Genomic DNA, 72089 nt, shown 5'->3' on the forward strand with positions numbered 1-72089 from the left:
AGTGGTACCTCGGGTTACAGATGCTTCAGGTTATAGACTCCGCTAACCCAAAAATAATACCTCGGGTTAAGAACTTTGCTTCAGGATGAGAACAGAAATCGCACACTGGCAGCGGGAGGCCCCATTAGCTAAAGTGGTGCTTCAGGTTAAGAACAGTTTCTGGTTAAGAACAGACCTCCAGAACGAATTAAGTTCTTAACCTGAGGTACCACTCTCTCCCCTCCCCAAATGCTAAAAGTTTCATAGAATCATACAGTTGGAAGGGACTTCAAGGGCCACCTAGTCCAGACCCCTGCAGTGAAGGAGTCTTTTGCCCAATGTGGGACTCAAACCCACAACCCTGAGATTACGAGTTTCATGCTCTACCGACTGAGCTATCCTGTGAGTGTGGCACTTACTGTAACAACTTCATGGTGAGTGCTGGCACCTTTCTCTCTCTCTCCCTCTCTCTCCCTCTCTCTCTCTCTCTCTCTCTCTCTCTCTCTCTCTCTCTCTCGCCACTTTATTTTATTATGTAAGATACTGAGAGTATTTCAACTGGATTCGTGTGTAGGTAGGTAGTTTCATTTATTTATTTTTTTACAATTGCTAGAATAGGCAGAAAAATCATTGAGTGACCACCAAGGCCCTCATCCATTTTCAAGTGGTTCATTGGGGGAAAGGATTGGGAACTACTGGTCTGCACTGACTGACAGTAGCTGTCCAGGGTTTCAGACTGGGGACATTCTCAGCCCTACCTAGAAATGTCAGGAATTGAACCCAGGACTTTCTGCATGCAAAGCAAATGCTTTGCCACATTCACCCCTAGGTATGTGGTCGTGGTATGCTACCAACCCTACCCTGAACATATTAAGGCATAAACGAGTCCCGCCGATTTCAGCGAAACTTATTTCCAAGCAAGGGTGCTTATGATCGCACACATTTCTTTGAAAAAATATTGAATGAAATCACAAATAAGACCATTAACATTTTCATTGTTAACTTCTTGTGGAAATGAGTTTCGTTCACCAAGGCCATGGATAGGCAAACTAAGGCCCGGGGGCTGGATCTGGCCCAATCACCTTCTAAATCCAGCCCGTGGATGGTCCGGGAATCAGTGTGTTTTTACATGAGTAGAATGTGTCCTTTTATTTAAAATGCATATTATTAAAATGCAAAATAAAAATCCTTTTTATTTAAAATGGGTTATTTGTGGAGCATAGGAATTCATTCATTCCCCCCAAAAAATATAGTCTGGCCCCCCACAAGGTCTGAGGGACAGTGAACCGGCCCCATGCTGAAAAAGTTTGCTGACCCCTGACCAAGGCACATACGCAATCACTTTTTATATTTTGGATGCGGCTGTCATACAACGGACTCTGTTTCCACAATTGCCCGCCTTCCCATTTCTCCCTTCTCTCCAATATTTATTTAAAATGCATCATGTGGTTGCTAATCTAGGGATGCGGACCCCCTAAGATGAGCATGCTGGCTGTTTTCACAGAAGCCTCCTCCTTTTCTGTTCTACACTTTCCCCCTAGAGGATGTGAGACGTTGTCTTGAAGCAGAAGCTGATTTGTGCGTGTGGGTGTGCTTTAAAGTGATTTTGGTTCCTGGCTTCATCTGCCTGTTATGTGGGAAAGCAAGGGCAGCGTATGATGCAGTGCTGCTCTATCGCTTCATCCAATTTCTTGCAGGTACAATGGAGCCAACAGCCTTTCAGTTCAATGGATGAGGCAACCTTCTGCAGACATCCCTTCTTTGCTCTTGAAGAGATGGAAGTCTCCTCCACTGAAGCAAATGGAGAAGACAGAATATGCAGGACCTCCCCCTGCCCACTGGAGAATATGTAGGGCTTATCTCCTAGTACTGTAGCAATAAAACTGCTAGCACATTTGCAAAACTAAGCAGAATCCAGTATGGTTTCAAATGGGATGGGAGATCTCATGTTGAGATTCCTGCATAAAAGGGGGTTTAGATGAGCCTCAAGTTCCCTTCCAGCTCTATGATTTTGGATCAGAGAGTTCCTTGCTCTTACATTAGAACAATTTTTGCAAAATAAAAATAAAAATAAAAATAGATAAGCCATGGGAGAATGGGTTTAGGGGCAGGAAGTCTATAGCCTTTTCCCTTTGCATCCACCTCCTCCAAAATGCAAATAGCCCCACCACAGAGAAAAGAATAAGAAATGGACCAGCTTGGTGGTGATGGCAATTTGACACCTCCCCCTGCCCCAAAAAAGGGAGAGAGGAACAATTGCTGTTGCAATAAAATATGTATTCCCTGCCCCCTCTCCAGCTATTTTTAAGTAAAAATGAAAATGTCACGATATGGTTGATCAGTAGCTTTCTGCAGCTGTATACATTTTGGCCCTTAGCTACAAAGCTGCTCCAGAACTACACAGGGTCGCTTTTACACAGGGTCCTATGTGTTCACAGGATCAGGGGAAAAAGTGAAATAAAGGCATTCCCCAGACCATTAGGATTAAATCCATCTTTCTAGGAACTGTGGTTCAAATCAAGATCTGCATCACCTAGTACAACAACTGTATTTTGTACTGTTTTATTGTTGTTAGCCGCCCTGAGCCCGGCTTCGGCTGGGGAGGGCGGGATATAAATAAAATTTATTTTTATTTTTATTTTTTATTATTATTATTATTATTATTATTATTATTATTATTATTATTATTATCCATAAGTTTCCAAAAGCATGTTAGAAACCAAAAGGTGTTCTGATTAACACTGGAAGCCCCTAAGTCTTTTCTGTCTCCTTCCCCATGCAACATGCAAAATGTTGCTTTCCCCCCAGTAGTATTGACACTCTGCTGTTACTTCAAAACTGGGGAGGGGGAACCAAGATAGAGGAGAAGGAAAAGTTGCTGGTTTCATTAGAACAATTTCCAGAGGACAGAATGTTGGACAGCGCCAGATTACCAAATAGGCAGAGTAGACAACAGCCTTTTAGGGGCCCTGCGACAATGGATCAAAATAAAATTGATTTGATCTTGTAAGAAAACTACAATCAAGCTTTCTTAGTTCAATGTGAGGGGGGGACCCCAAGATTTCGGCTGTCTCCACAGGGTTTAATCCGGCACTGGCCACATGAGTCCGATGCAGCGAAAACAAAGAATCTTGTGGTGTCTTTAAGACTAACAGATTTATTATATGGCACAAGATTTGATGGATTAGGCCCCACTTTGTCAGAAGCATCCTTTAAGTCTTCCTAACTGCTCTGTAGTGTAGATTGAAAATGTACTCTGAAAAGAGAGGGAGGGAGAGAGGGAGAGGGAGAGGGAGAGAGAAATCCCAGCTGATGGCTGTCTTTCTCTAACCCTTTCCAATCACAGGCTAGCAGTTAAAATAATCCTCACCTACTGGGCATCTAGTGGAGTTGATCTACCTTTTCTGTTGGGAGGTTCATGTCCAGTCAAGCTTCATTAATCTGGACCGAGCCCTGAACGATCACAAATATAACACCAAACAGCTACACCTGTTTATCGAGTCAGTTCATTTCCCCCTCCCCGGCTCAACGCTGAAAAGGAGCATTAATTAAAACAGTAAACAAACGAGCTCCTATTCTAAATCAGAGCTGCAGGCAACGGAGAGATAACTTAGACTCTTGAGAAGAGGGATTTCCAGTTAATTTATGGAATCGACTGTCATTCTCAGGGCAAGAAGGCTTTACTTAGTAGGGGAATTGAAGCAGACAGCCTGTGTCTAAACACTTCTTTTTCACAGAATATCTTCATTTCTCCCCCCCCCCAAACCTTCCTGTTTGAATTTTTAATCAGCTTGGCCTTGACTTTTCAATGGAGGAAGTAGCTCAGTTTTTGCCTGCTATGTCTAGCTCCTCACATTTTCTAAGGATTGCAGTTGGTTGTGATCGACCACTAAATTGGCCCCACTTACCGTGGTGTGTGTAGCCACAAGGGGGAAAAAGAAGCCCCCCATTTGGGATTTCCTATGGGATAGTGAAGATCACCTGTACAGTGGTACCTCGGGTTAAGAACTTAATTCGTTCTGGAGGTCTGTTCTTAACCTGAAACTGTTCTTAACCTGAGGTACCACTTTAGCTAATGGGGCTTCCTACTGCCGCTGTGCGATTTCTGTTCTCATCCTGAAGCAAAGTTCTTAACCCGAGGTACTATTTCTGGGTTAGCGGAGTCTGTAACCTGAAGCATCTGTAACCTGAAGCGTCTGTAACCCGAGGTACCACTGTATAACAAATAATAGTGGGATGCAATTTTCAGATAATGTACCGGGCATGTATCTTCTTCTGAGTCCACAGACTGGGCCAAATTTGCAGACACCCATTCCGATCAAGTAGGAGAGATCTGCAAAACTGTAACTGTGTGTTGAAACAACTACACTGGCTAATGGTCTGCTTCCAAACATAATTCAAAAGTGGAGGTTAAGACCTTTTTAAGCCCTATATTCACTCATTCATTCATTCATTTATCATATTTATATTGTGCCTTGCCTCCAAGGAGCCCAAGGCCACAATTTATCCTCATTAACAGCCCTGTGAGGTAGGTTAGGCAGAGAGAAAGTGCCACAGTTGTGCAGTTCAACTTGTAAAAAAAAAAAAATGAGCAGGAAGATCTTTCGTTTCTGAACAAAAGAGTCAATCTGATGTGGAGGGCATAGATCTTAAGTAGCCCTCTCTGGGCCAGCTCACACATTTGCACCTGACCACACGTTCGGCACACAATACAGTTGAAAGTGTCAATGGAGTCCATTGGAAAGCCTTGGGTCTGTGGTGTGATGTCTCCCTTACCTGTGCAAGCTACCACCTGGTTCTGCAATGAAGCAATGAACATGCAGGGCTGACCTGCCCATGAGGCGTGGTAAGGCAGCAAAAGTCCTAGGCACCCCACCTGCCCCACTCACTGAAATCTCATGAGATCTTGCAGGCCACACAAGATCTCATAATATTCCAGCTCTGTCATGCCATGCAGGTAAGGGAGGCTGGCAGCGTGGATCAGTGGTGACAGCATGGTGGGGTTGTTTGTTTCATTTTACCTCAAGCAGTGAAACAGGATGTGGCGCCTCCTGTGGACATACTTGGGTAAACCTCAGTTTCCCCATAGGTAATAAAGATAGAATAAAACTCATTCTTCTGGAAAACAATGTTGTCTTTGTACTTAACCCCCTCCTGTGCATGCAAATTCAACCCCTAATTAGTGACTGACGCCTCAATCTTGAATCCTTCTCCTATAAGGCTGTGAGAAGCTCTGCCTTATACAAAGTACGAGCAAGGCCTACAGCAGGCAGGTGAAATAATAAAGGAACATTTGGCCTAGAATTGAATTGCTACCGTCAAGCACGATGTCAGTCTTCTTCACTCCGAGACTGTTTCTCAACTCACATTTCTGTTGGGACTCTCTAACTTAGGTAATTAATATATTAGATGGATGTTTTATTTTTATTTCAGACTGGGGTTTAGAATTCTTCCATTTGCAATATCACAACCAAATTGTAGTTTTCAAAAAAATTATAGACAGTCCCAAGGCAGAAAAACAAATTTCCTCTCTGAATCTTTGTCACTTCATCCTCCTTGAGAGAACGGGGAACATCTGGTACATATTTCAAATCATCCTGCTTTACTTGTGGCGTATCCAGTAATCATGTTGACAAATTAATGGTAGAGAATTAGTTGTACATTAAAGATTGAAACTGTATTATGCGGTACATTGTCATAAAGAGATATAAAACAATAGGAAAATAAATGTAAATGAATTCAGGCTGGTGACATGTAAAACGCTTAGACTGACATCTGTACACTTAACAACTTCCAAAGCTCTGCTTTATTACACATAAAGTAAGAGTGAGGTATAAGAAGCATTGAGGAAAGTCATCCTTTGCTCAGATCTACAAAAGCATTGGAATTAATGCTTTTTCTAAGAGAGGCAGTAAGTCCAATGGAAACCTGCCCAATCCCATGTGCTGTTATGGTTGCTGCAGTGGAAACAGATATTTGTCCTGCAGTGGCTGAAATGGGATTTCAAAGACTTCCGGGTTAGCGCCTCCGGCAATGGCGGATTTCCTCTGATCGGGAGGAATCCGCTTCGTGGAAAATAGGGTCTGGACCGCCACGGCGAGGCGGAGACCCACCAAAAACCACAGGCGGGAGAAGCCTGTGGACGTGGGATTTGGCTGGCACCTTTTGTGCCTCCCCTACTCGCGGGGAAACCCGGTTTTGGGGATCCGGAGCGACGTGGGGTGAGCGGCACGGTGCTTCGAATCGACTGCTCTTTTCACGGAGTGAAGCCGCATTGCTGTTGCCGGAGAGCGCTGACTTTTTCCTGTGGACAATTGGACTTTAAACAACTACCCGTGAGTAGAACGGAAAATTGGACTTTGAAACATCTTAATTTGGCACCGAAGCGGGAAGGTTCTAAACAGGAAGTCCGCCTTCTGCTTTTGTAAATAGATTGAAGCAAAGACATTGCAAGCTAAAGTCTGGAAAATCTTTTGTAAAGGACTAAATCTCCATCGGCTAAAACTACTAAACCCCCCTTGGAAGCAGGAGAAGAGCGGCGAAATCTTAAATTGTTTAAGCCTGCAGGAGAGAGAGTAAAGAAAAATAAATTTTCACCATTTTGAACCTGGAAACGGGGTGCCAGGAAGATAGAAGTTTTGGGATAGTTCACTGACTGAGAATAAAATGTTATTTGACAGATAGTTAAAAAAGAGAAACATATTGATTCCAATGTTTCCTTTTGCACTTAAAAGGAACAAAATATTTGAAAAATGAAAGTAACTTTGTTGCTGGATCTGCTTTCAAAAGGACGGATATAAATAGAAAATGTTTTCCTCTAGAGGGAGCTTTTGAAACTGTTGTTGGAGTTGATCTGGGGAATTCTCCAGCTGCAGAGATTAAAGATCATGAGAACTAGACATTGACCTTGAACAAGAATGTGCGCAGGAGAAGCCTTAGTGATTGCTTTTTGCAAGACAAGCGCTTTACTGGAACAGCTACATGAAAAGATGGATTTGATGACTGTTGCAGTTAATAATTTTGGACAAACAGTGAATACTTATATAGAAACCACTCAGGAACCGAACCAGCAATCTGCTTTGACAGGGCAAGTTGTGCAGAAGACAAAGGAGGAGGTTGTTGTTGAACCTCAAGTAATACAAGTGGAAAGAGTTGCGGCCTTGCAGGAACATAAGCAGGAACATAAGCTGTTGTCTTTGATGACTGAATCTGGAGAAAGTCAGATTTGGAGAGATGGAGTCTCGTTTGGTTTGGAGATGGGAAGTTGGATAGAACCCCCCCCCCCCTATGCAGGGATGTTCTGGCTTCTGGGATCTGGTTTTGGGCCAGGGGGAGTCTGGAGTTGTGGGGGCCTTTAACTCTGGAGGGACTTTGAAACATGTCTTCAAATACCTTTTGGATTTTAGTGCTGATTATGGAGAAAGGGCTGACCTGTCGAGAAGGGATAAAGACATTGTTAGGTTGGAGTTTCCCCGAGATCTACTCCTCAGCGACAAAGGAAGGAAATTGAGAACAAGACCAGCAGAAGACAAAGTAAAGTGCAGGTATAAATATGAAGAGGACCTGCAGAAGGGACATGGAAAAGAGTTAAGAGCCTCGGATAGAAGATCACCAGGTTAATGGACTAAATGGAATGGATAGAAAGGACTGACAGAACCCGAGACCAGGAAGAAGAGACGGTGGATGAAGATTGGAAGAAAGTTTAAAAATTCATTTAGAGAATTATTGTAAAATTAATGAGTATTAGAAAAAATGTTGGAATGAAAATATTTGGCTTTAGTAGAAATGCTATAAGGAGTTATGTATAAATAAGTTTTATGTTTTAGGGCTTTTTATGGTAAGATAAGGTTAAAATAAATCAAGATAATTTAATGACAGAATATAGTGAAAGATGGAAAGGATTTGCTGAGATAATTAATAACTAGAATACAAAAAGGAAGGTGCGAGGAGGTCGATGAAACAAGTTAACAAAAGATAAAGATTTGGGAATATTGGATTTGTTTTTAATATTTTGTTTGCTTTTGTTTTTTTATGCATTGTGTGTTTTGTTCTTTTTCTTCTTTTTATTGACTTGTACTGTTTAACTCCTTTTTTGTTTTTCTTTTTTTCCTTTTTCTTTTTTTCTCTGTAATTTTAAATTCTCAATAAATATCATTAAAAAAAAAAAAGAAATGGGATTTCATTGCCGGGCTGGTATTCAAAGGCAAGCCACCACAAATACCCCCAGCTCCTTTGTTGCACTGATTTGGAGCCTAGGAAGAGGGCCTTTTCAGTTGTGGCTCCCTATTTGCATGGGCATAGCCGGGGGGCGGGGGCAGCTGCCCTCCAAATCAATAAAAATCAATAAAAATACTTAACTAACTTAGGTTCTGCCTCCCTAACAAAAATCCTGGCTACTCCCTTGCCCTTTTGTGGAATGCTTTCCCAGGTGAGGTCCACCTGCTACCTGTACTGACATCTTTTTGGTGTCAGGTAAAAATATACCTCCCCTGCTCTGGGCTTTCGATGGACTATGGTGATGTTGTTTGCTTTTAGTTGTGCTGCCGGCACTTTCTGCTGCTGTTATTGGGATTTGCTTCCGGTGTTGCCTTTTACAAATTGCATGTATTTTTGTGCAAATGTCTTTTTCTTATACTCCATATTTACTTATGCCAAAGAGCAAGTCAGGAGTCAGAACTGTGCAGCAAGTCATAAACCGTAAGATAAAACAGGAGGCAGAACCAACAAATATCCAAGGGTACAATAACACACTGGTAAGGTCAAGCAAGTGAAACAGGAAGTCCTTATATTCCTTCCTGCCCAGGAAGATCCTATGAGCCACCATGGGTATGGTAGTCGGTTATGAGCCTAAAGGTTCTTGCAAGTGAAGTGATTCACCCAGTGCTTTTTTTCTAAAAAAATATTTAGGGGTACATCTCATTGAAATACTCATTGAAGACCCTCAATGAGGCCAAACTTAAAATGTTTAGGGGTACGCATACACCTGTGTTCCCCCAGAAAAAAAAGCACTGGATTCACTACTCGGTGCAGTCTCAGATAGACCCCACAGACCCTGACAACATCAGAGCTCTAGTTTATCAAGAAGGATACTAATTGTTTTGATATCCCACCCATGAGTGAGTGATGGATGAGCATTTCTATATAAAGTAACTGTAGGGTCGTCATCACGTTAGATTCAATGAGCAGTCAGTTAGTGTACAAACCAGTTGAGCTATATAAATCAGCAGGAGTACACTTTTTCACACTATACACTTGCACATGCGTGGAGACGACTTGTACTTACGTTGAGTGTAATGGGTGAACAAGTATTTTTAATAAAACCAGTTTCAAATAATTAATCATATGCTGGTGTGACTAAGAAACAGAACACAACATGGTATAGTGGTTAGAGCCCCAGAGTAGGATCAGGGAGGTTTGTGTCAATCTCACCACTCAAGGCATGAAGTTCACTGGACGACTTTGGTCTAGTCGTCGTTGTTTTTCAGCTTTGCCTACCTCAGGCAGCTGTTGCGAAGATTGTAAGGGAAAGAAAAAGAGCCATTACAGCAGCCAGAGTTCCTTGGGGGAATGGCAAGGCAAAAAATATATAATAAATGTAATACATGTTGGATCAGCAGCACAGTGTCGCAGTGTGGGTTGCTTACTGTTTAAACATACCATTCATGCTCTGTCCTGGTATTATTATTATTATTATTATTATTATTATTATTATTATTATTACTACTACTACTACTACTACTACTACTACTATTATTATTATTATTATTAAAATTTGTATACAACCCTATACCCACAGGTCTCAGGGCGGTTACAACATAAAATCAGAATATAAAAACACAAAATACATAATCAAAACAAAAACAAAAACAACCTCCTCCCCCAACACATTTTAAAAGGGCATTGGATGTCAATCAGCCCAAGGCCTGGTTAAAGAGGAACGTTTTTGCTTGGTGCCCAAAGGTGTATAATGAAGGCGCCAGGCGAACTTCCTTGGGGAGAGCATTCCACAGACGGGGAGCCACTGCAGAGAAGGCCCATTTAGTGTTGCTACCCTCTGGACCTCTCATGGAGGAGGCACATGAAGAAGGGCCTCAGAAGATGATCTCAGGGTCCAGGTAGATTCCTAAGGAAAGAGACGGTCCTCTTCTTCTTCTCTCTGCAGCCAGTCAGCATTCCACAGTCACTAAGCACACTTCGTCCTTACTGGGCTGTTTTAGGGGTTCCCAGCTAAATTCAATCGCAACACCAATGGGTGGTATTCAATGCTAGTCCAGCCTGGAGTAGACCCATTGATGTTAGTGAATATGGTTTCTTTTTATTCAGCGAGTCTACTCTAAAGCAGGACTTGGCTGAATATAACCTCAGCAATCCACGCCGTGGTAACTCTCAAGAGGACTGTATGAAAATATTTTTGGGTCCGTTCCCCCCTTGCAACTGCTCTCAAATCAATCTTCTTAAAAAAATGTATTAAGAAGCAGGCTGGGGAGGATTCGGCGCTACCCCACCCGCCTCGCTCTCATAAATACCAAAGTGAGATTGCTTCCAGGGCCACCAGCCCTTCGACTTTCAAGTAGGGAGTGGACACTACTGTGCTGGCTAATTATAAGGATTCAGTTTCCTGGTATGAAGGAATGTGCTACCTGCAGCAAAGGATGCATGAGCGATCAGGAACCAGAGAGGGACGGGGAGGAGGAAGCCGAGCTGAATGCCACATAGAACTGAAGCCGTAGCCCCAGGTTTATACCCACAATCCTGGCCCCTGCCGGGAGACTAATCACTTGGCCATTCTCATTTGCTGTTGTCCAATCAATTCCTGAATGGCAAAACTTCACAATGCGGAGTATGAATTAGAAGGGAGGGGTGGGGGGTGGGATGGTGGAAATAAATGTGGGTGCAGAGGGTTTTTTTGTGGTGGTTGGGGTTTTTCCCCCCCTTCTTTTTTGCAACAATACCAAACTGAGCCTTTGAGAGAGGACAACAGACGGACAAAGGCACGGCGGAAATAGGAGTAACTTTTGGAGGCCCTCATAGCTCTTGTCAATAAGAGTTAGCGCCATAATGGTAGCATTGGCCCCTCTATTGTATTGCAGGACCGTTGTTTGTAAGCTGTTTTATTTTATTTTTGAAAAATAAAGCCATAAAATGGAACATTTTCTGGTTGCCTTTGTCTGGAAAATACTGAATTGGATGTCCTCCTTGTGTGTTTGCTGGATTGTTATTTTTTATGTATATATAATCATTTACAACCTGCATGAAGAACTTACATTTCACTTTCCCTCCCCTCTCTGAAGAATAGGAAAGCATATTGAGCCAGACAGATGTCAGGCCCCTGTTTTAAAATTTAGCTTTGTTTACCCAACAGAATGGAATTCATTACGATGCAAAAATGGCTCAATTTTGTGACCTCTTTTTTTTCATAATCCAAAGTGTCGACAATATCAAAAAGCTCATTTGAAGGTCACAGGTTTATGTATTTATTCTCTTAAGTGTTTCAGAAAATTTATATGGAGAATGCCAAAAGTGGAATATGTGCAAACATAGTCTTCATTGTTTACCCTAACCTTGCCATTATTATCGAATAGACAGTGTGTAGGAAAAAAGCATTAAAAGCTATTATGAGCAATGGAATTTCCCTCCCTTTTCTTACCAGAAGACTTTTCATTTTAGCCCCTGATCTGAAAAGGTCACTTTCTCATTCTTTGCAGTTAGTTCTTTTTATAACTTCTATATTTCAAGCATGAGGAGGGGAAAAAAATCTTTGGTGAAACTATTTTTCATCCCTGCAATGAAATTCATTTCATTGCATCTGGATGTTTTACATGTAGTTCCAGTCGGCATTTTGATGACATCGACAGCTATAAAAGCTGAATGCAAGGTGGAGTGTTTGTTTGTTTTAAAACCAGGTGCCCCCCACCCTGCTGGAATAATTTAAAATTGGCAGAATTAATAAATCGTGAACTTAAAAGCATCTGCCTAATCTGAGGATGTGAAATGATTTAATTTTGTTATATATAGTGGCATATGGTTTGACAGGCCAGCTAATATTTAACTGTTACTTAATTCCTCCAGTTCTCTGCCTTTTGTTAAAGGAACTTTTCTGGCTGGATCTTGTTGCTCCGGTCCATGCTAATTGCAGCTTGCATTATATTACAAATGGCTTTGTAAAGAAAACTATACCGTAAACCTGGAAAGTTGCATGTTTCTATTTGCACAAACTTGATGCACTTATTTTGAGAGGGTCATTGCAAAGGGAAGCTGTATAGGCCGTAAGAATGTCCCGTATAATAAGCTTAAACAGAACCTTTTGTCAAGCCCAGTATTCTCAGGCCTGAAAATTAGGCCTCCTTTTCCTAACTGCAAGCTGAAGTGGTTCATTACTGCGGCTTCCTTCGCCGGGCCTTGGCCCAGCCAATCCCCCCCAGTACTCAAGGTCTGTAACTTCCTTAAAAAGGAAGAAGGAAAACAGGCTACACAAAGGTCTTGTTAGCACTTCCTATGCGAAATTAGCAGCTTTCTAAAAGGTACAACTCCAATTACCTCACATAGTGGGGACGCACACAAACCCAACAAAGACTCCAGTCTTGCAAGTGACATTCTGTCTTTCTAGAGTTACTTCCCTAATTAGGAGTGAAGAAGGCCTATTCTAGTGAGTGCATCTATTTACAGTGGGGCACAATGCTTTAACTTGAGCGTCTTTCTGAAAGACCAGTGTTAAAAAACACAAGTGCTCTTTTGGCAAAGCTGTCTATGGAGAAGCACCACATTCCTAACGGTTACACCCTCTACAGAAAAAAAGAGAGAGAGATTGAGAGAGGGAGAGAGAGGGAGAGAAAAAAAAGTGTAGGTCCTTCTACCATCAAACCCCCCCCCCCACGGTATTGTTCACACTTCAAGATTCGTTTTAGACAATAAAGCTTCTGCCCAGTGAGCGCTGGGAATTACAGTGGACAATGGAGGAGGCATTCTTAAGAGTGTCTAATGATGGGGGGGAAAAGAAAAATATTTATTGCTTTTGACAGTTTCACAAGGGGCAAAAATCCTTGTCATGGTTTAAAGTTTCCACAGCTGTTTGGAGGGGAGGGTGGCGTCTACGGACTGGAAACAGTTCGGCGTCTTTGTTTAGCAGGCCAAGCGCAAAAGGGGCCAAGCTGTGAAATTAAAGATGTAAGTTCATTAAGGTAAGAGAAATTGCGCCAGCGTTGTTGTTGGTACAGGTGTAAGCTGCGGGTCAAGATGGCCCCGACCTATTTGCATATTGCTTGCTTGACATGGGAAGATACCTTTTTCTGAATCCATGTGCAGAGAGAAAAATAGGGAAAGGCTTTATTTCTATATTTATACGTCTATATATATTATATATAGCTCCCTCTTTTTTCTGTAGGCCCCTTTTCACTATAAAGGGCCTCAAAGAGGTTTACAAAACAAGCAACAGAATAAACACATGAGCCAAATAAGTAGGCGTTTTAAACAGCAGATATAGATATAGATAGGCACTTGTACCTTGGCAGATAGTGGTCTACATGCCATCCACTTTCACATTCTTGTTGGGGAATAAAGCAAGTTTGTCCTTGTTTCCAAATGCAACACATCTGCATTTGTTCAGGAACACATCTATCCATCCATCCATCCATCCATCATTCTTTTCCACCTCTGTTGCCTTTCCCATAGCCTAATTTAGATTGTAAGCGCCTTGTGGGAAGAGACCTGCCTATTATTTATCCAGCATGTAAAAACTCTGCAAAAGCATCACACAGTTGCTTAAATAATTAATAGTGTTGTTGAAGACAATTAGGAAACAGACCCATTTGCACAGATGGGTTATCTATCTGTCTATTTGTGTCTATATGTCTTTCAGTCTATTTGTCTGTCTGTCTGTCTGTCTGTCAGTATCTATCATTTCCCCCACATGGTTTCATCACAGATTTTGACGGCGACACTTCCTTTGCTCTCTTATCTCTCATTAAAAGTTGTTTTGAAAATCCATGGTTCTTGCTGCAAATGAACCCAGATTATTAACATTTATTCCCTGTGGGGCTTTGTTTTGTTTTGTTTTACCTCAGAAGACTGCAGCTTGTTAAGAGCAAGGTTGTTAAATGGTTCTGTTCTTCTCCACAAGGCTCATAGCAAGTGAATTTTTCTTTAAAAATTAATTTCCGAAAGGAAAGTGATCACACTCTGTAGCTGCAATGCTGCTGTAATGTTCATGCTGCCTATATGATCCATACCCAGGAGATAAAAGTAAAATCTGTGCCTAAACTCATCCAAATGGAAGGAACTGACAGCAAAGTCTCAAAGCATGCTTTTAAAAAGTAAGTCTCATTGAAACACAGAGTTGTGTTTGATTCTGAGGCTATAGATCACTTGCATGTGATGATGTCAGTGTGATATTTAATGTGCAATTAGGCTGTAAAGTTAATTTTAATGCTCATTTTCAAATAAGACAAGTAAGTCATTATCATTACATTTTGAGAGCATTAGGCTGTAATCCTAAAAACACTTAACACAAAGTAAACCCCACGGATACAGTGGAACTTGCTTTTTTTTTTGTAAACATGCAGAGAATTGATTGTGCTACATGTTTCATTTCTGGATAGAGAAAGAGAGAGAGGGAGCGCATCATGGATGCAGAACTGAGAGAGTATCTAATTTCATCATTTTGCGAAGCAGTGGTGTTCATAAATGACCTTTTGCACACAATTGTTTTGCAGAGGTCAATTTTTAAACTATTGTTCAGTTTTGTACCTGAGAAGAGAGTGCAGTTTAAAGCTGATGGGCTACTTTTCTGCAATTGCACCCATATTGTGATGCTGCAATGCCCTTGATAGAAAGAAACGGCTGTCTTGAGACAGGGCATAGCCTGCTTGGAACACTAATGTCCACATATCTATCTGCCCGTTCTCTCATTCAATTTTTAGAAGCTTTTAAAAGGCAGACTTTTCTATAGCAAGGCTTCCTGATTCAGGCATTCTGCCTCTGTTTCGAAGCCAGGTCTGTTTTGGATAAGTGCTTCATTGTCTCTCATTCTGTCTTGGGCAGAATATTGAAATATTTATCTTGGATTGGGGGGTCTAATTCTGCTCAGTAGACATCAGTCAAAAGTGTTTCATTGACTTGGGGTTGCAAGTTGATCTGTCCTGGGTTTTCTCCCCATTTATTTCTCTTGAGCAAGATGCCTTAGGAAAAAAAGGTGGATAATCTTCAGGAAGTGGGAACAACAGCCTTGCTAATTCACAGGAGAATCTGCTGTTATCAAAGAGTGGTTTTTCTTCTTCTTCTTTTTGCTCAGACACAAAATAATTATTCTCTTTCCCCCTCCCCATCCTCCCCCCCCCCTTTTGGCAACAAACAAGCAGAGAAGCTGATGTCTTTGCATAAGAGAACTGCGGCAGCGACTTGTAACCCTACCAGTCAATTTTTTAAAAGGTAGGCTTAACACTCTCTTTTTCATGTGTGAATAATGGATTCTGTTTTGCTACATAAAGAATTATTTGAAATGGTGCAGCCGAGTTAAAACATACATCCGTTTAAAACCAATTTAGCATTTGCATTCAGAGATATTTCAGATGCCCCATGTTTTATGCAGCTTTCCACTCCTTTTAGCAAAAGGTGAGCTCTCCAAATGATAATTTGGTGTATTTGAAAACATGCCCGTAGAATGGTGTGAGTCTCTTTATTGAGTTACTAACATTTCATATCTGTCCATATTGCTAGCACTTTCTTTCATGCTTTAACGATTTAACCGATCTGTTCTATTTTAAAATTTACAGCAGTGCTCAGAAGCATTAAATATCAGTTATTGTGGAAGGTTTGTGTTTGTATTTTGTTTCATTAAAAAAACAAACAACATGGAGATGCACCTTTTACTAACAACTGCAGTCAAATAAATGACTAACACCACCAAAATGTAACACACCAAATACTAATCACAAGTTTGCAGTAAAGAACACTACAAGTGGAAGTATCACAGTACAGTACACTGTATTTGCAACTTGTAAAAAAAGCATAATCTGAAGAGAGAGAATTTGCAATAAAGGAACTTTTATTACAATATATATATATATATATATATATATATATATATATATATTCAAGAAAGAGAAAAAAATTTAGCTTGAGGTATGTGCTTTTTATCCAGTATTAATTTACCCAGAAAGGGAGGAAAAATATATTTCCAAATGTATCAGAATGTTGAAGATGTTGCTATCAGTGATGCACCTAGCTGATATATAAATATAGGCTATTACTGCTTAGATGTAATTCCAAGTATAAGCTCAGCCCTGTGACGCTACCTATATTTTTATATTTCTATTCAAGCAGATGTAAAAAATGACATTGAATGGGTAGACATATGCCCACGGACAACACAATATTTACAGATTCAGAGAATCTCACCCCATATAATTTTAGATATATGTCCTGGTGTAACTAAAATGGATAATTTTCGACAAACACCCCATTCTTAAAAAATATGTACCTGGAAGTAAGATTCCATTAATTTCAACTGAATTTAGGATCACAACCAAGGTAGTGTTTTAGAAATGCCTAGAAGTAGCCATTTCAAATACTCTTACATAATTGTATTAGACTTTTAACAATATCATAATTCTTAATAAATTGTTATTTCCTAACAAACTTTAGGCTGGGTTTTTAAAAGTGACACCCATTTCCCCCCCTGTCAATGTTGTTAACATAAAAAAATTACATTTATTTGCTCAAAAACTATACAGTTTCTTTTTTACAATTGATGGAATTCAGTTTGAAACAATTAAAAAAAATTGTTCCCTTGGGAAAATATATCAAACTTACAGACCAGTCCTAGAAGGAAAAACCAATTTGTCTATGACACTTACTTCCAAGTAAGTGTGCATAGAAAAGAAGTTCCCATTTCTGATTTCTTCTTCTAAGTATACAATTAATTCAATGCATGCAGTCACTAGGAGGGTGTATTTGCAGTGGATATTTGGTTTGGGGTATATAACTGAATGGTTGGGAAAAACTTTTAAAATGCTAAATTATCATCGCTTTGCATATATGTATATATTTGTGTGTGTGTGTGTGTGGAAAATACTCTCATTAAAGAGGTGGATCACGAATCTGAAGAAAGTGTATGAAGTGTAGCATGCAAAACTAAAATGCACTTCCAATTTCCAGGTAAATAAAATTGGAAAATGTTCTTACAAATTCTGCTGTGCTGCATTTTTTCTCCTGCCTTCTGCAGTTCTGAATTTCTTCTGCTCCTATTCTGAGGATTAGCAATTTAAGTTATGTATTAAACATATCTGGCAAGCTCAATCTAAGAGTCATTATACATGTTTTAATAGCAAAAAATGTGTCATTGCCAGACACAATTTTAATATTTCAAGATATGCTTCTTTCCCTTAATAGCCTGATTAGCAAATTTACTTGGAAGGGTAGTTTTAAGATGCATATTGTGGCCAGCAAAATAAATATTCAAGATACTCCCCCCCCACTTTTTAAAAAAGGTTTTTATGCTTAAACAAATTTCTGCAAATCAGTGTGTATTTATTTATTTATTTAAAGTCATTGCTAAGAATATGTACAAAAACTTTGCAATGTACACTATATTTCAAGTCCCTAATTTGAAGGCCCTGGATAGATTATTAGGCCTTGATCCACGAAAATCATATGCACTGATCATTAGTCATGGCATGCTGGCATGGTCTTGAATCTTTGAAAAAAGAAAATAGATATATTTGCATTTCCATAAGTAAACAAGGCATTTTCATAGTGAGCAAGATAACTGTGATGTCTTTGTGTTTTGGTGTCGTGCCCCACCTAAGAATTATTGTTTTTTTTACATGCCAGCTTCAAAAGATCCCTTTCCTATTGACCTGGGAAGTCACAACAGGGATCCGTCTATCTGTTCAACATCCCCGCAGCTGTGAAAGATGTCATAGGTTAGACCAGGAATGGGAAACTGTTGATCCTCATACGCTGTTGGACTCCAACTCCCATCAGCCTCATGAAGCATGGGATAACAGGCGTTGCAGTCCAATAACATCTGGTGGTCATAAGTTCCCCCATCCCTAAGTTAGACCTAAACATTACTGCTAAAAATGGCCCCTTCGTGTTGACGTCAGCCCCAAACATTTAGTCAACACATAGTATCTGATGGCCTTACTTTGTCTATTTCCCTGCCCAACCAATGTGGATGAGGAGACTCACATGATGGTGAAGCTGTGTCATGCAGATGTGTGGCAGAATAGAGAGGGAGAATATGGAGGTTGCTGTTTTCACCAGCATCACATTGGTGCATGCAATCTGTCGTTCTGGGTACATGAGTGGTCTCAGCTTTATCACTGCCAACACCCACCTTGAGCTAGTATAAAATGAAATTGGATTCCTGGTGACTCTAGCTCACAGGTGTGGAAGATGAGTGGTAGAAAAGTCATGTTGCGACCTGCATGGCTATGAGGATGTTAGAGAGACAGGATGGTTCTTTGGGTTTGGGGGTTTTCAGTCTACAAAAATGGCAGGCAAGGGGAAGACATGATAGAGCTGCAAAAATCTGTGTACTGTGTGAAGGAAATGGATATACAGAAGTGTTTCCTTCCACCTTTATTTCTCACAACACTGGAACCTGGGTTCAGCCACAGAAAGTGAATGGTGAGAGATTCGGAACAGGCAGAAGGAAGTACTTCTTAACTCAGCCCGTAGTTAAACTATGGGATTTGCTACCAATAAAATGTAGCGATAACCACCTATGGCTATAATAGGAGGGGGGGAAACAAGTTCATGGAGCATAAAGTGATCAATAGCTACTAGTCATGATGGCTAAATATTACTTCCAGTGCTATAGGAAGTGATAACAGCTGCTAGGAATCATCTGTGTGGAGAGTGCCATGGGAATAGATTGCTGGATTAGATAGGCCTTTGATTTGATCCAACAGGGCTTATGGGTTGCAATTTAGCAACCCGTGTCTCAGCGAGTATTCGGGTGCCATAAATTAGGTTCTCACAACTTGTGACCAATCTTACAACTTGTGACTCAATAAATCTTACATTTTGACAGCCAGTCTGGTGCTTCAAGAAGGATGGGGACGCCAAGCACCAAATATATCACAAAACAGAGAGAGAGGAGGCAGTGATTATATATGTGGAAAAAACAACAGTGTAATTCTAGAATTAGAACACGTGTCTACTCCCAGGGAAATGTGCATAAGCTAAGGACTGCCATATGACTGGGTTTTCCTGGACACATCAGGGAATTCGGACGGAAAATGGCATCTAGGCAGATTTTCGGCAAATTGGGAGGAAATAAATGTCTGGGGAAACCCAGACATATGGCAAAGGAGGAGATAATTTTTTAAAAAAATTAAAAATTAAAAAAGGCCAAAAACTTTGCTTTTGGGAGGAAATGTTTTTCACTTTTGGGAATATGGCAACCTTAGCATAAACCCAAATGCAGCCCAAGAATACTGTTCCATTAGGCCAGGACTGAGGAACTTGTGGCCTGTTGGCAGCCCAACTATTTCTGACTCTTGGACGTGCTAACATCCAGGTTTCCCATTCCAGCATTAAACCATTATGTGTGCGCATGTCTATGTGTGCATGTGGACCAAATATATTTGATGTATTTGAAAATAATCACACAGAAAGGTAATTGACACCATAAGTCAGCCTTGGCCAACCTGGTGCCTTCCATACATTTTGAACTACAACTGCCATCAGCCCCTATCAATAGGTGCTGATTGGGACTGTTGGGAGCTGTAGTCCAAAATGTTTTATTTTTTTAAAAAAGAGTGCCGCTCTACAACACAAATAGTTTCAAGGTGGCCTGCAGATACACATAGAGGGCACCAGGTTGGTCCAGGCTGCCGTAAGTATTCAAAAAATGTATGCTATCTCTTGTCACACACCACCCTTCCTCTTTATGGCAGTACAGTCCATTCAGAAGTTTCAGAATTATACCTTAATTGTGCCATAAAGGTGAGGCACCATGGTGGCCGCCACAGCAGAAAACAGCTCCTGAACCCAGCCAATTAAACGGCTCTGGCTGGCTGGCTCCCGGGCTGCCAGGACTGCTGCCGCCAGCGCCGCTAGCAGAGAGGAATCGGGGGTGCCCAGTGTGTTTATCAGAGGAGCCGAAACACCCCCCCCCCACACACACACACAACCTTGATCGAGCCGGGAAGGCACCCGGCCACTCACCCAACAACCCAGAGGAGCTCCAGGGCCAGGAGGACCGCAGAGCTAACGCGAGGAGGGGGAAGGAAAGGGGAAAAGAGGAAGAGAAAGAGAGAAAGAAAAAGGAGCCCCAACCTTACTGTTGCTGCTGCCATCGCTGCTGCTGACGGGAAAGAAGATGAGAGTACACACCACTGAGGAGACTGCGGGAACCCCAGAGAATCCCTCAAGACACAACCCAGATGGGACACAAATGACCGCCTAATCCAGATGTTCTGTAAAAGCCACCAGTCAACAACACCTGTGCAGCTCAGCAACATCAAGGAACCACTACCACTCCAAATCACAACACCCTCCTCCCCAAGAGGACATCAAGCAGGCCTTAAACCAAAAACATCAGTGAGACTGCATTGACACCAACCAGGGAGATGGCAAACATCACTGAGAACACAACACCCCCCCCCACCAAGATGAGAATGAAACAGCAACAAAACAAGAACTGAAGGAAGTGAAAACAAGACTAACAGAACTACTGAAAGCGTTCAGTGACCTGACCTCCAAAGTGGAAACTCTAGAAAACAAGAACCAAATACAAGAAAGAATAATAGAGGAGTACCGAGAGAAAAACGCACTTGTGAATAATCATAGAATCATAGAATCATAGAGTTGGAATAGACCACAAGCGCCATCGAGTCCAACCCCCTGCCAAGCAGGAAACACCATCAGAGCACTCCTGACATATGGTTGTCAAGCCTCTGCTTAAAGACCTCCAAAGTAGGAGACTCCACCACACTCCTTGGCAGCAAATTCCACTGTCAAACAGCTCTTACTGTTAGGAAGTTCTTCCTAATGTTTAGGTGGAATCTTCTTTCTTGTAGTTTGGATCCATTGCTCCATGTCCGCTTCTCTGGACCAGCAGAAAACAACCTTTCTCCCTCCTCTATATGACATCCTTTTATATATTTGAACATGGCTATCATATCGCCCCTTAACCTCCTCTTCTCCAGGCTAAACATGCCCAGCTCCCTTAGCCATTCCTCATAAGGCATCGTTTCCAGGCCTTTGACCATTTTGGTTGCCCTCCTCTGGACACGTTCCAGTTTGTCAGTGTCCTTCTTGAACTGTGGTGCCCAGAACTGGACATAGTACTCCAGGTGAGGTTTGACCAGAGCAGAATACAGTGGCACTATTACTTCCCTTGATCTAGATGCTATACCCCTATTGATGCAGCCCAGAATTGCATTGGCTTTTTTAGCTGCCGCGTCACACTGTTGGCTCATGTCAAGTTTGTGGTCAACCAAGACTCCTAGATCCTTTTCACATGTACTGCTCTCAAGCCAGGTGTCCCCCATCTTGTATTTGTGCCTCTCATTTTTTTTGCCCAAGTGCAAAACTTTACATTTCTCCCTGTTAAAGTTCATCTTGTTTGCTTTGGCCCAGTTCTCTAATCTGTCAAGGTCGTTTTGAAGTGTGATCCTGTCCTCTGGGGTGTTAGCCACCCCCCCCCCCCAGTTTGGTGTCATCTGCAAATTTGATCAGGATGCCCTTGAGTCCATCATCCAAGTCGTTGATAAAGATGTTGAATAAGACCGGGCCCAAGACAGAACCCTGTGGCACCCCACTAGTCACTCTTCTCCAGGATGAAGAGGAACCATTGATGAGCACCCTTTGGGTTCGGTCAGTCAGCCAGTTACAAATCCACTGAGTGGTAGCATAGTCAAGACCACATTTTACCAGCTTCTTTACAAGAATATCATGGGGCACCTTGTCGAATGCCTTGCTGAAATCAAGGTAGGTGTCAGGGAACTGACATCAGAGCCAGAGGCGGAGGGAAGGCTCTCAAGTGATGCTGGAGAGGGACCCAGCCGGGAGAGAGGTGGCTCAGTGGGGGAAGGAAATCAGCGCAACACCAGGGATAAAGGGGGGCAGATGGGGGAATCGGTGAGAGGGCTCCAGGACTCTTCGCCGGACACCAGCGGGGAGAGCACGGGTCCTCCGCTACCCACACCCTCCCTGAAGACTTCCGTGCAGGGAGAGTAGGAGGAGACTTGGCGTCAAACAGCTTTTATGCTGGAAAAGGTTTAAGAAACGCCCACTGACGGATTCTGCTAGCGACTGAGGCAGCCACGAAGTGAAGGGCTGTCCAGACAGAAAAGGTTTAACAAGGCAACATAGCCAGGAGTGGCGGCAACTTACGCACGAGCAACCCCTATATTCATTACAGTAGGCTACATCCATTGCGTTTCCTTCAGCTACCAGGCTTGTAATTCTGTCAAAAAACGAGATCAGGTTAGTCTGACATGACTTATTTTTCAGAAATCACAGCATTCCTTTCTAGGTGCTCACAGACTGTTTGCTTAATGATCTGCTCCAGAATCTTCCCTGGTATTGATGTCAGACTGACTGGGCGATAATTATTTGGGTCCTCTTTCCCCCCCTTTTTGAAAATAGGGACCACATTTGCCCTCCTACAGTCTGCCGGGACTTCGCCTGTTCTCCAGGAATTCTCAAAGATGACTGCCAGTGGTTCTGAGATCACATCTGCCAGTTCTTTTAATACTCTTGGATGCAGTTCATCTGGCCCTGGAGACTTGAATACATCTAAACTAGCCAAGTATTCTTGTACTATCTCCTTAGTTATTCTGGGCTGTGTTTCCTCTGCTGAATCATTTGCTCCAAATTCTTCAGGTTGGGCATTGTTTTCTTTATCGGAGAAGACTGAGGCAAAGAAGGCATTGAGGAGTTCAGCCCTTTCTGTGTCCCCTGTTTGCATTTCACCATCTTCTCCTCTGAGTGACCCCACTGTTTCTTTGTTCTTCCTTTTGCTACGGACATACCCATAAAAGCCTTTTTTGTTGCTTTTAACCTCTCTAGCAAGCCTGAGCTCATTCTGTGCTTTAGCTTTTCTGACTTTGTGTCTACATGTGCTGGCTATTTGTTTGAATTCCTCTTTGGTGGTTTCCCTTTTCCATTTTTTGTACACATCCTTTTTTAATAATAAGTTGGCTGAACTAGAAACCCACCTGGAAAGAATAGAAACGGAAAACACAGAAATGAAAATCAAACAAGCAGACCCCGAAGATCGCAGTAGTTGCTGCAACATCCACTTCTACAACTTTCCTGAAAAAGTGGAAGAGAAAAGCCCAGCAAACCTAATTGTTCGCTGGTTGAAAAATACTATCTGAAACCTGGCACTCAAGTTAGACGACCTGGGGAGGGCTCACAGAGCCCTAAAACATATGCCGAACCCCCCCCCCAAGAGACATCATTGTAATAATAATTGTGTGCTTCGCACCCTACAAAAAGAAAGAAGAGGTATGGAACAACCTCAGAAACTCAACCAATCTTCGATACGGAGACAACCCAATATTGGCCTTACAGGATTTATCTCAGGACACCCTAAATCGGAGGGAAAGCCTATGCCCATGCACCCAGCATCTCCAACAAGCAGGGATCAAGTACCGATGGGGCTTCCCCTTCTGCCTCATTGTAACAACCAACAGAACACAACACCAACATACCCAACACTGGTGTCACAGAGATGCTTAACACCGTCTCACTGACCATCCCCTATCGCAAATGACAGGGAGGACGGCCTGCCCCTGAACAAGGCCCTCCACACCAGCTGAGACTTAGGACCAACCGGCTAAACACCAGAAGGCCCAAAATACCCCTAAAACATCTATATGACTACATATAGGATACTCTTTATAATTTACCCCCAACTCTTTAACCCAAATCTAATCCTAATCCCACTAGTCCCCCACCCACCACTCGCTAGGTCAGCGCAACCCCATTGGTTCGTTAAACAACACAAAGTCGGGCCCACAGGTAAACTTTGCAAAGTCAGAAGCTATGTGCTTCAACACCCCTCCTCACACCCAAAAAGAACTCACTAATGTCACCAAAATAAAACTTTGCCACACCGAGTTCAGATACCTAGGGGTACAAATAACCAGAAACCTCAATAAATTTAACCTCCACAACTACAAGCCCCTGTGACAACAAATTAACAAAGACCTAAAGAGATGGAACAACATGAATTCCACTCCTTCAGGCAAAATAGCCATGATCAAAATGATCACCCTCCCAAAATTAACCTACCTATTCCAAACCCTCCCAATCTGGATTCCCCCAATCCAACTCCGCAGATGGCAGAGAAAACTACACTCTTTTTTCTTTTCACATAAAAAGCCAAGAATAAGCCCCAAATACCTGCACCTCCCCACCTCAGAAGGAGGATGGGGAATCCCCAACATAGAAGCATATTACATTGCCAACCAAATATGCCATATAATCCCATATATACTAGAAGATGAGACAAAACAATGGATACACCTAGAGAGGGACACAATTGAAAATACCTGCACCACAACATACCCACTCCTCCCAAACTAAGGAAAATTCCCACAACACTTAACAGGTACACACAGACCATGCTCAAAGCATGGAAAAAAGACATAGGCAAACTATCCCCAACCCCATCCCCACTAATTCCCCTGGCGTACCACCCATTATTCCACCATGCAGCACAAAACCTCCAGATAAAAACCTGGCAAACCAAAGGCTTATATCATCTAATATTCTATAAAAATAACAAACTTTGTCAACACAAGAAATACAGGACAAACTAGAAGACACCCAAATGCCCTAGTTAGCACAACACCAATTACATGCCATCTTAAACAATCCAGCAGTAAAATCAGCAGCAACTAGGCCCCTGACAATCTTCGAAAACCTTCTCCTAACAACAAAGGGACACGGTAAAGGGATGGTATCCGCAATATACAAAATACTACTCCAAAATCCCACGAACCCCCTAGATGCAATAAAAAAAATATGGGCTATGAGATTAACCCCACTCAATGGACCAGAATGTGGTCTAAACCCCCCTTTAAATCCATATCAACAAAAAGAAAAGAACTCACACTGAAACTCACCTACAGGTGGTACCTAACACCAAGAAAACTAGCGCTAATACGACCAGGAACCTCACCAAAATGCTGGAGAGGGTGCACCTCCACAGGCACATACCTCCACATGTGGTGGGAGTGCCCCAAAATCCAACTATTCTGGACAACAGCCATACGAGAAATATGTAAAATAACTAAGCAAGTATTAGAAATCACCCCAGAATTGGCCCTACTAAACATTTTCCAAGACAATAATGCCCACTTACACCACAAAGAACTCATAACCCACCTATTTTCAGCAGCCAGACACATCATAACCAGACACTGGAGAGACCTGTCAGGAGTATGCATGGACCAATGGTACCAAATAGTATGGGAAACAGCCTTACTAGAAAAATTAACCAATAAACTGAAACGAACACGGGGACAAACGGAAAAAGACACCTTCACCCTGGTATAGCTCCCCTTTATGACATACACAGCCCAACAAGACAATGACAAAAATCCACCAACAACATACAAATCAATATGGCTAACCTGATCCAAAACCCCACTCACACATGAAAACAAAGATCACAACAGCCAATCACAAACAAACAACCACACCCTAGGCCAACCCCAACCTCTCTCACCACCAAAGGAACACAAGTGAATAGCATAGAACCTGCACAAGCAACGCTGACACAAAACCCCACATATATTAAGTAAAATAGAACTATCGCCACCCCACCCCCACTCACCTTTTCCCCCTCCACCTCTTTCCCCCTTTTCTTCCTAATGTCTCAACAAATGAAACTGATCTGTAAAAAATGTTACTTGAAAAAGAGCGAGAGAGATTGCACATACTTTTGTAAACCAAGAAAATCTTTAATAAAAATAAAATAAAATTGTGCTATAAATGTGTGAACCCTCCTGGAGATAATTCGTGGACTTGTACAGGAAAGAAGAAACCATCATTTGTAATCAATATCCAATTAATTCCCTAGGCTTAACAATTTCCACCAATGATTAAAAAAACCTCCTGCACTAGAAATATTGTCTTCAGATAGCCCTACTGAGCCCAGGTTTTCTGTAGGACTGACCACTAGAATTATAGCAACTAAACACATGAATAATGCTACATTCATCTGTCTGTCTGTCTGCCTATCATCTATCTATATCTATCATCTATCTATCATCTGTCTATCATCTATCTATATCTATCTATCTATCTATCATCTATCTAATCTATCTATCTATCTATCTATCTATCTATCTATCTATCTATCTAATTTATCTATCTCCCATCAATTTATTAGTGATCTCCCCACCCCCACCGCCGCCATCAGCCATAATCTAACAAATCTACATGGTTTTTCTTACTCATTCTACTCGTAACTATTGATGGGGGAGAAATTTCTGTTCAGTTCGCATTTAATTAAAACGTTCTGAACAATATGGAAATAAAAAAGAGGCCACCCTTCAAAAATTGCACTTTTAATAGATTTGCAGTTCAGTTCTCCAGCCAAATAAAGTGTTCAAACATGCCCATACTAGGGTAAAGTGTGCAAATAAATGCATAGGTTAGTGAAAATAACGTACAAAATGCATCATAGTAAGGGGAAATTGCTTTCCAAAAATGTGTGCCTTAGCCAAAACTGCATGAAAAGTGTGTTCATTTGGGGGAATGTGCACAAAAATGTTTATAAATTTATATTTGCAATTTAACCAAAATTCACAAATTGCTGCGGAAATGTTGAGAACTGAATTCAAGACAGGAAAAATTAGAAACAGGCATATTCACCATTCCCTGCTCTTAACAAAAATAGCCAAGATTTTGAAATGTAGTACATGCCAGCAAATTAATTTTATTGTTTTATTCATTACTCAGATTGCTAAAACAGGGCAGATTACAGCGTAGAAAAATAAAATGGTGCCATCACACTCAAATAAGCAATGAAAGCAGGTAAAATATAACAAATGAAGTTATCATCTATAACTCTGGACTGTCATAAAACTTTGACAGAGAGTCCCATCAATGCCATCAGACTCCTGCAAAGGCAGAGGTATGTTTTCATTTGGCACCTGAAGGTGTGTCAGATGCAGTTGCCAAACAAGGCCGTGCCTTGTTTACAGGTAAAGTTTACAGGTTAGTAATGTTCTTAGGCAATCTGGTAAATAGTATGTACAGTGTACAGTGTACACCAATGCACAGCGAGACATTGGTCATCTCTGCTGTATTGAATGGATGCATCAGATCCTGTGTCGTAAGTGTTTTTCAGTGAAATGAATGCAGCTTAGTCATAGGTTCAGGGTGGGGAAACTCCTCCTCATTTGGCACTCTGTTTGGTCCCCAGGCTGCCCCCTGACTTTCCAGACCCCAGCCTACTATACAAAGGTAAAATTAACATTCATTGCTCCATCCACTTTGCCTCTGGCTCTGTCAGGAGCCTTCCCAAAGCTGGGAAGGTGCTAACTAGACTTAGGGGAGGAGGTGGGAAGACTCTAGCACCTTGCTTACCCAGCTTTGGGAAAGCAGTTTGAGGCCTGCGGAGAGGGGCCCCTCAGATGTTGCCAAGGGCTGCCCAAAATGCCTTGAGGGTTGCATTGGACCACCTTGTGCTATGGGATTGTAGGTGATCAGAACACGAGTCAGCCGTGTGGTATGACTGCAAAAAGGATGGGCAAAATTTTAGGCTGCATCAATAGACGCAGAATTAATGGAACTTTGTTCTGCACTAGCGATATATCATCTGAAGTACAGTGTCCAATTCTGGATCTTGCAGTTTGAATTCTTCTGTGCAAAGCTTGTAAACTGTGCAAAGCTTGTAAACTGCGGGTGGGGAACCTCTGGCCTGACACAGATCCCAATTTGGCCTTTCCCCCAAACCACACCCACCTACCCTATACCTTATGTGATGTCATGTGTGATGCAGGGAGAGACACTCAATCACAGAGTCGATCCATGCAGAGAGCAGCTTTGCCAGCCCTATGTTTGGTGCTTTGCCAAGCAAAGGGCCGGCAAACCCCCATGCGCTATCGTTCCCAAGTGCCTGGCCGCCAACTGGCTATTGAGTCCTTGGGAAGTGCTGTGCAAGGGACACCTGGGTGGGACAAACCGCCTGTCAGTCATCTGACATAACGATGCCTGGTGATTGACAAGAGGGTTGTCCAGCCCACCTGTCAGCACCAGCCTATGGGGGATGAGGACAGATAGCGATCTGGCCCATCAGGCCAAAAAAGGTTCCTTGATCTGAACAAGCTGGAACAGTTTCAGAGGATTACAATGAAGGTGGTCGGTGGGGGGAGAGTCCCATGAGAGGAAAGCTGGAGGAACCAGGTATGCTTAGCTTGGAAAAGAGAAGAGTGAAGTTCAGGTCAATTCTGTGTCCAGGGCAGCTGTTTACCAGCTCCATCTGGTACGCAGGCTGAGACCCTATCTGCCCACGGACTGTCTTGCCAGAGTGGTGCATGCTATGGTTATCTCTCTCTTGGACTACTGCAACGCGCTCTATGTGGGGCTACCTTTGAAGGTGACCCGGAAACTACAACTAATCCAGAATGCGGCAGCTAGACTGGTGACTGGGAGCGACTGCCAAGACCACATAACACCGGTCTTGAAAGACCTACACTGGCTCCCAGTACCTTTCCGAGCACAATTCAAAGTGTTGGTGCTGACCTTTAAAGCCCTAAACGGCCTCGGCCCAGTATACCTGAAGGAGCATCTCCACCCCTTTCGTTCAGCCCTGACACAGAGGTCCAGTGCCGAGGGCCTTCTGGCAGTTCCCTCACTGCGAGAAGCCAAGTTACAGGGAACCAGGCCGAAGGCCTTCTTGGTAGTGGCACCCACCCTGTGGAATGCCCTCCCACTAGATGTCAAAGAGAACAACAACTACCACACTTTTAGTAGACATCTGAAGGCAGCCCTGTTTAGGGAAGCTTTTAATGTTTGACTACTCTATTTTAATATTTTGTTGAAAGCTGCCCAGTGTGGCTGGGGAAACCCAGCCAGATGGGCGGGGTATAATAATAATAATAATAATAATAACAATAATAATAATAATAATAACAACAACATCATCATTATTATTAATTATACACTGGGTTGAAGAAAAACCTAGTCATAATCAGTGCAGAACCATTGAAATCAATGGGGAGGGGCTATAGCTCAGTGGTCCCAGGTTCAGTCCCTGGCACTGCAAGGTGGGGTTGGGAGAGACCCCTGCCAGCACTGGGGTGCCTGCCTGACTTCTGCCTGGAGGGTGTGTGTGCCCCATTGAGGTAGTGGTGGTGGAAATACCCGTGGGGGGCATAAAAATGTGGGGGCCAAGGAAGATCAGTTGGCAGGGAATAAGAAATGTCCCTATTTTCATCCGAGGAATGTTGGAAGGTATGTCTATTAAAGGCACGGGGCAGGCACATATTAATAGTCTGTGTGGGGTATCCAATGTTAATTGGACTCAAAGCAAATCCATTGAAACCAATGGACTTTGGTGCATTGAGTTCAAGGGGTCTACTCTGATGTTGTTGGATATTATTGAATAGTACCATGGAATGGGTAAATTCTTAGAATTTGCTCGAAATCTACAGTATTTATGTCTGAGATTGGCCTTCAAATGCACAAATCATATGCAGTCTTTAGCAGGAGAATGATTATAGCCGTAATGGAAATTCTCAGTGTGGATTTGAACGTTATTGATGTCTGAGTGACAAAATACTTACATATAGCATGTGCCTATGGAGTTGCCTGCGTGATCTCTGAATCCAGACTGCAGAACTGAAAACAATCAGAAAGGAGCCCTTTCTTCATGACGTACTGTTTGCTGTGTTAAGTGTTGGCTTATTTATGCGGAGTTTGGAAAATCTGCCATCGAGCAAGGGGCCATCCACCAGCTAAGGAAATGAAAAGGCATTTGGGAATGGGAATTTGAAGGACACAGAAAGAGACATGCACAGAGAGAAATAGACAGGAGCCAGTCTCTTCTAAGTTCTTAGTTTGGGCACCAAGTTAAGACACAAAAGCATTTGCAACAACATTGTGGGAAGAAAGAATAAAAGCGAGGCTGTACAGCCATTAAGGCAATTAAGGAAAGATTAAGGTTGCTTTTTGTTGAAAGACCCATTAATCAATAGGCCAGAATTCACAGCATGTTGCAAAACATAAGTCTACAAAAAAAAGAAGGAAAAAAAGGAAGAGGGGGCAGGGTGGGGGCACAGACCAAACCACTGGCCCCAATTCAGAGTTCCTCTTGAGAAGCAGTGGACTGTGTATAAGCTGCTGCATTCAAGGATCAGCTCTGATAATACTGATCACCTCTCTCTCTCTCTCTCTCTCTCTCTCTCTCTCTCTCTCTCTCTCTCTCACACACACACACACACACACACACACACACATTCTCTCTCTCTCTCTCTCTCTCTCTCTCTCTTTCTAGGCAAGAGTGTGGCAGTAGGGATACCTGAAGCCACACATGCACACCCAAAGGAGATAAGAATTTAATGCTACCAATTAGTGCTATGATGAATCTTGCCTTCAGATTTCCAGATGATTTTTTGTCCCATGTGAAAGAGGCTGGATTCCTCTTGTCTCTGCCTCTTTCTCAGGAGGCTTGAGAAATTCACAAAATTTGCAGTTTACATTTGCCTTACACATGACGTGGCCAAGCGGGTGTGAGTAAGTGAACAGCCTCTTTCATTGTGCAATTATTTCTTGGCACTCTGCAATCTTCCCAGCCCACACTTCCTAAAAGCTCCATGATGTCCATGTTCGCTGCACTTTCCGGTGAGTGCGGGCACTTTGGAAGGCTGAAGGGTGCAGACTGCAAGAGTGCGGATGGGCAGAATGCACTCACAAAAGGTTAGACAAACCAAAATGCTTGTTTACAAAGCTATTGCACTACCAACCTTACTGTATGCTTGTGAAACATGGACCACTTACAGACGCCATCTCCTACTTCTTGAAAGATTCCATCAACAGTGTCTCTGAAATTTTTTACACATCACTTGGGAATACAGGTGAACTAATACCAATAATACTAATACTGGAAAAAGCAAATATCACCAGTGTTGAAGCAATGATTCTTCAACATCAACTTTGTTGCACTGGTCATGTTGTTTGGGTGCCTGATTATCATCTTCCAATGCAACTACTCTATTCCAAACTTAAAAATGGAAAGCGTAATGCTGGTGGTCAACAAAAGAGGTTTAAAGACAAGGCAAATTTTTAAAAATGTAGTATAAGCACCAACAATTAGGAAACACTGGCCTGCGAGCATTCCAATCGGAGAACAGCGTTTACCAAAGGTGTCATGGGCTTTGAAGACACTCGAACTCAGGACACAAGGGAGAAATGTGCTAAGAGGAAAGGCACACTTGGCAAATCCACACTGTGATCAACTCCTGCCCAGAAACCAATGTCCCCACTGGGGAAGGATGTGTGGATCCAGAATTGGCCTCCACAGTCACTTATGGACTCATTGTTAAAACCGTGTTTATGGAAGACAATCTTACTCGGCTATGAGTGATCACGAAAGAAAGAAAGAAAGAAAGAAAGAAAGAAAGAAAGAAAGAAAGAAAGAAAGAAAGAAAGAGAAGACACTGGTCACCTGGGAAGTAAGGCAAATGCGATAAAAAGCCAACATCCCACTCATTATTCGCTTGGATAATTTTCTAACTAAGTTTACTTTCTCATTCATTGAGGATAAATGGTCTGGGAAACATCTTGGCACATCGCTAGGACAAAGTTTGTGTTCAGAGGTTCCGTGTGCATTGGATGCATCATCCTTCTATGTGAACTGTTTTTCCCCATGAGGGATTGCAATGTATGAAAGCAGTAACTAAATATATCTTAAGCCAAATGATGTGGAGGCGTCGTAGTGAAAATTCCTGTTGTTTTGCATAAATCAAAGGCCTCTGTAAACAGGCAGGTTTTCAGCACGCACTGAAACTGCACAATCATTGGCACATGTCTTCTTTTTAAACACGTTCACTGTAAACCTATACCCGTCTACCTGGGAGTAAGCCCCTTGGAATTCAGAGAGACTTACTATGTGCAACATGCCTGTCTCTGCCCCTCCCTCTTCTGGTCCTGGGAGACTAGGGGGAGGAGAGATGGTCACAGCCAGAGGGGGAGACACCCTGGCTTCGTCACCAACCTGACTCATCTCTGCCTCCTGGCCTCCCTCTTCTTCGGCTTCCGCCTCTGCTTCTGATTTGGGATTTCTCTCTGCCATTGACTCTCCCTGCTCACCACGCCCTGTTATCTCTTCAGCTTCTGACACCTCCTCCACCCAGGCTTCTCCTTCTGACCACTCATCATAGTCCCACCACCAGTCCCCTGGCTCTGAGTCTTCTTCCCATGGGGGTTCCCCAGCTGGTGCCTCCCACTTTTCCTCTGTGTCCAGCCAGTCTACAACAGGAAGGAAGACAGTTTCCAGCTGTTCCTCTTCCCTCTAGAGCCTGCCACATCCACCCAAATCTGCTCCAAGGGGTCCTTCAACCCTCCAGAGCAGATTTTGGGGAGATGAGGTGCTATGGAGGGTGGGGAGTGCTGAAAATTGCCTTGCTTGGTATTCGGCTGACTGATACTTTTCGTCAGCACAGTGGTGCCACTTGAATCCCCCCGATATTTCCTTTTTAACTCTGATTTGTGGGAGAATATTTAGTTATTGAATTAATACATCTACTTGAAAAAACCTATTTGACTCTACCCAAGAGCAAGTCCTGCTATGATGATGATTCACAGAAGGGCCATTTCCACAGTAGGCCTTTGACTCTGGAACAAGCTTCCCTCAAAGGCGTATCTGTCTCTCACATTATCGAGTTCTTTCAGGCACCAACTCAAAACATTTTATCTATCCAGGCTTTTGCAGTTCAATAAATAGAAGATGAACTCCTAATTAGCACTGTTTGTACTCCTTTTTAATACTTTGGTACTAAATTTTTAGTGCCTATGTGTTTTTAGCTCTGCTTTTAAATGTTTGGTGTACATTGCCTCAGTGGCATAGCTATTAACATGAGTTTGACCAAACTGCGGGACGCAGTTGAAGACAAGAGTGCCTGGTGTGCTCTGGTCCATGGGGTCATGAAGAGTCGGACATGAGTAAACGACTAAACAGCAACAACAACACACATACATACACAATTTTATTTGCATGCTGCCCTTCCACAGTTCAAACCATGTTCAAGGCAGCTTACAACATGTAAAAAACACATAACATAACAAAAGTAGTCATAAACAAGAAACAAAACATTAAAAAATACAAAACCAAACCAAACAATTTCTACATTAATTGCAACAAAATCTAAAATAAAGATGCAAAAAACCAACACACACAAAAAATCCCAAACAACATTCTAGTCCAAAAGTCTGCTCAGCATCCTCAGCTTTTGTAGCTGGAGTCAGTCAGTGCTCCATCCTCCTACCCAAGTGGAAAGATGCCTGCAAGGCAGGGAGCAGGTCTTTCAGGATTCATGGCCAAGGTGGTAATCAGACTACCTAACACTGAGCCCAGATCATTGGTCCATCTAGCTCAGTGTTGTTTAGATTTGGATTGGATTTTGGATTTGATATCCCGCTTTATCACTACCCTAAGGAGTCTCAAAGCGGCTCACAATCTCCTTTCCCTCCCCACCCCCCCACCACAAACACTCTGTGAGGTGAGTGAGGCTTAGAGACTTCAGAGAAGTGTGACTAGCCCAAGGTCACCCAGCAGCTGCATGTGGAGGAGTGGGGAATCGAACCCCGTTCACCAGATTACAAGTCCACCGCTCTTAACCACTACACCACTGACTAGCAGCCACTCTCCACAGTCTGAAGCAGGTGCTTTTCCCATCCTGACCTAGAGATTACATGATTTGAATATGGGACCTTCTGCATGCAAATAAGCCCAAAGTTGATAATAAGCCAGATCATGGCTCTGGTGGGATTAGAACCATAGCCTTTCCCATTCATAGCCACTGCATTATCTGGCTGCATGAAAGTAACTCTCCTATTTGCTCCACACCAAGGCCTGCCCAATCAGAGAACTCTCCTATTGCTTCTGAAATGTGCTCCAGCTAGGGATCTGGTGATCTTCCAGGGGAAGTGAGGTTTCACAGAATGGAAGCTGCTACAAAGACCATTTCTGTCAAGAGCAGCTGTTAGCTTCTGCTGCTAATCCTAGCGCCTCCTGTTCTTCCAGCGGCTACCAATCAACCTGCTGCATACCACAGACTGAGATTTTTGCCTTGTTATTTATTTTGCTTCTTGTTGGGAATAAGGTAGCCCTTTCCAATGAAAATATCCTGTTCCGAAAGGTCTCTTCCAACCCACAGAGAGAAAGAGAGAGAGGAGATACAGAGGAAGGAAGAGGTAGGAAATGTCACTGAATCATAGAATTGTAGAGTTGGAAGGAACCCCAAAGGTAATCTAATCCAACCCCCAGCAAGGTCTGTTCATTCACAAAAGGGAAATTAGGATCCAAACCTTTGTCTTCTTTCTTCCTTTAACTTGTTCTGTTTGCTAGTCTTATGACACACATGCTGATGGCCATTTATTTCCCAGCAACTTGTCTTCTGGAGTGGCAAGAGAGGAAACCCATTGCTATGCACTTCCCATCTTCAGCTGGGCATTCCAATAGGAAGGGAGGTCAGTTGTTAATTCAGATTGCTGCTCTTCCTTTGAGCAACTAATTGAAATAATTGAAATAATTCTAGTTACAGGTAGGTAGCTGTGTTGGTCTGCCAACTGAAACAGAAGTCACCAGACCCTTATATATAGTGAGAGGGTAAAGCTATTTTTAGCCATCTCACCCCTTGTTTTTTCCTGTAAGACCACTTGCAGTCGTTAACAGTCGTCAACAGGTTTACCACACCTATCAGCCAATCACCCATTCCCACCACCCTTCTGCCCCTCCCCACCCTGTCACTATATATGTGAGAGAGTGGGGACTTTCATTTTCAGTGTATCTGAAGATGTCTGCATGCACACGAAAGCTCATACCAATAACAAACTTAGTTGGTCTCTAAGGTTCCTCTACTGGAAGGAATTTTTATTTTTTTTAATTGAAATAAGTTCTACCAAGCAGCTACTCAGGCATATCTACCCAGTCATACCCATTGCAGAAGAAGAAGAAGAAGCCATCGTGGCTATCAGTGAGATGCTGTAATTGAGAATCACTGGCTTTGCAAGATGCCTTCAGGCTCCTATTTTGGGGTGGAAATGGGGAAGATGGGGTCTTAATATGCTAATTAAGAAAGGGAACAGTGTGGGAGGGCAAGCCGCACATGTTAAAACCTGCACCTGAAATAATTGGAAATTGGCTTAAAGTGGAGGCGTGTAACCTGATTGATTTGCCAGCTCCAGGGCACGTTGCTTCATCTTTGGAGTCAGGGTCATCATGCAATCCCTAATGTAACAGATGTAGTTTGAGAGGGAGCCGTCACTGGCGGGATGGAGCTGACAGCTCAAGCGTTTGCAGAGATGACTGCAACACGGCCAAGGGAATAATTATTTGGGAATGCCTTCGGGTTTGTGATTTTTACACAAGGCAGAAAACATTCTGCGCCCTACCCCAAGATGCCTGGAGTGTGTTAGAAGGATGCTTGTTTTTTAATCACCTGAAAGCTATTGTTTTGGATGTTTCAAGATGGAAGATGGGTCAAAAACAGAGGGAGGTCTTGTTTCAAGGCTAAAATAAGCTAGGAATATGCCAGCCTTCCACTCATAATGCCAACAACCTCTTGTGTCACAAATTCCATGGAGGCAGTTAGTTGTTTTTGTTATTTCTACCCATGGTGTTTTAAGTTGCAAATGAAGGGGCTAATAATTTTAAAAATAAATGTATCTGGTTGTTGTTTTAAATCAGGGGTGTGGAAGCTGTGGATCCCCAGATGTGGCTGGGCTCAAACTCCCATCATCCAGCATGGTCCATAGCCAAGCATGATGGGATTTGTAGCCTAACATCTGAGGAGTCAGCTGCTTCCCATTCCTGTTTTTCAAAAGCACAACATTTGTCCCTTCATCCTGTTAACTCTAGTCTTTCACCCATACTTTTTTCTAACAGTGGTTTGAAACCACAATAGTTTCCCTAACAATATTCTAAAGCACCCCAGAAAGATGGGCGCCTAATCTTTTTCTGAAAAGCTGCAAGGCTGGCTTCCTGAGGAACCTTGTCTGTGGGAAGGGGAAAGTGATGGAATTGGAATGAAAATCTAAACAACAGAAGAGGATGGCTAGGTTGCCTGTTGGTGGTGGGACGAAGCAGAGATAAATAATGTAATTTATTTTTAAGCACTGGTTGTATCTGGACAGAGGTCCCTGGACCGCAAAGGGGATTGAAACCATCTTGTCTACTCGCCATGGTAAAGATGTGTATTCGTGAAGGCCATTCTAATTATCTGTTTGGTAAATTTATAGGCTCCCACTGTTCAGTATAAAGACATACCCTCCAACATTTCTCCACTGAAAATATGGACACCTTATTCAACTACAACAACAATTTTATTATTTATACCCCACCCATCTGACTGGTTGCTCCAGCCACTCTAGGTGGCTTCCAACATATATAAAAGCATAATAAAACATTTTTTTAGAAAACCTCCTCTATACAGGGCTGCCTTCTGTTGTCTTCTAAAGGTTGTATAGTTACTTTTTTTCCTTGGCTGGGGGAATCGGATAACTCCATGCTCTCCAACATTTCTCCAATGAAAATAGGAAAAGTGGGACATTCTGGAATCAAATCAGAAACCAGGATGGCTTCTGTAAATCTGGGACTGTCCTTGGAAAATAGGGACACTTGGAGGGTCTGAGAAGATGGCAAGAATAAGGGTAAAAAGAGATACCATCAAATTCATCCTTAAAATAATGAAGGGCAGCTGCTCATAAGAAGCCATAAAACAGTGAACTCAGATCTCTATCCTCATTCCAGGCAAGCAAGAGGCATAGGAGCTGACTCTTAGGGGTTGAGGGTTCTTCAGCTCCCCCAATAAAATATTTGAGGGCCCCAGCCCCCCCCCAAAGTTCATGGGCATTGCCATTCATGTATGCCACATCATGTGATTGATTATGTGTGACGGGGCTTACCTGCCCCCCTATTTTATTCAAGTTTTATATATGCTGGGAGCTGCCCAGAGTGGCTGGAGAAACCCACCCAGATGGGTGGGGTGTAACTAATAAAATTATTATTATTATTATTATTAGGCACCCCGGCAACTCTTGGTAAGAGGCCTTATCAAAGTTCAAGGACACACCCCAGCCAAGCAAAAATACAGAGGATGTGAAGCAGGGCCAATTGAAGGCGTGACTGGGGAGGGGGTGTGGCTTGTGGAGAGTTAGGAGAGTCGATTGAGACACACTTGGAGTATCCTGGCCCAAAGGTTCCTCACTATTTGTGCAGGCTATTTTGGGAAGGCATCAGAAGCACCATAAGTGAGATCAAGAGGCACAAACTGCAAATGAATCCAATCGTGATGCCGTTAGGCCACATTAGCCAGTAGATAAATTATAAAGAAAGAGCAAAGGGCTTTGGTATCACATGTGTTGATAACAGCTCTGATAATGGTAGCAAAAAGCTGGAGAAGCAGTAATCTTCCAAAAATCGATCAGGAAGGTGAGGAAACTGTGGGATGGGATGGCAATCACTACTTAGAAATTGCTTTGAGAGGGAAGAATGCAAACACTCCAGATTTTTCAACAAAACTGGTGGTCTTTTATTCTGTACCAAAAAAGAGAGAAGAAATTATAACTATGGGTGTTCTTATAATATGATATAGTGTGACAATACGTGATGCATTTGATCTAAGATTTAAGTAATATCTCGTAATTATGTAGTTAGGAAACTCATGTAAATATATCCGCATGCCATAAGATCCTGCAAGATGGCCTTGTTCCCTGCCAGCAGTGGTTTTTAAAATACTTGTGGTTGCAAGTATAACAGAACAGGGGGTGGGGGGAGAGAGAGAAGGAAACAATGTCAGCTCACATTAACAATATGAATAATCCATCAGTCCTAATTTAAACATTAATATAAGCAGTCCATGTGTCCTAACAGATAGGCAGGTGAGCTATATATTCAAATACAGAAAGGGGCAGTGAGATCTTCAGACCAGGTGGTTGTTCATCCTTGCAACCTTGGAAGTACAAGTCTCTGCAACCATTCTGGCTTGCAGGATCCACTTTTGCTGTCCACCCGTTAGTCCCCACACCCAAGGTATATAATTTCAAAGTGCGCAAACATCTGCACGCTTTCTCCCTGTGCTACGGTATCGGTCAACCTCCTTCCTCCAAGCTGCTGTGTCCCCTGAGAAGTAAACTGCCATTGGCATCAGGGAAAGAACGATATCTCTGTGCTAGTGCACATACTATGTGTGCAAAAAAAGCTGCCAGGTTCAATTCCATATAGGGCAGGAGAAGACTCCTTTCTGAAAACCTGGAGAGCTGCTACAAGTCAGCGAAGGTCTGGCCAGTGGTTGAGTCAGCTCCACATATTCCTAGCTTCTCTTCTGGGGAGAAAGGCTGGGAAATTGGTGTGTGGTGGCTATTCATCATGCTGGAAGGACAAGGTTAACTTTCCGTTCATTCACTCACCATGGTTCTTCTCCTGATAAACTCTATAACTGTTTTGGTGGGTTTTTTTAAAGTAGAAAATAGACACATTAAATGCATAGGCACATTTAACCATCTATTTTGATGGGAGGCAGTTGAGCTTCTTCCATCCCAAGGCAGTGTTGCTCCAAAGGGGCTCTTATGTTCTTAAGACAGGAGAGCCCTGTTGGATAAAACCAAATGCTCATCTAGCCCAGGGTCCTGTTTCCCACAGTGGCCAATCAGATGTCTCTGGGGAGAACTAAAGACTGAAAAGAAATGAGAAACCAACAGATTCACTCATTCCTTAGAGCTAGCTGATATACCAGTTTGCTGCTATGCTACAACTCTTGTGTGTCTTAAGTTCACAGTGCCGTTCTCATGCTTCCCCTTCTCCCTTTATTATTTCATCTGTATGCAACCTCTGGTGATAACCCCCTATTTCCCCAAACCCCTGGTTTTCCAAATTTTCTCAGTTCATATTATCCTCACAAAGTTCATCTCTTCGTAATCACAGGGACTAGCTCCAAGAGACCACCTGCATTGTTTGGGATTCTACGTGTTGAAGTGCCCCATGTCAATATTTCCATCGAATGCCTGCTGAACGCTGAAACATACATGTTACGGACTCTCGGAAAGGGGCAACCGGGGGCCTCCCAAAAGCCAGCAAGCTCCATAGAATGTCAACCCTGTCCAAGGATTCAACATGAGATGAAACGTTGCATTGTGACCAACAGAGAACGATATTCAGTGTATTGCTAAGGTTACATCAGCACAAGAATTCTCTATGTGCAACTGGACACTCTCCTCTCCCAGCACAATGACCACAACTGTTCTAGGTTTTCCTCCAACCTTCTGGAGCAGGTTTGGAGACCACGCGGGGTGCACGGGGGCGGGGACAAGAGGGGCGAATGCCCCATTGTGGTAGTGACAATCCTTGCACTTGCACAATTATTTAGTTGAATGCTGTCCTGAGTCATAATCAGAGCAGAGCCACTGGCATCAATGGACTTGAATTAGTTGTGTGACTCATTGTATTTTTAATTACAGACTCACTCTCTTGTCTGATTTCAGTTTTGTGCCCTCTTTGCAGCTTTTGCTTTAAGTGGGAAACAGATCAATAGAATCTCCAATATTGTGGCTGATTCACATTACTAAAAATGTAGAGATATTGTAAGCAGGGTGTTACGGGAGGCCATGTAAATCTGTCACTGTACAATAAGATGTGCACCAGGTGTACATAATACCTCCATCTTTTGAGTTGGAAGAATCATGGGAATAGATTACAGATGTCCGTGATGCATATGTTATGCCACTGATGTGATGTGATGCATATAAATTTCGACATTATTAGCAGGGAAAGCAGAGTTTCAGACAAAGATTTCCCTTGTTCTTGCTAAGTTCTCCCTCTTCTTGACTAACCCAATACGCCTTCCTGTCTTCCACAAAGAGCCCCTTCTGTCTCTAAGCCTTCTTTAAGGTTTTCATATACCAATTGTCCTTTTATTTCCCCTGCAGAATTTGTTTGTCGGTGTGCTTTCTCTGTCACCTTTCGTTAACACTTCCACGAAAATCCCATGCCATTACAATGCATTGGCTTACGACTTGTGGGAGATGTGGCTCATAGGTGGCAACATGTGGCAGGCAAGTACCGTAACAACCAGTTTATTGCTGTTGCAGTTATAACTATGCATCTTGCCTCATAAATCAAACTGCATGCCTTTCTGAGCTCCTCTGGCTTTTCTCTAAGAACGCTAGAATATGGGACCGGTGTCACCATGACAGTAAATAGAAACTGGATCAGGTCTTTAAGAGCGGAGAGAGTGCAGCTATTAGCATCGGAGACAGAATTACTGTTATCATTCTGCATTAATCTGACTCTTTCCTATGCACTGCCCTCTCATTGTCTTCAGCCGTTTGGAAAGCGTTCCCTTAGCAAACAATCAAACCCACCAAGTCCCCTGTCAATAAATTTTATTTGAGAAATATAGCGGTTGCAATATTGATGGATCTCGCTTTCTCCTCCTTGCTTGTCCTGGCTTTCCTCCGCCCAAGAGCTGCATTTAGGCAAGAGCAGGTGCCCGTTCTCCTCCGGCAAAGGAAACACAGGCGAACGTTGAAGAGCACCCATATTTAAATACTGTATAGCGTGTCTATTTGCATATCTTAGCACATTTTCTCTGCATGGAGTACATTTCAAAATAACCAGGGTTGCGGGCTGTTTGGGTCGGTGGCTACTGGATCTGTTGATAACTTGAAATATGTAAATACATCTCCTCTCCCCTCTCCTTCCCTCTCCCCCCCCCGCCCCCCGCCTTGCTTTCTTCTTTTCTACAACCAGTGCTTTAGATTGCATTAGCTGTAAACAAAGATGTATTTGCAGGGGCAGTCGGTTTGAGTTTATTGTTTATGTAAATCTCTCTGAATGTGACATAGCCAGATAGCTTCCTATGTTGTGCTGATCCACGTTTTAGGCCTGCAGCCAAAAGTATTTTATCTTTTTACTTCATTATAGTGATCTTCCAATTAGCTGTGGTCTGTAATACCCTGATTTTGGTGGCAGTGGTTTGGGGAGGATTGTTTGATAGTTCTGCTCGAGAGGCAAAATGAGTCGCCTTATTATAGAAAGTGCAGAGGTTGTGCAGTAGCCGAGTTCTGTTGCAAAGTTTGCCGATAAGGGGAAAACTGGCCCTTGAGCATCTATTCTCTTCTGTATATTAACACTTCTAATCTGCGCTGCTGATAAAACTGGAAGCCATTTGCCTTTGCAGGAATTAGTTCTGCCTCACTTGTGTAACCAGGCGATGGTGATTAACCTTTAAACTGTCCAATATTCTCAGCAGACTCCTGCTCCAGATTAGAAACTATTTAGTTACGACCAACTAAATTAACAACATTCCCGCCTCTGAAGAATAAGGTTTGGAAGGTATGCATTTTAAGGTGGAATTGTATTTGAAAACAGGGGAGAGATGTGCTTGTTTGCTTCTCACGAGATGCACACATTTGGCGGCGATGGGGCTGCCTAAGAAAATAGGTTCTGCATTTCGGAGAAAAGAAGCAAGAGGCCTAAACAGAAGAAGCCTGTGTCCTGTAGATGCAATTAGTTAGTAGCCATTGATGAACATGTAGATTTGATCCAAACCTACCTATTGATGTTTGATTATAGGTAGGTGATACATTTTGGAGAATGTGTATATTTGGTTATGTGCAGATGGGTGATTTAAACACACAAACACACACACACACACACACACACACACACACAGAGAGAGAGAGAGAGAGAGAGAGAGAGAGAGAGAGAGCGTGCAATTATTAAGGGATATTTCACTCCCAGCCATACTAGTCACATAAAAGGAAGTTCCATCAATTTGAATTAAATTTACTTCTGTGCGAATCTGCTTAAAATCAATGCAGAAGTTTACAATGGACACCACCAACTCTAATCAACTGGTGAATTAATCAGCCTTTTTTTTTAAGGCTGTAATCCTGCATCCACTTACTGGATGCATCTGAAGAAGTGTGCATGCACACGAAAGCCTATACCAAGAACTAACTTAGTTGGTCTTTAAGGTGCTACAGGAAGGATTTTTTTTATTTTGACTATGGCAGACCACCACGGCTACCTATCTGTAACTGGAACCACTTACTTAAGTAAGTGGAACATACTTTTGAGCAGGCATGTATAGGGTTGAGCTGTTCCATGACGAATCCAATGGGGATTTTTAAAATCTTGAGGTCCAAGGCTGAAGGCTCAGGAACTATATATTTTTTTAAAAAATAATAATAATGACTTTGGTGTATTATAGGAACAAGGAGGAAATTTTAAATATGACCTTATCTTTATACAATAAATGTCGCTTTTGTTTATTAAATGTTAGGTGATTTCTTGGGTTAATTTATTTAAGCCTAATCAATTGATCAATTAAATGCTTTAAAAACTGGGCAATTAATAATTTTCTGATTTTGGGCTGGCAGATAGCACGCAGGCACATGCACATAGGCTGTGATCTGAAACACAATGGTTTGGAACCAAACTCAGTAGAGATCAATGAGACTTAATTTCAAGTAAAAGTATATTGAGGATAGAATGCCAGCTGTCTCAGATTTGAGATGGCTTGGAAGATCTCTGCCACATAATATGACAAAGAATGTGTGATAAGGAGAAGGTGAGCAATATCGGAAAGGAGGGGAAGATAATTTTCTTTTAGGCAAAAAGGGCTCTCCCTATTTTCTCTCTCTCGGGGTTAAGCTGAACAGTGGAATAGATGTTATAAATATCCACAGCAGCCCCTCATGCCCAATAGGCTTCAGCTGCTGGGGTAACTTTGCACTGAGCTATTGCATCTAGAATTTTTTTTTAATATAATGTAAAACTTATCAGTTGAAATGTAACCTGCAACTCACATGGCATAAAGACAAAAACGAGGGCATTTATGTAATAAACGGTGTAGTGCTTGTCCGACATGCATGAAATGACCGTATTGTTCTCCCTTGCTGGAGAACAAAATCAAAATCCCCGTTAGCAATGTTTTTCTGTTTTACCAGTTTTTACATTGGCTGCCTCCTTAAAAATTGCTAATCTAGATACTACATTAGTAGGGTGTCAGTCAAACTGCAATCCACAGTGAAGCCTTCTTCACATACCAATTTAAATCATTCATGGTCCTTTCTTTGGCATTATTCAAAAGATCATAATAATTTTCTTGTGCCCACAGCACAAAAAAAATCAATTATTTCCCCACAAAGACTTGAAAGTACTTAGCGAGTGCTGCAAGAAAAGCTGAGGGTTATATCAAATTGAAATTGCACTCATTACACACAACACAATTAGTTGCCACTAGTCTGGCCGGTCCTTTAATTCTGAATGGCATATCTTTATTATTACAGAAACAAGCATGCAAATGGCATTGTTCAGGATTTGCCGAAATCAATAGGATATAGTGCTGTGTGTTTGGTGGCCACTGTCACTCAATCGGCTGTGGATTTGAGATAATGTGTGTATTTGAATTAATGAAGGGAATGTGAGACATCATAAGTGACACCCAAATAAAAGAAATGGGTACATGATATTTGTAATTATTCTACTTGTGTTTTTGTTGTAAATACTTGTGCTTTTTGTTTTTTAATCAAAGGATTAATTGCATTTTAATAAGGCATTATGATTTTCAGAGCTTTAGTTAATTAAAACTTGTAGTATATAATTATGAAGTGATGCTGAGATTTTTCTAAAGATCACCCATATGTTTTGAATGTGTACATTTTCCCTCTTCTTGTTATGCAGTTGCTACATGATTCCCTCCCCTCCCTTTCTCTTTTTAATGAATTATATTTAAACGTTTGAGAGATGACGGGTTCGAATTTCGGACAGATTTTTTAATATATTTTTTTGTAAGTGGCAGCTACAGTACAAAATGTTCATGATCTTAGGGTTGAGTCATAGACTATGTTTCCTTTGGGCTTTTTGAGGATGCAGGACTCATTCCCTGCATTTGCATTGCACAATTAAGGAAAAAATAAATATTGTGATGTGGGAGACACAATGCTAATTGCTGACCTATGAAATGACCAGACCCGGAAGCCATTTGGGAAATGTTTTACCTGCATAGCACTGAAATAATGGGAGAAAGCAAAAAAAAAAAAAAAAAAGGGGGGGGGGGACTCGCCGCCCCCCACCGGAGTTGAACATGCAGCTATTGCCCTGATCCAGTTTGCTGAAATTGTAGCACTCCCTTGGGCATATGTTGCTTCCTTACTCACAAAGAATGCTCATTTGGGACTCACAGCTGTCCATGGAGGTGCAGGTCAATTCTGTCTCCAGGGCAGCTGTCTACCAGCTCCACCTGGTACGCAGGCTGAGACCCTACCTGCCCATGGACTGCCTCGCCAGAGGTGGTTCCTTCGCTGTGAGAAGTGAGGTTACAGGGAACCAGACAGGGGGCCTTCTCGATAGTGGCCCCCGCCCTGTGGAACACCCTCCCATCAGATGTCAAAGAGATCTACCTGACAATTAGAAGACATCTGAAGGCAGCCCTGCTCAGGAAAGATTTTAATGTGTGACATATTAATGTATTTTTAATCTTTGTTGGAAGCCGCCCAGAGTGGCTGGGTAACCCAGCCAGATGGGCGGGGTACAAATAATAAATAATAAATTGTTGTTGTTGTTGTTGTTGTTGTTATCATTATCATTATCATACCTTTGTATGATGGTAAGCCGCAATTGTGACCCAGCATGACCATGGTCCGTGTGCTGCTCTAGTTTGCCAGAAGTGGCTTAGTCATGCTGGCCACATGACCTGGAAGCTATACGCCGGCTCCCTCGGTCAATAAAGCGAGATGAGCGCCACAACCCCAGAGTCAGTCACAACTGGACCTAATGGTCAGGGGTCCCTTTATGACCATGGTGTTAGCCTGGGACAAACTTTTGGCCCTGCAGGACCATTGGGAGCCAACACTCCATCCTCCTCTGGTTATGTAGGTTGCTGGGAGGCTTGTATTCAAGGGGACCTATCACAGGCAAGCTGTGTTTGAACAGACCTATCAGAAGCAAGCAGGGGGTGGGCCTGGCTTTGTGGAGAACCTCAGCTCCTGGTCTTCACTCAGGTCCTCTCACTGGGCATATAAAGACTCGTTAGCTCAGACAAAGCTGGATTCCCCATCCTCCCGCCCTGTGTAGTGGTGGGGAGCAGGCAGGTTCTGAATATGCCCTTGCTATGGAAATATTTGGTTGCCGTATTTGGGGCCAGGGAGGAATTTGCCTGCAGATGAATTGGGCCTGTATGGGGAGTATTGCCAACCTCATAGCAATTGTTACAACTTGTTGGCGGATAAGGCATTGGATTGGATCTTTAGTCTAGGTGACAGAGGGGTTTGGGAAGCCACCTACCCTCGCCTCGGGGAATCAGGGGTGCCATGTTACAGAGGTCCAGGGGGAGGTGCTTCTATCCGGATGCCCATTTGGGAGCTGATGGCCATAGGTAAAGGTAAAGGGATCCCTGACCATTAGGTCCAGTTGTGACCGACTCTGGGGTTGCGGTGCTAATCTCACTTTATTGGCCGAGGGAGCTGGCGTACAGCTTCTGGGTCATGTGGCCAGCATGACTAAGCCGCTTCTGGCAAACCAGAGCAGCGCACGGAAATGCCATTTACCTTCCCGCCGGAGCGGTACCTATTTATCTACTTGCACTTTGACGTGCTTTCGAACTGCTAGGTTGGCAGGAGCAGGGACCGAGCAATGGGAGCTCACCCTGTTGCGGGTATTCGAACCGCCGACCTTCTGATCAGCAAGTCAGTGGTTTAACCCACAGTGCCACCCGCGTCCCTGCTGATGGCCATAACACTCCCCAAAAAAGTGGCAGCCCTGAATGGATCACCCCTATTTGATGTACTTCACAGGGAATTCCTTAACCCAGGATTGATCCTGCAAAATAGTCTGCCAGCCAGCAGTCAAGTTGGTTGATTCAGGATACATACCTATGCCAAAATCTACTTGCATCTGTAATCAGTAAAGTTGTGGCCTGTTCGAACCTAGGATGTTTACGATCCCCATTTATGCAGAGTTCTTTCCCTCGCAAGATTTAATGTTTTGCTGTCTGCAGTTTTGCAAGGTACATTCTCAAAAATCCCATATTCTGAAAGGGACTGCCTCTTGTGGCACAAAACAGGTCGAATCCATCACACACGTTTTATTTCATTGCCCGCTTTATGCAAAAATGTATAAGTATTTGACTCCCTTATTGAAGGAGGGGATCTATCGCACTGACTCTTCCAGTGTGCCCTATCTGCTGAATAATTGTAAGAAGGACATTGTGGAGAATGTGGCAAGATTTTTGAGTGATGCCATGAAATTACGTTGCTATAAGTCCTAAGAGCCACTTTTGTACCTCACAATGTCTGTACAGTTTTATCCTAAAGTACCTCCTACTATGTTTTGTTACCCATGTTGTGTTCTGATCCATGTATATGATGTACTCTTACTATGCCAATAAAGGAAATTGATTGATTGATGGTTGTCCTGTGTATTTATAGTATCTTACCACGATATGGCGGGGACGCAGGTGGCGCTGTGGGTAAATCCTCAGCGCCTAGGGCTTGCCGATTGCATGGTTGGCGGTTCGAATCCCCGCGGCAGGGTGAGCTCCCGTCTGCGGTCCCAGCTCCTGCCCACCTAGCAGTTTGAAAGCACCCCTAAGTGCAAGTAGATAAATAGGTACCGCTTTATAGCTGGAAGGTAAACGGCGTTTCCGTGTGCTGCGCTGGTGCCGGCTCGCCAGAGCAGCTTTGTCACGCTGGCCACGTGACCTGGAAGTGTCTCCGGACAGCGCTGGCCCCCGGCCTCTTAAGTGAGATGGGCGCACAACCCTAGAGTTGGACACGACTGGCCTTCGGGCAGGGGTACCTTTACCACGATATGGGCCCAGCCACTTGCAGATTCCGTGCAGGGAGAACACACATCTATGCATACATTTCTTCGCACTTTTACGGTTGTTTTACTGTCTGGGCAGCTTCCAACAAATTATGAAACCACATGCAGAAGTTCCCCAGGTGGGGCAGAAAAAAATTATCTGGAGACGTGCTGCCAGTCAGCGTAGGCAATACTGGATTAGATGGACCAATGGCCTTACTCAATATAAGGCATCTTGCCATGTTTATGGTCAAAGTAGCAATCCACCCTGTTCTTCTTAAATGTATTTATAACATTCATACCATCCTTTTCCATTATTCGGTGTCCAAGATGGCTTATGTAAGGCTCCCGGCCTGATTCCAGGGCTCTTCTACAAGATCAGAACTTGAAATGGCGAGATCATTCAATATTTTCTACAACTCAGCAAGTTGTAGAAGGAGCAAGAAACCTGTTCTTCTTCTATTTGAAAGAACATCCCTTAGTTCATGAAGCCTTCAGTAACATATATCAAGGTGAGTTGTATCCAGACTTCACTTTCTGTGTATAGAAGGACTCCTTCCATTGAAGGCTTTATACCCAGCAGAAACTTCCTGTTGTGGAGGGAGGCAACTTTGCTGATTGCCTCTGCCCATTGCAGCTTCCTCCACTGGTATTTTGGTAGATCCCGCAACACCTACCGTATTTTTCGCTCCATAAGACACACTTTTTTCCTCCTAAAAAGTAAGTGGAGATGTCTGTGCGTCTTATGGAGCGAATGTGTGGTTGATCGCTGGCTCCCTTTCCGCCCCCTTGCCCAGGCCTCCATTGCTGAATGTTCTTTCTGTGTGTAGTGGTTAAGAGCGGTAGACTCGTAATCTGGGGAACCGGGTTCGCGTCTCCGCTCCTCCACACGCAGCTGCTGGGTGACCTTGGGCCAGTCACACTTCTTTGAAGTCTCTCAGCCCCACTCACCTTACAGAGTGTTTGTTGTGGGGGAGGAAGGGAAAGGAGAATGTTAGCTGCTTTGAGACTCCTGAAGGGGAGTGAAAGGCGGGATATCAAATCCAAACTCTTCTTCTTCTTCTTCTGCAGACAGAGGCTGTTTGTTTCCCCAGCGACATGTGACTGGCTTATTAGATTATCTGTCTGGAAACTGTAGAAACGGCTCTCTTTCCTTTCCTAAAGAAGCTGCAGAACTGTGAGTTGAACCCCATAAAAACAGGATTTTTTTTCCATTTGCAAAGTAAGCTCAACAACTTTGAGCTGATCCTCAAAAAAGGGGCTTTTCCCTTTTGCAAAAGAAGCTGCGAGCTGATCCCCCAAAAACGGGGCTTTCCTCCTCTAAAAACTAGGTGCATCTTATGGAGCAAAAAATACAGTACTATAGTGTTCTGGTGGGTCCCTCAACACTATGGAGGAGTGTGGAAGAGGTAGCAGGATCACTAACTGAAGGAGAGATTGAAGAGTGGAGTTGTAGGGGTAAGAACTAGAGCTGCACCAAGTATGCGCTCCAAACACTTTTTGAGGGGGTAAGGTTTGCTCTTGTGGGTGTTGAAAACCCTCCTAGCCTTTTAACGTTTCCCCAAGCTTGTCCCCAGTGTGTTGTGTTGCTCCTTCAGTGATATTTCCTCCCCTATTATTAGGCCAACTTTCTCAACCACTGCATGATCCCAGCCAGTCAGGGTTCACTGTGGTGATGTCAGAGCGGCAGGGTGCCAATCAGATTTCCAGCTTTGCCTTGTGACAGTTCCATTGCCTGTTTTCACACGGCAGTGCAACACAAAGGATAATTTATTGATGTGGGGAATAAATTTCCCATTTTTCTGCACTGTGGTGTGAGGGTAAGCAATGAAAAAGCATGGCAAGAATGGGAGTGTTGACCTAGTTCTTCCAACGGCATGTTGCAGGGCAATATTCTTTGTTTTGCTCTGCCGTGACAGTTTCATTGCCCACCTCAGTTCAATGTGACACAAGACTGGGATTATCCGCAATGGTAATGTGTCTGCTGTGAAGATTCATGTTCTTTTGAACCTCCCCCCCCAAAAAAAAACACACACCAAAAAGGACCTCCAATTTTCCAAGTCAACAGAAATTTTCCTTAAAATGTGTCCTCTCTTTCAGTTCTCTTGAAGCAGAAACACACTTGCCATCTATCTGTTGCTGTTTTAATAAGCAAACTTGGTATACTGGTAGTGTTGCAGGTGGGTAATTTTAAACTCTGGTCTTACAGGGATCATCTCTGAAGTAATCTGTATTAACTTCCAAATGTGGTTGGCCAGCCCTGCTGTAGTTGTGGCCCATCTTCATATTCCACTGGCCCTGAAGTCACTGGTGGAGGAACATTCAAGGTTTCCTTCTATATTCTTCCCTCTGCTCTGGCTAATTATCAATCGAATCCACATTACAGGTGCCTTTGCCAGTGGCTGGCTATCAAGTTCAGGGTCTTCTTAGTAGTGGCACATTGTCTGCAGAAGATTTTTTGAAGGGAGCATCATCTGGTTATCTTTCTTCAGCTTTTTTGGAAAAGGACAAAGAGATCCCTCTCTAGAGACCAACACTACTGTGCTGGGGCCCAATGATAAAACTGAAGTGGAGCTGTTCCAGCTGTGTCTTTTTAATCAATTGTGTTTCTTGTCTTGGGCTGCATTCAGACAGCACTTAATTCCATTTTCCTAACATTTCCTTACCTGATAACTTTCTTTTTTTTTAATGTGATCTTTCATATGATGTAAAAGCTACTTCTGGAAATCTAGTGGAATCTAGTGGAAGTCTGACGCCCATTCCCATGTTAATTGCATCTAGAAAAAACACACACATATAAGATGGAAAACTGCAGGATGAAATTTGGGGTGATCTTCTGGCATGCACTTTGTTCTCACCATGGGGGAACAGACGCAGCACCCATGTTCATAATGAGTGATGACATGTCCAATGGCATCTGCTATTGCGCCACACCACGTCCATGGGACTGAATTAAATGTAGCACAACATATTTCAATTTTTTAATACCCACAGCTCCATTATGCAACAGGTTAAAAGGAACAGTATGAAAGAAATGTTAGAAACCTTGGGATAGAAATACAGGCATTCTAACCAGGAAAACTAATGAAATAATCCCCAAGTCTGAATGCACCCTTGCACATGATAATATCTTGGGTTTTAGGTAAACAATAGATTGAAGATCTATTGAAGAATTGATGCTTTTGAATTATGGTGCTGGAGGAGACTCTTGAGAGTCCCATGGACTGCAAGAAGATCAAACCTATCCATTCTGAAGGAAATCAGCCCTCAGTGCTCACTGGAAGGACAGATCCTGAAGCTGAGGCTCCAATACTTTGGCCACCTCATGAGAAGAGAAGACTCCCTGGAAAAGACCCTGATGTTGGGAAAGATGGAGGGCACAAGGAGAAGGGGACGACAAAGGATGAGATGGTTGGATAGTGTTCTTGAAGCTACCAGCCTGAGTTTGACCAAACTGCAGGAGGCAGTGGAAGACAGGAGTGCCTGGTGTGCTCTGGTCCATGGGGTCACAAAGAGTCGGACACGACTAAACGACTAAACAGCAACAACAACAGATTGAAGATGCTGTGAAATGCTTTGAGAGGGCATCAAACTGTTGCTTAGGTGTCAGGTGAACTTGGCAGAAAGTCTCCCCCCCTTTTTTTGCACACGTCTTCTGAGATTAAAATCTGCTCCTGCAGCCATTCCCCTTTCCCCTGATGCTCTTAGGTATACTTTAAACGTGCAGCTGCACAAACACAGCATTTGCCATATTTGTACCACCTGCGGTTCAGCATCTCCCAGATTTGGTTTATTTGCAGTTTTCCCCCTGCTGTCTTTTGATACAGCTCTTCCCGGACGCTTTGAGGCAAGGCGGGTTGAAGCTAGGAAAGAAACCCAAGGCAGATAGATTCTCCCCCCTACCCACCCACTCCAAAAAAAACCCCACTGCCAGAGTTCAGCACTTATTTAGGTGTATCTAAAAATGTACTTTAAGTAGGATTTGCTCATGTTTTCCCTCCCTTCTGCAAGCTGATTTAAAATCTAATATTATTAAGTTGGCCGCAGCCTTCATATTTTAACTGTCAAGCCCAGAGCCTGAGAGGTGATGCATTCAAAGCTTGCTAAAATATTTGCTCAGCAGCACAATTGTGTGTGATGGAAAATAAACTCCTCCAGAGCATCTCCTCCTATCAGGCATGGCCTGCAGCCAGCGAAGAATGAGGGAAGGTCAGTCAATTATGTGTGGTAATCACCGTAAGCATATTATCTGAGACACAGATGTCTTCCCTGACCCCACACGACATAGCTATTAACCCCACAGCAATATAAAAATGGGGCTGGGGGGGGGGGAGGTGCTGGTCCCTTAGGTAAACTAGACCTTTTCAGTTTGGACATGTCCAGTAGATCAGGGGAGGGAAAAGTTGCAAGACAAGGGAGATGGTTTTTTCAGGGACCTGTCCAACAACCTGACCTTTTTGTCGCTGCCGTCGGTGAAGTGGCGTGCCTCCTCTTTAGGGACCTCGCTATAGGCCTAGTCATGTGAGATAAATAGCTGCATCATCTGAAAATGAGACGAACAAATTGACTTGTAAGATATCGCAGCCGCATCGTAGCTCCGGAATGCCACTTCCCGATTTCCTGGGTGGCGGGGGAGGGGGAGAGACCAAACAGCCATTTGTGTGCTCCACTCCTGCGTACGTTTTTAAAATATGGCCCCTCTCCTAATATCGACAAAGTGTAATGGCAATATCACACAACTCGCCTAACGCCGTAATGCAGGAAATGGGAATTTCTCATTACGTGGCGTGTTTGCAGCAATTGCCTTCCTGCACAGTTGCTTTCAGGTTGGGATTTGTTTGCAGAAATACAAACTTGTTAGCTAGGGTAGAAAGAATACAGGTTGTTGTTGTTTCTAAATAACCCTCATATAGCTGCAAATTATAATATATACGTACAGTATATGAATGCGTATATAACAGAAATCTAGCTTGAGTTTATATGTAGGAAGCTGGTCTGCACTGTTATATGAGTTATACATAAAGGTAAAGGGACCCCTGACCATTAAGTCCAGTCATAACCGACTCTAGGGTTGCGGCGCTCATCTCGCTTTAATGGCCGAGGGAGCCAGCCTACAGCTTCTGGGTCATGTGGCCAGCATGATTAAGCCGCTTCTGGCAAACCAGAGCAGAGCACGGAAACGCCGTTTACCTTCCCGCCGGAACGGTACCTATTTATCTACTTGCACTTTGACATGCTTTCGAACTGCTAGGTTGGCATGGGTAGCTCACAGGAGAACGTATCTAGGAATACAGAAAGACCAAGGGAGGAATTCAGTGTCACACCAAGGCGATCATTCCATCTGGACATGCATTTTGGCTTACCAGACAGAACAATCTCCCCTCTCTTCTCCCCCATATGCTGTTCTGGGGGTTCTCCTAACCCCACCTTCTAGAGCCAACTTCAGGGGCACATGAGGTGATCAGTCACTATCTTTTACCATATTCCCTAATGAGCATATCCTAAAAGAAAATAATAATAATAATAATAATAATAATAATAATAATAATAATAATAATAAAGATCGTGGAAAGGTGCCTCATACCATGGGAGCCCATTGGTCCATTCATCTTTGTGTTGTCTACACTGACTGCTTTTAATGTGTTTTAAATGTATGATGTGGAATGTGACCAGAATTAGGCTGCCTAATGTCACCCATGGAACATCATGCTATGTACAGGAATTTTAATCCTGCTCTCCATTCTCAAAGTCCAACACTCTGCCAATACTCCAACCACTTGGCTACACTCTAACTCCCTCTTTCTTTCTATTCACCCATCCACCATGTTTTTAAGTTTCTCTCTCTCTCATTGGCCACTGTAAGAACAGAATGCTGGACTAGATTAGCTTTTCCTCTGATCCACCAGGACTGATCCTGATATCCCCTCATTTCCAGCAACAAAATACATTCAGGGTAGCCCCTTGTCTAGAAGACCAGAAACCCTCACAGAGATACACAATTGTCTGTTGCAGAGTCCTCCTGGTATTCTCGCCCCTCTGGGCAAACATCATGAAAAAGAGAGACTACCTTCAGGTGATCAACAGCTATTGGAACAAACCTCAGTGACCATATGGCCCCACTATGTATTCATGTTTGCAACCTTAGGCCCATACTACTGGTGTTTTTGGTTGAACGGTCACAGGGTGCAAAGTTGGAGAGTGGGCACAACTGTGTGCTGCACAATCGGGGCAAGGTTTAGTTAAAGATTTGCACAGTCCAAAACTGCAACCTCTGATTATCCTGATGCTCCCTTGTGATTGAGGGGACCAATGTATTAAAAAAACCCCACCAACCCAATATAAGTGTGGTCTCCATCTGTATTATGTAACTATCTTATATATGTTTTTATTATCTTGTAAATCACTTCAGGGTGCCTAGTGGGAAGCAATTAATAAATGAAATTCTTCTTCATCATCAACATCCCTAAGTTTAGAGATGTTTTCCAAATCACTTCTGCTGATAAAGTGTGTATCTCATGTGATCACTGTAAACTATCATATACAGTGGTATCTAGGGTTACAGATGCTTCAGGTTACAGACACTTTAGGTTACAGGCTCCACTAACCCAGAAATGGTACCTCAGGTTAAGAACTTTGCTTCAGGATGAGAACAGAAATTGTGCTCCAATGGCGCGGCAGCAGCAGGAGGCCCCAATTAGCCAAAGTGTTGCCTCAGGTTAAGAACAATTTCAGGTTAAGAATGGACCTCCAGAACGAATTAAGTTCTTAACCCAAGGTCCCACTGTATTGGCTTGGTTGTGTGAAATGGCTATCAGATATCAGTCACCACAGATTGCAGTAGTGGGATAACTGGCATTGGGGGGCAACATATTAAACGATAAACTCATCACCTGATAATGCCCATGTCTAATAACTATGAATTATCTCTTCATACACATACATTATAATGTCTACTTGGTGCTTCATAACCCCCCCTCCTCTGTCCTTTGGCTCCTCTTTCCAATTCTCCTCTTGTAGAATTTTACATCTAGTTTACCTCCCTTGTTCACTGTATGACATAAATGCAAGATGTAACTCAAGCATTCCTGGCAGGTGACCATCCACCCTCTGCTTAAAACCCTCCAGTGCAGGAGTGCTTTACAACCTGCTCTGCTGTCCACCAGAAGTTTTTGCTAATGCTTTTAGCCAAAATCTGCTTCCTTGCTACTCTTACCCATTATTTCCAGCCCTGGAAGAACACACAAAGTTGTGTGTGCACCATGCATTTAAATCATGTGACTTCCCCCAAAGAATCCTGGGAATTGTGGTTTGTTAAAGGTCCTGGGAATTGTATCTCTGTTGCAGAGTTAACTATAGTTCCCAGGGTTCTTTGGAGAAGTGTGCTTTTAATGTGCTGGTGCGCACACAGTCTATGTTCTATGTGGCAGCCCTTCCGATGTTTGAAGGCTACTGTTGTGTTTCTCCTTAATCTTCTTTTCTCCATCTCTTTCAACCATTCGTAATAGGACTTGCTTTCCAGGCTCACCCTCACCCTCTAGGCAGGTGCTGATTTTCTCCTGCATCCTGAGTGTTTGGTGAGGTGGCTGCAAATCTTCTTCATCTCTCCCCCTCCCCAATTGTTGTGTATTATTCAGGATTATGCATATTACGACAGACTTCCTAAGGACTCTGGGTTGTTGTTTTTTCTCCCCCTAAAACGTCTTCTCATTTGAAGAATGAGTGTGCTACCCTCCTTACCATTTCCTTCCAGAATACATTTAAATGAAAATGGTAAATGAGATATTTGTTTGCAGCTGCAACGACTTCGTGCTGCTTGTTCCATTTCTGAGAGAGTGGTGTTATGAGCATCTAACATGGGAACAAAAGTATGATTTTAATATAACAAAAAGGGGGTGTTTTTGTTTATTCCCTGCTGATCTGTAATCAAGTGCACTAAGTATATGTGTGTGTGCTTGGTCTTAAACCTCCTGTGACGTCTACTGTGGTTTCGATTGTGAATCAAACATAAAGCCGTCAAGTCTCTCTCTCTCTCTCTACTTTCTGCACAAGTATGGTTCTACTTTGAGTATATATAATGCATTTAAAACAAAGTGAGACCCAGTGCATGCTTCACTTTTGAAGAAGAGCAAGTTCATTTTGTTGGTACGATTCATTGGGACTTTATGAAAGAGTGTCAACAGAATAGATTTGCACAATGGCAATATAGATTTCTGAAATGAGCCAGAAAAATAATGGAGTCCATACATTGCCATTGTTGGTTTGTTTTTGCTTTCAGCTGGTAAAAGTTGGCATGAAATAGCTTATCTGAACTGGCCTCTGGTTGCAGACAGGATCCATTCCTGAGCCCCGTTCACAACCTGAAAGGAATGCAACCCACGTCTGCGCACGCGCGGGTTGTGATTCGCCGCTTCTGCGCATGCGCGTTACATCATTTTGCTCGTCTGCGCATGCGCGAGCGACGAAACCCGGAAATAACCCTTTCCGGTACTTCCGGGTCGCCGCAGGATGCAACCTGAAAAGACGTAACCTGAACTGAACATAACAAGAGGTATGACTGTATCTTTAGGCAGACTGAGGTGGCTGTCTCAGGCAATTGTTGTGTGGTGTCATGAAAGGACAGCACATCACTGTTTCTTTATCATTGTATTGCCAAAATAACTTAGCTAGTTTTAGATGCCATCTAGCATCTTGTTCTCACACTGATCGACTAGAGGTCTGTGAGAGGCCCACAGCACCAGCAGATCCCTTCTGTCTTTATGATACAGGTTTAAACAGAAAATAAATAAATGCAAATAAGCATTTGCAAATAGGTTTTTGTCTGTCACATCTTGCGAGTTTGCTTTGGCATTCCTAAGCCATGTTCTGCTCCCATATTCTCCCACACACTTGCTATTTCTAATTTACATATCCCTTTTATAGAGCTTACCACTTGCTCTTTGGTGTATTAATTTAAACTTGGTGATTTGTTTTTCTGCTCAGGAAGCAGCAGACTCCAGGATAGTGACATATTCTGGCAGCCACAAGCAGCGATTACTTTCCAGTTTGGCTAATGATATAATCCACCGTGGTTGCAAAGTCTTGCTTTTCTCTTTAGATGACATTTTTCCGCAAGCTACACGTGTTGTATTTATAAGTGGCACTTAGGAAGATGCGTTCTGTAATCTCCTACTTATGCCTGACACTCTACGCATGTGTTTATCTACAAGGAGTGATGACATTGCTTGTTAATTCCACCCCCTGCTCCACAGCATCATAATATTGGAGGTGGTGGTTGGGGAGGAGGGGAAGAGTGTCAGAGATGTATTTCAGCTGCCAAAGAGTAATCTATTGACATTGGTCATGGGTACTTTATAAGGCACCTATTTGGAAAGTCATTTGCTACCAAATGTGGAGAAACCATGGCTCACGTATCGTGCATGCAGAAGGCCCCAGGTTCATTCACCTGTTTAAAACATCAGGTAACAGGTAGACAGGTTCAAAGACCTCAGCTGCTGGTCAGAGACCACATTCACACCATACGTTTAAAGCACTATGTTACACTTTAAACAGACTTGGCTTCACCCAAAGGATTCTGGGAGCTGTAGTTTGCTAAGGATACCAAGAGTTGTTAGGAGACTCCCTATTTCCCTCAAGGAGCTGCAGTTCCCAGAATTCCCTGGGTTATATGGCTTTAGTAGAAATGTTATAAGGAACTAGGTATAAAATTAATAGAGTATTAAAGGAAAAAATAAGGTTAGAATGTGTTAAGATAATTATAGGATAGAAAACAGAGGAAGATGGAAAGGAATTGCTGAAACAATTAACAGAAGTGGAATACAAAAAGGGAGGTGTGAGGAGGTCGTTGAAATAAGTGAATGAAAGATAAGATATTGAAATTGTTTGATGTTGATTTGATGTTGTTCGATGTTGTTTGATGTGTTTTTTGTTTTGTTTTGTTAGTTTAATGTGTTAAGTGTTATGTAGTGTTTTGGTATTGTATTGTTTTTTTTCTTTTTTGTAGTGTTTAAATTGTTGGAAAAGTAATAAATATTATTTTTTTAAAAACAAAAACAGAATTCCCTGTGGAGAAGGATGATTATTAAACAACTTGGGAAATTGTAGTTCTGTAAGGGGAGTAGGGGTCTTTGACAACCAGTGCCATTTTTCTAGAGAAAGAGGTGCCAGAACTGACCATGAACACCTCCCTTGTTCGCTTAGAATAGCAATGGCGCCCACCTGAGAGGTGCTGGAACTCAGTTCCGGTGAGTTCCGGCTGAAAAAAAGCCCTGTCGACAACATTAACAAACTGTAGCTCCCAGAATTCTTGGAGTTGGGGGAGCGTTTACAGTGGTATTATATGCTTTAAATGCATGGTGTTCTGGTATAGCACCGTTTCCCATGCTCCTAAATCATTTCTGTGGACAGCTATTCATATATCGCAGATGGAGAACGAAGTCCTTTGAAATGCCCCTTCATAAAAATCAGTTGCTGGTGATGGCCAAAAATAAAGCCTCTCCCTTATTTTTTTTGACATTTGTGAATGAGATATTTATACTGTTCATTTTCTCAAGTTGAAACTGGCTGTGTAAGTGGCATGATCAAAATAGGGGTTTCCCCCCCTTGGCTACTGGAAGAATGCGAATAAATACTGATTTACCTGAATGCCACCCACATGCCACTGTGAACTTACGTAACCAAGTTTTTCTTTATTAACTCTCCAAGGACACAATAGCCATGCACCAAAGATCCTCAGCAAGAGCTCACACTGCCCATGTAAGTGTATTTTTTATTTTAAAAGGGGGGGGGAGGAATCAAGCTCTTACCTTTCAAATTACATTCATAAAGCATTATTCAAATACGTGTAAGGCTGACTACTAAAGAAAGCACAATGACTGTCTACAATGCACTAATTTTATTCCACTTTGACTTTGAAAATATAATCGGTACTTACAAAAATTGTAAATACTACGGAATCATGCTAGAGGGATTATTCTAAAGTGGAAGTGCTAATATAGCAAGCAAAATAGCTCTTTCTAGTCTTAACTGGCTCCATTATCAGCAAAGATAACATCTGGCAACAACATTGCAAGAAGCACAATGTGTGTGTGTGTGTGTGTGTGTACACATAACTATCTGGGATTTATGGTGACATGTACATTTTAGTTTGAAATGAACTTCATCTTGAACTCCACATGAGATGGAACAGGTAGCAGTTATTCCTTGTGACCCCTTGCTCAGCCACCCCAATTAAAACAGCAGCTTAGCCAAATGAATGTCTGTCTACTACCAGCGATTTAGTGGAAGTGGAATGCAAGGAAGTGCTGCTCCGAGACTATTTTCAGAGCAGGGGTGATGGCCTCATGTGCCAAAATGCCAGGGTTATTGATGGATCTTCCTTGCTCTGGCAGATGAATGCAGTGCTAATGAGCCTTCCAAGTTCTCTCTTGCTTCTGATAGCTTAGCACAGTGGAAAATCCAAAAAGCAGGTTGCATACTTAGTTCCCTTTTTTTGATGGAGTTCTTACTTCATCCCTGTGGTTTTGTTGCAAAAAGATGGCAGTCTGAAATGGATCTGAAGAGAAGCCAGGCAACCTATTTGCAGTGATTTGACTCTCAAAATGCTGATCAGTCACAGCAGGCTAACCACTACACCACCCTTTCCCAGCTCCCAGCTCACTGTTCCATGATTTTCTGCTGATCTTAATATATTGGGTATTATGCTATGTATTGATGCCCTATCTCTCTCTCTGTGTGTGAGTACATAATAAACCAAGCTGCCTATATTTTTGGACTCTCCTTGTGGGCGTAGCTATGATGGCTGTCATGATGGGCTCCTGCACTTTGCAATTTACCACTGCACCACTGTCTACAGTGGCATTCTCCTTGCACCGTGCCACATGGAGAATGCCCATAGCTGATTGGAAGAGCATTTTCTTTGTGTGCAGAAGGTTCCACGTTCAATCCCTGGCATCCCCAGATAGGACTGAGGGACAGAAGTCCTGGAGAGTCCAAAAATGTTTAGTTTGGAATTGTTTAATTGGCTCTTTTGGTTGTATTAAGATTTGGCATGGTTTGGTATTGTATTAATGTGGGTTGTTATTAATGAAACATTTAAAAAGGTGGAGGTAAAACATTAATAAAAAGTAATTTAAAAAAAGGAATCCTGCCTGTTAGTGGAGCTAGATAATACTGAGTTAGATGGCCAAGGCACTGTGCACTGCAGTATCAATCCAACCAAGTTATTTAAGTAGACTAAGAAACGTATATGGGACGCGGGTGGCGCTGTGGGTTAAACCACAGAGCCTAGGACTTGCCGATCAGAAGGTCGGCGGTTCGAATCCCTGCAATGGGGTGAGCTCCCATTACTCGGTCCCTGCTCCTGCCAACCTAGCAGTTCGAAAGCACATCAAAGTGCAAGTAGATAAATAGGTACCGCTCCGGCGGGAAGGTAAACAGTGTTTCCATGCGCTGCTCGGGTTTGCCAGAAGTGGCTTAGTCATGCTGGCCACAGGACCCGGAAGCTGTACGCTGGCTCCCTCGGCCAATAAAGCGAGATGAGCGCCGCAACCCCAGAGTCAGGCACGACTGGACCTAACGGTCAGGGGTCCCTTTACCTTTAATTTTTAAAAAAGCAATCCTGCCCATTAGTGGAGCTAGATAATACTGAGTTGGATGGCCAAGGCACTGATCACTGCAGTAACAATCCAACCAAGTTATTTAATTAGACTAAGAAACACATCCTCATGTATTCAAGAATTTGCATATTCAAGAATTTGCACTCTGTCAAATGAGCAGACCAGCATATTATAGCACTGTGTTGTTTATTACTGCATGCCAGGCAGTTTGCATACTTAACAAAGAGAACATACCTGCATGCTACAGCATTCCATTGTTTCTTACTCTGTCCTGGAAAGACTCACAACAGGATAGTGCTGATCCTGACTACATTCCAGAGTCCATACTAGGCCAAAGCAGACAGAGATGTCTACCACAGCACTCTAACGCTTCTCGCTACATGCCTAGCCAACTGAACACACCTCTCTGCCGCAGTGTCCTGTTGTTCCTTACTGCGTTCCAGTATACCCTAAATGAAAATACCCCGAAGTGCCACGACACCGTATTGTTTCTCGCTGCATTTCAGACAGAGCTCAATCATTCTTGATGCATTATGTATTTACAACATTATATATAAGTGCCTGTTATAAACAAACTGCTATATTAACAGGCACAGCTTATAAAGTATCATTATAAAGTAATCATTCAATCAATCACTCCACTCAGAACTATCCGGGGGAGGCTGGGTGTTCGTCAAATGAAAGGCAAATGTCTGATTTGCATTCACTTTTCCAGAATGTGCCATAGAGTTGAGTTTTGCAGCGCTCTGTATCCTGAATACCAAGTGCATACCTTTTTTTATTTTCTCCAGAGACTTCACTTGGAGGCAAATGGTGAGTCAGGATATTCCTTGGGAGCAAGTGGGATTTGCAAGAAATAAGAAGACCTCCCCTGGACTGGACCAAATGCCATACAATCCAGCATTCTGTTTTAAACATGATCAAGCTGGACGCCTCTGAAAGCAGGACCTGAAGGCAACTTTCCCTCCCTTGTTGTTTGTCACCAGCATCTGTTCTTCAGAAGTACACAGAACTTTGAACTTGGCAGTTCCATTTGGTTATCATGGCTGGTACCCATTGCTGCTCCCTCTTTTTTTTAAAAAATAATAATCAGTGACCATAAGCAGATCTTGTGGTACTGAACAGATTTTTTAAAAAATCGAATACAGAAATAGTGTGTGGCATAGCACACAGGAAGAGGCATTAAACCCTTTCTCCCTTGCACCGCAATGGATCTTCTTCCCCACAAACTGACTTTTGCTCCAATGGAAGAATTACCATTTATCCTGATACAGGAGCACCCATACGAATTACATTTTTTTAAAGCCAGTTGTGTTCAATGCCTTTGCGCATAAGAACTAACAGCCTGAAGATCAGTCTGCCTTGAGAAGTGGTGGACTCTCCTTCACTGGAAGTATTTAAGCAGAAGTTGGGTGAGCATACCTGGGCTGCTGTCATTGTCTCCTGCTGTCAACATTTCACTTTTTTAAAAAAAGGGAAATTCCCTTATTCCGAATAGGATTCCTCGCAAGAAAAGGGAAAAGTTGACAGCTATGCTCCTGCATGGGGCAGGGGGTTGAACTATAAGGTTTCCAAGGCCCTTTCCAAACGTCTGATTCTGCAGCTTTATCATGCAACCACCACATGGGGGAAATGGTTGTGTAAATTGCACCTTTGTGTCTGACAAAGCCAAGATTCAGGCCGAGCAGATTATACTGAGTAATAGTTATGACAATTCATGTCATGTCGTGTGCTCAAATAACAGAGAAACTGTCTCTTGCAGTAAACCCTTCCATAGTTATACTGGGCTAGAAAGTACACGTCCCAAGTCTGTTTAGGTGCAGAGTCAGCATAGTGTCGGCGTATCTTCAAGTCTCGGTCTCCGAAAAAGCTTATCAGTTTGGAGATGCTGCTGTCCAGGTTGTGGTGAAGGTGATGTATCAAATCTTGATTGAGACGACACCATGTCAGCTTGGTGAAATGATGATGAAGCGAAAACATGACCATTTCTCCCTGTATTAAATTTCTGTAGTGATGCAGTTTTATAGATACAAAGGCATATTCATATGGAACAAAAAAAGGTGGGGAGGTGTACAGCTAAATGTTCTTATGGTTAGATCAAATCTATATGTGAAATTCAGCCTCTGACTCACTGTGTCTACTCTGACATAGACCCTGGTCTATGGTGCATCTGCCTTTCCACAGATATTGCCAAAGCACACAGCGATTCCATTAGGTCACGGAACAGTTTTCTCTCAAGCTGACCTTTCACTTTTCTCAGAAAAGCAGTGTTGCTTTTCAACATGGAGCTGCTGAAACCTTTCCCCTTGGTAGTTAGGATATTTATGAACATTCCATGTATTGCAGCAGCTTAGCAAATATCTTACACCTGAAAAGCAATGTGCAACCATATTTCAGCTTGGTGCAGGGATTGCAAATTTTGTGTTCTGCTGGAACTGATAGAACCCAATACTAAGAACTTGTCAAGAATGTATAACTTACTGTTGAAATGGAATACACAAGATGAAACAGTGAAATCAGCTATGATAAAGTGGGCACAAGATATTGGTCATAACATTATGTTTGCTGACTGGGAACAGTTGTGGAACACCGGTATGAAATTTACGGCATGTAATGCCTTAAAGGAAAATATTATGAAAATGATCTATAGGTGGTACATGACTCCAGTCAAGCTTGCAAAAATTTACCACTTGTCTGATAATAAATGTTGGAAATGTAAAGAAACTGAAGGTACTTTTTTCACCTTTGGTGGACATGCCCAAGGATTAAGGCTTTCTGGGAAATGATATATAATGAAATGAAAAAGGTATTTAAATATACCTTCCTTAAGAAGCCAGAGGCCTTTCTCCTGGGCATTGTCGGCCAATTAGTGCCAAAGAAAGACAGAACATTCTTTATGTATGCTACAACAGCAGCAAGAATACTCATCGCAAAGTATTGGAAGTCACAAGATTTACCCACCTTGGAAGAATGGCAGATGAAGGTGATAGACTACATGGGACTAGCAGAAATGACTGGCAGAATCCGAGACCAGGGAAAAGAGACGGCGGAAGAAGATTGGAAGAAATTTAAGAACTATCTTAAGAAATACTGTAAAATTTATGAGTCTTAGAATGATGTGGTTTTCAAAATCAAATGGAGTACAGCTGTAAAGATTAAGTTGAAAGAAAAGTAAGGATGAGAATTAGACAGAATTAAGGGTGAGGATTTGCTGAACCAAATTTTTTGAAATGGGAGTGCAGAAAGGGGAGGTATGAGGAGGTTGGTGAAATAAGTTTTAAGAAAATAAGGTTTTGAAACTATACTTATTCTTCTTTTTTATTTTATTTTTGTTTCTGTTTGTGTGTATTGATATGTCTGTTATAATTTGTAAAATCCTAATAAATATTTTGAAAACAACAAATTTTATGTTCTGCTGAAATTGTTAGACTATGATTCCCATCATCCCTGACCATTGGCCATCCTGACTAGGGTTGATGGGAGTCCAACAACATCTGGAGAGACAACCCATTGACTACTCCTGGCTTAATAGATGACATTAACAGTCTCTCTCTTCTGTGTAAGCCCTCTCCATATGTGTCTATGTGGAACATCATGGTGGCCTTACATGGACCCTCCTCACAATATGAGGTGCAAAAGGTAGTTTCAGGATGAGGGCCTTCAGTGGCAGCAGCATAATTGTGGAATGCTTTCCTCTGAGAGGCTCACCTGGACCCTACCTTGATGTCATTTCAGTGCCAAGCAAATATATTTTGATTTCCCCAGGTCTTTCAATCTGTTGTAGCCTGATTTAAAAAAAGAAAAATCTACCAAGTGATTTCATGCTGCTGCTTGTTTTGCCAGATCTAGTATGTAAACATATTCATCAATATTTGCTTGATTAAAGCCGTTGTATTCCAAGGGAAGCTCCTAGAATGATTTTGTGTTTGTGTGTGTGTGGAAAGACGGCATACAAATAAAATGACGATGAAGATGATGATGATGAATTGCCCATGTAATTCAACCAGGGAAAGTGCAGAAGAGACCTTACGTCACCATGAGATAGCAAAATATGGTATTATGCAACTCTATTCTTAGCCCCAAGTTACTTAAAACTAAACTTCACTGAGTTCAACCAGAGCCTTCCAAGGAGTTAACAAATACATTTTCAGTACCAAATAGACTATATTGATTTAAAGTTATTGCTAGTTTATCTTCCATTACACATCCGTAGGATATTTGTTAGTTTTACTAACTCTGCCACATACAAGATTCTAAATTCCAGTGGTAATTTGTTGGGTTGCAAGATTTAATTAGTAGATAAATCAAGCAAAATGACTCAAAAAGGAACATGTGTTAAGATTTTTCTAGTATTCAGATTTATTTAAATATAATCAATTAATCAATTAAAAGACAGGTGATTAATGAATGAACAAAATCTAATCAACTGACAGCCTCAGTAATTTGGGGACATTTTGTCTGGAGGTTATCTCTAACAGTGCAGCAGTCAATATATTCATGATTAATTCTACCTCTTCAGTCTCAACTGAGGAAGTAGACCTTTACGAGGCCATGTTAACAGTGGTTACCTAAGCAACAAAAAGCCACAGTCACAAAATTTTAATCTAATTCCTCAAATAGAGGGGTGTCTATGTTACAGCTCCATCTGAAGCACCATTATTTTTGTAAATGGTGTCCATGGCACTAGGAATAGGCATTAATGATTGGCTGGGATGCTGTTTCGGAAATTTAGCACAGCCTGGGAGCTCAGAGTGCTCAACACTTTCCAACAGCAGTTAATCAAGCACTGGCATCAATTCCTCTACTAAAGAGGAATGACAATAGCTTTCAACTGCTCCTAGTTATCAGAAGCATCCTAATAAAAGCCGTGTGCCGTTCCATCGCACTCTCCTGTCACTCACAAGTGCCATCTAGAAGCAGAAGCCAGGATTGGGCTATGTAGATAAGAACATATTTAATTCTCTGTGGGTGGGACTCCAGGATAAGGGAGGAAGTGTGCCTCCCCTATGTCCTTTGGTGTCACTGTGGACATAAGCAAATGGTTGCCATTCACAGCAGTATGCAAATACTTGCACTCCAAGACACTGTTCCTGTCCAGGCAAAACCTGCCTCCAGCTTCTGACCAGTGTTGGCTCTGGGTTTGGGGGGCATTTGGGCAAGAAACCTTTGAGGGCCTCTTGTCCCTGAGTAGCCCACTTCCTCTTCAACAGTTTTGCTACTCCCTAGTCATTTGTCCTGTCCCTCTGAGCCAAATCTGCGCCACTACACAAAGGGAGTGGTTGAGATAAGCAAAGGCAATTGCCACTTACCTAGAAGAACAAATCTTGCTGAGGAAGGATCAGCATGGCTTCCACAAACATAATTTTTTAGAAATAACTAATATTTTAATAGATGAGTGTTTCAGTAAGCATGTGGATAGGGGTGATCCAATAGACGTTGTGTACTTGGACATTCAAAAAGCTTTTGATACAGTCTCTCACCAAAGACTAATGAGCAAGCTTAAAGCCTTGGAATAAGAGGATAGGTCATTTTATGGATCAGTGCGGGTGGCGCTGTGGATTAAACCACAGAGCCTAGGACTTGCCGATCAGAAGGTCGGTGGTTCGAATCCCCGCAACGGGGCGAGCTCCCTTTGCTCGATCCCTGCTCCTGCCAACCTAGCAGTTTGAAAACACGTCAAAGTGCAAGTAGATAAATAGGGACCGCTCCAGCAGGAAGGTAAATGGCGTTTCTGTGTGCTGCTCTGGTTCGCCTGAAGCGGCTTAGTCATGCTGGCCACATGACCCGGAAGCTGTACACCGGCTCCCTCGGCCAATAAAGTGAGATGAGCGCTGCAACCCCAGAGTCAGCCACAACTGGACCTAATGGTCAGGGGTCCCTTTACCTTTACCTTTAACTGGTTAAAGAGCTGGAAGCAGAAAGCAAGAATAAATGGGAAGTTCTCATAATAGGAGGACATAAAAAGTGGGGTCACCTGAGAATCTGTATGGAAATTGTGGCTCTGTCAGGGAAATAAGAGTCTCTTAACAACTCCTAACACCCTTAAATAACTACAGATCCCAAGTTTCTTAGGCGGAAGCCATGACTGTGGTATGAGACTGCTTTAAACCTACAGTGCAGATGGGAACTGACCCAGAAGTGAGTCTTATTTACTGCTGTGTTCTAACTTGGACTTCTAGATTCATCTGATGTGTAGCTTCTGCAGCCCCATTGGTGGACCTTATCTATCATCTGGGAGCCATTCTTGGATGGGGAACCTGTGGCTGCAAGAATGTTACAGGGCTCTCAATTACCCCTATGCCTTGGCCACTCTGCCTGGACCTGACAGATGTTAAGAGCTCCAAAATATCTAAAGGGCCATAGGTTCCCCCACCCTACTAGAGACCTAGCAAAGCCAGAGGATTCTTCTTTTTATGTTAACTATAGCAAAGAAAGATGGACTTTCTCAAGGTTTGCATTGCATTCGTACATGAACATGAAAACAACAGCAAACCCTCAACTGCGCAGAATATTCTGCACACTTTGGCCAGTTCCTTTCTGCTCAAGGCGATTCTTTTCCAGATCATGCACTGAGAGATATCTGCTCATGAAGCATACAGCTACTTTAAGTTGTCAGAATAAATGGGTGATCCTTTCAAGTGCTGTCAATCCACTTGGCTTATTAACATCACCAGGGGCACTGAGTTTAGCTTAGCACAGGAGTTCTTCTATCTTCTGTGGAGGGGGCCATCTAGTGAATTTTGTCTTTTTGCATAATCATTCTGTTGGAGTGGGCCTCGCAAGCCATGTAATTCTGCTCAGTGCTGGAAGTACAGGAGAGCCAGAACATTCCCATGATGACTGCCAAGCCTCCACAGAAAGACCTCCAGCAAGGGAGAGACAACCACCCCTCTAGGTAATTGTTGAGCTGCTCTTACTGTCAAGATGTTTTCCCCAATGTTTAACAAAAAGCTGGCCTCCTTTAACTTAAGCCTATTAGCTCTAGTCCTGCCTTCTGGGGCACCAGAGAACAAGTATTTCTATGTGACATCCCTGTTAGAATTCCTGCTCCATGATTGCAGTCATGGGATTGTTGTCTTTCACATGACAGTATATGTTTTGACTCCACAGAGTGGGAAGTGACGGAGACAGAATGTTTGTGTTACTGTGTTCTGTGAAGTGGGATTGTTGTCCTTTGTTCTTTCTCTGTCTGAAGCTAGAGAGAGAGGGAGCCATGTTGCAGTGCTCCGTGTGTGTTTATATGTAAATAAAGTAGATTAGCCAAAATGCTGAGTTGCTGAGGTCTGTTACGCAAACTGCGAAGACTCTGTGGATCCCTAAGTGTGCCGGTGTCTGTTGGCATATAGCTCCCGAACGATCGACCAGGAGGGAGAGAACATGCCAGTCGGGCATGTGTCTCTACCAGGGTCATACTCGAGTGTAGGATGAGCTCCTGACAAGCCCTTCAGATCTTCGAAGTGTGCTGTTGCCATGTAAAAGAAAAGATAAATGAAAAGTACTTCTTCATGTAGCACAGTGTTAAACTATGGAACTTGCTCCCACAAGAGGCATTGATGCCCACCAACTTAGATACTGGACAAATAATTCATGGAGGATAAAGGCTATCAATGGCTACCAGCCATGATGGCCATGATTTGCCTCCATGATCAGAGGCAGTAATATTTCTGTATACCAGTTGCTGGAAACTACAGAAGGGGGAATGCTCTTATTCTTGGGTCCTGCTTGCAGATTTCCCATAGGCACCTGGTTCTTATGCTCATGTTCCCCTGCAGTCCCCCCCCCAGAATAAGCATACAGTACATGGTTCGAGGGACGCGGGTGGCACTGTGGTCTAAACCACAGAGCCTGGGGCTTGCCGATCAGAAGGTCAGCAGTTTGAATCCCTACAACGGGGTGAGCTCCCGCTGCTCGGTCCCTGCTCCTGCCAACCTAGCAGTTCGAAAGCATGTCAAAGTGCAAGTAGATAAATAGGTACCACTACGGCGGGAAAGTAAACAGCGTTTCTGTGCACTGCTCTGGTTCGCCAGAAGCGGCTTAGTCATGCTGGCCACATGACCCGGAAGCTGTACGCCGGCTCCCTCGGCCAATAAAGCGAGATGAGCACTGCAACCCGAGTTGTCCGCAACTGGACCTAATGGTCAGGGGTCCCTTTACCTTTACATGGTTCCTTCAACCTTTCCTCGTAGGGCAGGGATGGCATAACCTCCAGATATTGTTGGATGCCAATTCCCATCAGCCTCAGAGAACATGGCCTATTGTAGGAGATGATGTCCAGCAACATCTGTAGGCTGTTAAGAACATAAGAAGAGCCTGCTGGATCAGGCCAATGGCCCATCTAGTCCAGCATCCTGTTCTCACAGTGGCCAAACAAATACCTGCATGCAAGAAGGATCTGAGCACAATTGCACTTTCCCCTCTTGCAGGTTCCATCAACTGGTATTCAGTTATCATAGGTCTTCACCACGCAGCCTGATCCCAAATTCAGCATTTAGCATGATCACCATTTGACTTCCTCCTGTAAAGATCTATGAAAACTCAGACTGAATTTTGGAGCGCAAACTTGCTGCCAGTTTACAAATGGGATGACTGCCGTACGTGCTCGGAGGGTTGCTACAGGGTTCACTCAAGATCAGCAGTATTTTTACCCACATCTACCACCTCCATTGTAATGCCTATTGCTACAGATTTCACACATTCACTTGCTCAGCTGGATCACTGGATGTGGATCACTTGGGCTGATGTAATGAATTGTGGCTGGCTGGGTTGGAAGACAATGAACCTTGCCTGCTAATTTTACGATCATCTAATCCTAAATGGTTATAATGTAGACATCTTCAACCAGAAAAAGTTCAGAGATAAAATCCAAACCAGGCAGAAGGTCATAATATTTATACTGCAAAATACAGTAAAATGGCCCCATAATCCACTTCTATCAGTAGCACAGACTACAGTAACGCTTGAGATTATGGTATCTCATTTCTAGATATACTGAAGGGAACTTCTCTTGGAAAATCTCTCTGTTATCATAGAATTATTGAACAGGTAGCAGCTTTCAACAGAATGTCAAAACCAGCTTGTCTAAATCAATGTAACTGTGAAATAACTTAGGGAAAGAAAATCTTTGTGTCAACTAGCATCACCCCAGCAAGTGCACCCATGGGCATCTTCTAAAGCCATCTGGGTGGAATGGAGAGAAATAATCTTATACCGCAACAGTTGGGCACCATACAAAGAGTCCACAAAGATATGATCTGCAGTGCCTGTCCTAGCCAAAAGAAGAAAGACATTCGCTTACATCTTAATTTGGGTGCATAGAGACCATAGGCCCAGTGGGTTTTAAGATCTCTTGCAGAAGAACTGAGAAAATGTCAACATATTGCAGAGAATTAAATTAACACACACCTCATGCATCAGGGCAGTACTCTGGCCATGGGTCCAGGGCCCACATGGCAGAATGGGCAGGAGGACCCTTTGCTGACTTGTTTACCATATTTTGAAGTAAGTGAAGTTATAAATATTTCCCAGCATCTGTGAAAGGGGCAAATTCCTTGCCAGGGAGACGTAAGGAATGAACCAGAAACAAAATGGCTGATACCATAACACCATTCTACAAATCTATGGCATTTGGGATATGGCGTACCCTAGGACACCTTGAAAAAGGATACTGCAGGGTTGGAAAAGATTCAGCAAAGGGCAACCAAATAATGATGAGGGTGGAGCAACTCCACTATGAGGAAAGGTGGCTACATTTGGGGCTTTTTCATTTAGAGATAAGGCGAGAAAGAGGTGATACAATAGAAGGGTGAAAAATCATGCATGGCATGGGGAAAGTGGGCCAAGAAAAAACCTTCTTCCTCTCTCACAAAACTAGAACTCGTGGAAATCCAGTGAAGCTGATTTTTGGAAGAAGGACAGACAGAAGTAAGTACAGTGGTACCATGGGTTAAGTACTTAATTCGTTCCGGAGGTCCGTTCTTAACCTGAAACTATTCTTAACCTGAAGCACCACTTTAGCTAATGGGGCCTCCAGCTGCCGCCACACCGCCAGAGCACAATTTCTGTTCTCATCCTGAAGCAAAGTTCTTAACCTGAGGTACTATTTCTGGGTTAGCTGAGTCTGTAACCGGAAGCGTATGTAACCTGAGGTACCACTGTACTTCTCCATACATAGCTAAACTATGGAATTCACTTCCACAAAATGTAATGGCCACCAACTTGGATGGCTTGCAAGGAGGACTAGACAAGTGCATGGAGGAGAAGGCCATTGATGAAGAAGAAGTAGAAGAGTTTGGATTTGATATCCCGCTTTATCACTACCCGAAGGAGTCTCAAAGCGGCTAACATTCTCCTTTCCCTTCTTCCCCCACAATAAACACTCTGTGAGGTGAGTGGGACTGAGAGACTTCAAAGAAGTGTGACTAGCCCAAGGTCACCCAGCAGCTGCATGTAGAGGAGCGGGGAAGCGAACCCGGTTCACCAGATTATGAGTCTAACGCTCTTAACCACTACACCACAGTGGCTCCATTGATGACTGTGTTGTACCTCCACAGTCAGAGGCACTGTGCCTCAGTACCAGTTGCTGGTAGATGCAGGATTGAGGAGCTCTGTTGCATTCAAGGTCCTGCCTGTGGGCTTCCCATAGGCATCTGGTTGTGAGATTAGGATGCTGGACTAGATGAACCACTGGTGTTATCCAGCAACTGAACTAAAGGCTGGGTGGAGCATTGACATGGAGTGGCTGTATGAACTTAGGAAGCCGCCTTCTGGCGAGTCAGGCCTTCAGTTCATCTAGCTCACTACTGACTACGCTGATTGGCAGTGGCTCTCCAGGGTTGGGCTCTCCCAGCCCAACTAGAGATGCCAGGGAGTGAATTGAGGACAGCAGATGCTCTGAAACTCAGCTACATGTCTTCTCTATTATGTGTTCCTGCTGTGAGAAATGGAGGGAGAAGGGGCAAGCAGTGGTGGGAGGGAGGGAGAAGGGGCAAGCAGTGGTGGTGCTGAGAGAAGGCTGGAAGGGGACTTTATGTGATTTGCAGATCCAAGTGTTTCTACAAAAGTTCCTCGGCCTAAACGAAACCTTTACTCATTGCATCATTATTACACACACACACACACACACACACACACACACACACACACACACACACTAAAGGTTAAAAAAACGCTAATGGACTCATTGTGTTGCAATAGTGGGGAAGTGACTATCATGTGCTTGAAATTCTGGCAGCTCCTTTGTTCGTTGCATGTTAACAATCATAATAGAGAGCTTAGAAATGAAATGATACGGCATCAGATCACAGAATATTCCATTCAAGGAAAATTCATTTATTTACGCTTCCCTCCACCAACTCTCCATCAGCACAAAATAGTCAGGTGGCTAGCGCACCCCCTGCCCCTCCCCACACGTAAGAGCACACAGCCATTTTCAACCTGCTGTGTACTGCATGAAAAACAGCACATCTCCAGCTGAGAAGCACAGACGTGCTGGAAAACAACTGTATTCTTTGTTAATTTGCAGGTTTAGAATCAATTAATATGTTGTGATGTAGTTCCTTCTTCTTCTTTTTTAAGGGTAAGCAGAAACCATTCATCCCATAAGGATTCCCATGGTTTGAGACTAGAACACCCATTTTTTAACATACACACGATAAAATGAATGATCTTTCCCTTCCTTTTATTTTTATTATTATTATTAAAAGCAATACTTTGGAAAACTCGTATTGCTAGCCTTAACTGAAATGTTTATTCAGGTTGATATGGACAGGCAGTATACTCTAGCAAGCAACAAAAGGAGCATCATTCTAATGTTTAACATTACATTCATGGCTGGACGGTTCGTCTATAGCCCGGCTAGGATATTTGCTATGCAGAGACACGTGCTTTTCCTGTGCAGCCTGGCTGACAGACACTAGAAATTAAGATGGTGCTGTGAGCAATTCTAATGGATCTTAATCTATCCATGGACTGTGGTTGTCGCTATATAAAAAAAATGCACTGGATAGGGAGAAAGGAAGACCATCTTGTTGCTCTTGAGTGACCTCTTCCAATGCAGAAGATAGGCCTTATCTACTCCGGGCACTGGAGAAATGAAATGAAATGAAATGAAGTACAGTGCAATCTCATTTATCCGAATGGCCTGGGGAACATCCAATCCATTCCAGACTTTGGGGGTAAACAGGGACACTATTTACATAAGGACACATCAGTGTGGCAAGACCCACCAGGCAATAGAAGGAAGCTGGGGTGGGGGAGGAACAGCCAGGACTAGCAGCCCTATGATGCATGGTCACATATGTTAATAGATGCTATTTATAATTGCTACCCCAAATTTATTATTTGTCTATCTAGCTACTATAAATAGATCTTATGTTGTGCCCATCAATGTATAAGATCATGCATATTCAGAAGGCAGAGGGCCAATGTCATATATGGCAACAGCTGCTAGCGTTGCAAATACAATATACTATTCATTTCCGTGTGTTTTTTCAAGA

General features: G+C 42.9%; 1 long non-coding RNA gene across 4 annotated transcripts; it reads left to right on the forward strand.

The window, feature by feature from the left end:
- Positions 1-13053: 13053 nt before the first annotated feature.
- LOC308584234 lies at positions 13054-60668 on the forward strand. Of its 4 annotated transcripts, none has more exons than XR_014006680.1 (7): positions 13054-13157; positions 15333-15402; positions 47345-47493; positions 48053-48158; positions 49082-49161; positions 57683-57733; positions 60387-60668. It is a non-coding gene; the product is annotated as an uncharacterized lncRNA (long non-coding RNA). The 4 variants fall into 4 exon arrangements; XR_014006683.1 differs by lacking the exon at positions 13054-13157 and adding an exon at positions 14050-14288 and having other exon boundaries at positions 15330-15402; XR_014006681.1 differs by lacking the exon at positions 49082-49161.
- The last annotated feature ends 11421 nt before the right edge of the window (positions 60669-72089 follow it).

Source organism: Podarcis bocagei (genome assembly GCF_964188305.1).
Source record: "Podarcis bocagei genome assembly, chromosome: 3".
Taxonomy (NCBI): Eukaryota; Metazoa; Chordata; class Lepidosauria; order Squamata; family Lacertidae; genus Podarcis; species Podarcis bocagei.